The 72,089-nt window shown below is 37.1% G+C and overlaps 4 protein-coding genes and 1 pseudogene across 4 annotated transcripts; 2 read left to right on the forward strand and 3 right to left on the reverse strand.

The window, feature by feature from the left end:
- Nucleotides 1–15,309: 15,309 nt before the first annotated feature.
- Nucleotides 15,310–15,828, reverse strand: LOC127103298 (uncharacterized). Its single transcript, XM_051040567.1, has one exon. The coding sequence runs from the start codon at nucleotides 15,826–15,828 to the stop codon at nucleotides 15,310–15,312; it is 519 nt and encodes a 172-aa protein (XP_050896524.1).
- Nucleotides 15,829–21,218: 5,390 nt separating this feature from the next.
- Nucleotides 21,219–22,034, reverse strand: LOC127103299 (uncharacterized). The gene has a single exon (XM_051040568.1). It carries the CDS (start codon nucleotides 22,032–22,034, stop codon nucleotides 21,219–21,221), a length of 816 nt encoding a protein of 271 aa, XP_050896525.1.
- A 2,796-nt stretch (nucleotides 22,035–24,830) lies between these two features.
- Nucleotides 24,831–25,307, forward strand: LOC127107307 (protein argonaute 5-like; the record flags this gene model as incomplete). The annotated part of the gene is made up of 3 exons (XM_051044604.1): nucleotides 24,831–24,919; nucleotides 25,023–25,054; nucleotides 25,138–25,307. Coding segments are annotated over 3 exons (291 nt in total), but the record flags the coding sequence as incomplete, so codon positions are not given.
- Nucleotides 25,308–28,292: 2,985 nt separating this feature from the next.
- LOC127107305 (transcription factor MYB53) lies at nucleotides 28,293–29,794 on the reverse strand. Its single transcript, XM_051044603.1, has 4 exons — nucleotides 29,747–29,794; nucleotides 29,371–29,650; nucleotides 28,469–29,233; nucleotides 28,293–28,353 (listed from the first exon to the last, which is right to left on the reverse strand). Exons 2-4 carry the CDS (start codon nucleotides 29,634–29,636, stop codon nucleotides 28,335–28,337), a joined length of 1,050 nt encoding a protein of 349 aa, XP_050900560.1. The 5' UTR covers nucleotides 29,637–29,650; nucleotides 29,747–29,794; the 3' UTR covers nucleotides 28,293–28,334.
- A 17,506-nt stretch (nucleotides 29,795–47,300) lies between these two features.
- LOC127109129 (uncharacterized) lies at nucleotides 47,301–47,400 on the forward strand (annotated as a pseudogene).
- Nucleotides 47,401–72,089: the final 24,689 nt, after the last annotated feature.

Raw genomic sequence — 72,089 nt, forward strand, 5'->3', positions numbered from 1 at the left:
CTTTGCCTTCGTCTTCAGTGTGAAGGGAGTTATAAAAGATGATGGACCCCTTTTTGGGGAATATAGGTTGAGGTTTGATTTGGATTAGACCAAACTGTCTAGAAACAAGGTTGGGTTGATAAACTATCAAAGCAATTTGGTTTTTAGTGGTGTTACGATAGGAAAAAAGGAGCCTAGGGGTCAAGAACGATTCCCAAACATTCAGAAATGTGTTTTCGTCCTTTTGCATCTCCAAGGGCAGTTGTTGGGTAAACCACTTAGGTCCGATTTTTCTATCAGCAAAAGGTGCCATGGTCGAAGTAAATTGATGACTTTTAGCAAACATCATAACATAGCTTTTAAAAGCTTGTCGAAGGCTGATTCCTTCATCAGTTGGCGTTAGTAGCACTAATCTTGGCCATTCGACAGTCCTATTGTTTACTTCTTCTTCATCTATTTCTGGTGCTACAGGAAGATTAGCTTCAAAGGTGGCATTGAGCCATAATTGCAAGAGCCAGAAAGGTCCTGATAAGTTGATTTTCCCTTGGGTTTTGGTGTTTTTCAGAAAATGTACGCTCTCACTCAGAGATTCATAAAGGTTCGCCAGAATCATTTCGCTCAAGCATAGTTTCGTGCCTGCATGAAGCTGATTGGCTATGGTGATAAATCTCTTGGCAACTTGAAGAGAGCGAGAACATAACACATATTTGGACAGCCATAGTGTTAAAAAAGCTATATGTTCGACATCTAAAACTTCAGTGGTACTCTTATCGTGGTAATAGGACATGAATAAGGAGTAGGGTGCAAGGCTAGTCTCGAAAGCAATGGTATCTTCGTTTAAAATAGTAGGGTCGAAATCTATACCATTGGGGTGAAGACCAACAATGGCTGCTGCGTCGAAAAGGGTAGGCGTAACCATACCACAAGGAAGGTGAAAGGTGTTGTAAGTACTATCCCAAAAGTAGAGAGAAGCCAAAAGCATATTTGGGCAGATATTGGGTCCTACTCTCGACAACTGGATAAGGTCGAAAATGCCTACCTCTTTCCAAAAAGGCCCTTTAACTTTTTCGATTTTATCTAACCAAGATACGTAGTCAGAGGGATCTTTCGACCATGGGCAAGTTCTAAAAATCCTGGGATAGTTCAAATAGGTTAAGTCCAACTCTCCAATATCCGTCGAACTCGACGAATCTTTTTGTTCTACAACTTTCTCTTTAGGCTCAGGTTTTCTTCCAGCGCCTATGGGTTTTGTGTGAAAGTAAGATGGAAAAAATTCTTTTAAACGCTCTGGTTTAATCTCTGGATTTGGAAGGGGACCTAACATAGCGTGATAATTGCCAGAGATAAGAACAGGGATTAGTACCTGAGATTTATAGATGCAGTCTTTTTCTTTCTCATTTGGAGGTTCCGGAACATATTGTTGATTTCCAATGGTCATTGGCCCTTTTAAATCATGCACAGGAGGAAAAGTTGAGTCTTGTTTCTTCTTGGAATGTTTACTGCTGGAGGGTTTTTGAGGCGCCATTGCTAAAAAAAAAAAACTTGAGAAGATTTCTCAGAAAATGTGAAAAGCTTGAGAAATGGGTATGAGGAAAGGAAATCTGAAACGTAAAAAGGTTTAAAGAAAAGGTTTATGGGTATTTATAGGAAGAAGATGTTGAAACGTTTTAGATGGTAATGGTGTTAGTGGGACACGTGGCCATTTCTGATGGGAATGATAAAGAGGTGGAAGTTGAAAAGAGACCATGATGTGAGGAAATGATGAAGGTGAACTCTGAACGTGGGCTAGACGTGACATTGTGGAGAAAGTGTAATGATGAACCTGCATTGGGAATTGAGATTATCAGACTTGCATTTAATGAAGATTGAATGACATGGCATCAAAGCACTGATTGACAACAAATGACTGTTTCTCCAGAACAACAGTCGAAACGTCTTTGCTGGGGGGCAATTTGTATACGTGCGTTTTCGACGCCATGAGATTTGGTGTACAAAATGACTGTTTCGACAAAATGATGGTTCGACACTTCGACAAAAAATGGAAGCTTTGATATTTCGACATGATATGTGCGGCTAGAAAAGTACTTTGACAAGACATGGAAGACATTGCAGTATCTTGATAATTCGACAAAAAATCCTAAAGGAAGACGTCGTTTCGACTTAAAGTTTAAATTTGAATTTAAAAAGTTGTAACGTTTGACAGAAGACGCGTGGAAGCATCTGGCGAAAAGATGAAAGCCGTTCGTCACAGTTTTAGGATTTAACCGTTAGTGACAGTTATGTTATTTGTATATAAATAGGGTAGTTGTTATCAGAAAAAAGGGTGTGAAGAATTACTTGTACAAAATTCCTGAAAACGCTCAAAGTACCCGTGTGAGAGAAAAGAGTCATATTTGGAAAATGTATGTGTAAACAAACACCAATTTCTTCAAAGTTTATTTTATAAAGTTTAAAGTTCTTTACAAATCTCTTTTATGTTTTCCAGTCATTTATCTTTCAGCACTTTATCCTTTTCGACACTTTACATTTCATCAGTTATTTTCCGCCATTTACTTTATCTTGTTAAGTTTACATCAACTTGACGTTTTAGTCAACATATTTCGACATAAAACACTTAGAGAACAGAAATGAAATACATGAAAGTGATTCTAGACATCTTCAAGACCATCTAGATCTGCACATGTCCTAGGATTTGTGTGGTTGATCCTGCAAGTAACCCAATTCTACAAGTTTTGGTAAACCAGAGGTTGTTCGCCAAAATTCACAGCGAACAGGACCTTTCCAGATTTTGAAAATATTTTCAAATGGCGCGTATGAGATTGAAGAAATAGGGAAGGATGAGAGAATCCTAAAGATAAATGGTAAATATTTGAAAAAATATAAGCCAATATCGCAGGAAGTAAAAATAACAGTCGAATAATTGAAAACATAATTGTGATAGCTCTGCCAAGTGAAAATGGCACTAAAGTTATTACAAGAAAGCCTCAAAGGGCTGAGAATTGTTAAAATTAATTCGACTACAGATTGAGATTAGCAAAAGTTTCTTTCAACGTGACAAATTTCTTCCTCTGAAACTGGAGTCGATGGTCACAAAGACTTTTGTGAGTGGAGATAGTCTCAATCTCTTGACTAAGTTGCTGGCCCTTTTCTGCGTGTCGAATACCCGCTTTCAGTTCGTCGTCAATCTCAGTCTGCTTAGGTTGCTGTATAGATGCCTTGCGTTTTTTCTCTTGAGAGATCTTCTCTTGAAGTGCTGCTATTTGTTTCTCCCATTTCTGGATATTATCATCACAAACAACAACTTCTTTGATGTAAGTTTCAGAAAGCTGTTGTAGCTTTGAAACTTTGTCATTCGAAGCAGCAACAGCGTTCCATTCAGCAGTTTGAGCTTCAGATTTGGAGGAGATTTGCTGGGTAAGATCTCTTTGACGATGGAGGTCTGCAGTTGCCAAGTCAATAAGGGTCATCAGCTCCATCACAAAACTGCCAACCTCAGCAGAGGTTTCCAAGACATTGACTTGCTTCAGAATTTTCTTGAGGTCGATATGGGCAAGGGTGTTTTCTTCCAAGACTTTGAACAAATCGACATCAAGGATTTTCGTCTTAATCTTGGTCAACATGTTGCCAAGAGATGGTGCTTCAGAAGTGGCCCCAGAAGTAGTCGAACTGCTCTGTGAAGAATCTTGAAAATTAAAACGAGTACTAAGCATAGCCTTCAGATACTCTAAGGGTCTCTGCACTTTGAGATTTTCAAGCTCCTCGCGAGAGAAACTAGTCGAACCTGTTGATTTGCCACTTCCTGGGGTCTGGTCAAGAGCAGATGGAGTGTTTCGCTCTAAAGTTTGCTCAGCCTCCATTTGTTTCGACTGGTCTCCCCCATCTTGGGCAATTTCGTCTTCATGATCATCTTAGACCCTAGCTTCCAGGTCAGTATCATCACCCTGATTTGCAGCATCTAATCCTGGATGAGGAGGAGATTCATCTTCAGAAGCTTCATCCCTTATAGCGTCGAAATCGGCTACAGTTTGCCTGACAGGATCACTTGTGGGGATATCTTCTTCTTGGACTGTTTCCCCCAGAATTTTTTCAGGTGTTCTTTCGACAGCCACTTGTTTCTGCAAAATAACTCTAAGCTTAGAAGAAAGAGAGGCAAAAAAGATGAATAACGCAGTCGAAATAAAGATTTACCTCAGGAATCTCAGTGTTAAAGCTAGATTTCACACTCCCCGTATCCTTCGACTGAGGGTTAGCAGGGGGAGTACTTGCAAAATCCTTCTTAGTTGATTTAACAATGGATATTTGGGAAGAGACTTTTGTGAGTTTCTTCTTCTTCTGAGGAGGGGGGATTAGCTCTGGAGATTCGTCACCAGATTCTTCATTAGGAACATTATCCTCTTCTTTCTCCTTTCCACTCTTTCTCTTTTGGACTGTTGGAGGTTTTCGACTTGCCTAGTCATGCAGACCAAAGCCATTAGTTTCTTAAAAAGGAAACAAATAAATGAGAAGAAGTGAGGTGTTATACCTTTGTCGAATGCTTCTTAGCAGCACTGGGCGACGCTTCGACAAAAGATTTCTTGGCAGGAATCCTCACGGCTAAGGAAAGAAAGGAGATTCAGAAACGAATATAAGAAATACATGATAATACAGTTAGAATAACAAAAGAAAAAATCATGTTTTCTGTGAACACCTTCAAGAGTGGGATCTTCCACGCGAACATGTTCTATTCCAATATGAAGGTGTCCTTGGTATTCGTCCAGATGATACTTAGTCGGAACCACACGCTCAGCAGGTTTTTGGTACTGTTGACGAAGAATTTTCATAAAATCCCCACAAACGAACCAATCTGGAAATGGAGGGCTAAATGCCACGCCAAATTCAGCAGTTGGCAAAGGAGGAAATTTTGGTGGATGACAACTGAAAGCCAGGTCATAGGGCGCCTCTGGTCGAAGATTTGAAGGCAATGACAATTTTTCAAACTTCTCCGTCAACTTACGTTTTAATTCTGCTGCTGCTTCGTGTATGGTTCGACTAAGATCATCAGGTCTATACACAGTTTCGAAATATTTTTGAAATTTCTGTATTTCTCTAATGTGTCTTTGAATACCTTTTTTCGTCCGATCCTGCACAAAAGCGAAGGCATTTGTTAAATGTGTTGGAATAATAATCTTTCCACCATTCATCGAACTCAGGAGTACAAAGGAATGATGGTCGAACGACCACTGGTTAGATGTCGAGAGAGTCATCAGTCAGTTTCTTCGACAGTTCTTTGCCCTCACCTTCAGTATGAAAGGAGTTTTAAAAGATGATGGATCCTTTCTTGGGGAATATAGGTCGAGGGTTTATCTGAATTAGGCCAAACTGTCTAGAAACAAAGTTGGGTTGATAAACTATCAAAGCAATTTGGGTTTTAGTGGCGTTATGGTAAGAAAAAAGGAGCCTAGGGGTTAAGAATGATTCCCAAACATTCAGAAATATATTTTCATCCTTCTGCATTTCCAAAGGCAGTTGTTGGGTAAACCATTTAGGTCCAATTTTTCTATCAGCAAAAGGTGCCATGGTCGAAGTAAACTGATACCTCTTGGCAAACATCATAACATAGATTTTGAAAGCTTGTAGAAGGCTAATCCCTTCATCAGTGGGCGTTATTTTCACCAACCTTGGCCATTCGACAATCCTATTTTTCACTTCCTCTTCATCTACCTCTGGCTCTACAGGGAGAAAAGCTTCAAATGTGGCATTGAGCCATAATTGCAAGAGCCAGAAAGGTCCTGATAAGTTGATTTTACCTTGGGTTTTGGCCTTTTTCAAAAGATGTACGCTCTCACTCAGAGATTCATAAAGGTTCTCCAGAATCATTTCGCTCAAGCATAGTTTTGTGCCTGCATGAAGCTGATTGGCTATGGTGATGAATCTCTTAGCAACCTGGAGGGAACGAGAGCAAAACACATATTTGGATAGCCACAGAGTTAGAAAAGCTATATGTTCGACATCTGAAACTTCAGTGGTGCTCTTGTCATGATAATAGGACATGAATAAGGAGTATGGGGCGAGGCTAGTTTCCAAAGCAATGGTATCTTCGTTCAGGATAGTGGGGTTGAAATCTATACCGTTGGGGTGAAGGCCAACGATGGCTGCTGTGTCGAAGAGAGTAGGCGTAACCATCCCACAGGGAAGGTGAAAGGTATTATAAGTACTGTCCCAGAAGTAGAGAGAAGCCAAAAGCATATTAGGACAGATATTGGGTCCTACTTTCGACAACTGAATAAGGTCGAAAATGCCTACTTATTTCCAAAAATCCCCTTTAACCTTTTCAATTTTATCTAGCCAAGATAAGTAGTCTGAAGGGTCTTTCGACCAGGGGCAAGTTCTAAATATCTTGGGGAAATTCAAATAGGCTAAGTCCAACTCTCCAGTATCCGTCGAACTTGATGGGTCATTTTGTTCTACAATTTTCTCCTTAGGCTGAGGTTTCACTCCAGCGCCTATGGGTTTTGTATGGAAATAAGTTGGAAAAAATTCTCTTAAACGTTCTGGTTTAATTTCTGGATTTGGAAGAGGACCTAACATAGCATGACAGTTTCCAAAAATAAGAACAGGAATTAATACCTGGGATTTATAGATGCTTTCTTTCTCTTTCTCATTTGGAGGTTCAGGAACATACTGTTGATTTCCAATAGTCATTGGTCCTTTCAAATCGTGCACAGGAGAGAAAGTTGGATCCTGTTTCTTCTTGGAATGTTTGCTGCTTGAAGGTTTTTGAGGAGCCATTGTTAGAAAAAACAAAGGATTTTTCTCAGGAAATATGAAGGTTTAAGAAATGGGTATGAAGAAAGGAGATTCTGAAGCGTAAAAAGAGTTCAGAGGAAAAAGGTTTATGGGTATTTATAGGAGGAAGATGATGAAAAATGTTTTAAAATGTTAATGATGATAGTGGGACACGTGGCCAATTTTCATGGTGATGTTGAAGAGGTGGAAGTTGAAAAGAAATCATGATTTTAGGAAATGATGGAGGTAGACTCTGAACGTGGGCTAGACGTGACATTTTGGAGAAAGTGTAATGATGAAATCTGTATTGGAAATTGAGATTACAAAAACTTGGGAATAATGAAATTAAATGACATGGCATCAAAACACGGGTTGACAACAAATGACTGTTTCTCCAAAAGAAAAACGGTCGAAACATCTTTGTTGGGGGGCTATTTGTATACATGCGTTTTTGACGCCATAAGATTAGTATGCAAAATGGTTCTTTCGACGAAGGACGCCATAAAAGTTGTTCGACATTTCGACAAAATGATGGTTCGACATTTCGACAAGATAGTTGCAGATGGAAAAACGTCTTTGACAAACACGAATGATGCTATAATATTTCAACAATTCGACAGAGTCTGGAGAAAGACGTCATTTCGACGTGAAGTGTAAATTCGAATTCAAAAGAGTTATGACGTTTGGCAGAAGACGCGTGGAAGCATCTGGCGAAAGGGAGATAGCCAAGTGTCACAGTTTTAGGATTTGTTCGTTAGTAACAGTTGTTTTATTTGTATATAAATAGGATAGTTGTTATCAGAAAAAGTGTGTGAAAATTTACTTGTACAAAATTCCTGCCAATACTCAAAGTACCCGTGTGAGAGAAAAGAGTCATATTTGGAACATGTATGTGTAAACAAACACCAATTCTTTTGAAGTTTTATTTTATAAAGTTTAAAGTTCTTTACCAATTTCTCTTTACATCTACTAGTCAATTATCTTTCTGCATTTCTTCTTTCGACACTTTATGTTCTGTCAGTTATTTTCTGCCATTTATCTTATCTTGTCAAAGTTACATCTATTTAAACGTTTCTAATCAACACTTTTTTCGACAATAACAACTTTATAAACCAAATGAAAAGTACAAAAGCCGTTCTAGAGATTTACGAAGTTATTTAGATTTGCACATGTCCTAGGATTTGTGTGGTTGATCCTGCAAGTAACCCAATTCTACAAGTTTTGGTAAACCAGAGGTTGTTCGCCAAAATTCACAACGAACAGTGTGTCATTGTTATGATAACATCTCTGCTTTTTGGTTTGATTGGTGGTAAATCTATATATCGCCTTGTTAGAGCACATGTGTTGCAGCATTTCGAGAGCACCAAAGGCATATGTTACGTAATCGTGTCACTTTTATAGCAACTTAAGAGTTTTTGATTATATTGTATCCTTCATCTTTCATGTTTGTGTTATGTTATTTGGCATAAGTTGTGGCAATCATATTCTATTATTGATTTATATGCTTGTATTTATGTTTAGGCATTCTTTTTCAATATAAAAATCATTCTATGTGAGTGCTACCGTATTGATGTTCTTATCTTTACAAAACGCATCTGTATGTTATATTGGTTTATGCGTGATTTAAGATACTTCTCATGGATTGCTTCGTTTCTTTTTGATGTTGTCAAAGGGGGAGAAGCAAGATGAAGTTGGGATGCATATATTTAGGGGGAGCCTTTCATTGAAACTTGAAACACATCGTCTCAAGTTTTGCCATCATAAAAAAGGTGGAGTATGTGAATGCAACTCCTGTTAGATGTATTTTTCATGATGTCAAAACTATGATACTTTAGTGTTAATGTATATTAGACGATATCCTCTGATTCTCTATGTACATCTTAGAATTAGGAAGCATAAAAACATTTGGAAACAACTTGGAAAAAGTCTCAAGCATAAAAAATGCATGAGAAATATTTTTTGTGAAAAAATTGCATCATAGGTCGGCACATACGTCTATAGGTCGACCTATAGAATTTTTTTCTGCTATAGGTTGACCCATCCATTCCATAGGTCGACACCCATGCTGCATTATTAAAGCATGTAGGTTTTGTTTCATGTGCTGCCTCTTCAAGTCGACACATAGGCAGCGTATGACATTCACAGGTCGACGCATGACCTTATACATGTCGGCCTATGTGTTGAACAAGTTGACACATGACTTTCATAGTTTGACCTATGCAACAAATGTTTTAAAAAATCATAATTTTTTCAAGTCTTTTGCATTCCTTTTGCCTCCAAACATGCATGCATATTAATACTTCATACATGCATCATTTACTAGTAAGGTTTCTAGTGAGTAAAACCTATACAAAATCGGGATTTCAAAGCATTCTCATCATCTTCAACCTCTCTTATATGCATACACACAATCAAACTACACATAATCATTTTTTGATTGGGTGCCATCTATATTAGGATTGATAACATCCAATTAGGTTGATTGTACCGTAATATTGGGTTAAGAACGTTGGGGATTTCAATTTAGAAAACCAAGGTGTGATTTTCCTTCAAGATCTTTAGGGTTTGAAGGTTTTGGACAAGATTACGCAATCCGGATCCGACCGAGTGAAGTCTTTGAAGAACGAGAGGTTCTTGGCAGATGAGTAGCATGGGACGGTGGATCGCATTGGTGTATCTTGGGTTTCAACAAGTGTGCGCTTGGAATTAATTCGACTGAGTGAAAGCTTTATAGAACATGGATTTCGTTCAAAGAAGTAGCGTGAGACAGTGAATTGAAACAACAATGTTGGTTACCTGATCAATCTTTGATCAAAGGAAGAGAAGGTGGTAGAATCAACATCAAACTTGTGATTTGTAGGGTTAGATTGCTACATCTCTCTTGTACACATACATTTTACAAAGTAAGATATAATATACTATCTCAATTCACATTCGAGTTAAGAATAGACGTACCCCTAGAGAGTTCGATTGAGGATCTTCCTAAACAAATCATTGTGTACTATCTTTCTTTCTCTCTCTCTCTCTCTCTCTCTATCTATCTCTCTCCCTCTCTTTTACTTTCAATTTGCAAATTATCGATTGCATTGATCATTTGATCAATTTTGGTTGGATCATAATTTTGAACACATTTTGAAATTGGGATTATTGTGTAGATCACAAACCATTTGGTTGTGATTGGATTCTTAGAACAACAATACCACATAGAATTCGAAACATTATTGATAGCACATTAAGTGTTCGACAAATTACCTCACTGTTTACTGTGGAAATTGGTAAACAACCGTTGGTCCTCCCTAGGCTTAAAATGAAGGGTTACTTGCAGGATCGACCAGTTGATCCTAGGACATGTGCTAGTGCAAGTAAAGCTTGTCCAAACTTTGATGAAATGACTTTGTGAGGAACAGCTCCCAACAAAGGATCGAACAAGCGTAGGGTTTTCCACACGAACGGTTTTAGCCAATGTTATCGCCTATAGGTGACTCGTGACCGACAGCGCTATAACATTCAAAAGATGTATATTACAAACACGCTTTTGGTGAACTCTATGATCGCGATAGAGTCAGTGTCGACAGCGTAAACGACAACGTAAAATGATAACTCAAAAGCAAAATAAATTAAGATAAAATGTTCAACGGGAACAATTGAAAAGTAGGGAAGTTGCATTGAAATAAATGTGGTGATTCACGTACATAGCACTCTCAGAAAAACTCTTGCTTCCTCGCGCTGGGAATGGGAAGTTTTCTTACAAGTGATTTCGTGGTACAAAGTGAACACCACGAGCCCCTTGTGGGATACTCCTATTTATACTAAACTAGAGGAAACTACTCATAAGCTAAACTCCTAGAAACTAGCAGATGTTATGTCACACGATCTGCACAACCGCCGCACCCATGTCTTGCTAACTGCTCCACATTATGGCGCTTTTATTCCTTTTGAAACCGCTGTTTATTTAAATTTCAAATTTGTCCCGCCCAGGCGTTAGGGCGATGCTGTCTTCTACATATTGACGCCAATTCTCTAAGTCCCAAACCTTACGTTGGTCGACAGAAGGGTCTGTCGACGAGGCCAACTTTCCCCGTCGGCTTCGTCCTTTGATTTGATTTTTTCCCTATGTCTTTTGGTAAGGTATGACCCCCACATTCACAGGACTCTTTCATTAACTGTGCCTTCAACATGTCTTAGAAATATTTTGTGGTAACAAAATTCCCCCCAGAGATGCCATTTTCGACTGTCGATGTTGATGAGATGATGGCATCTCTGAAACTGTCGATTTACCCCTCAATGTTTCTGCTTCTACTTAGTGGGACCTCTGTTTACCCCACGTGGGTGACGCCATACAATCATGACGAACGATTCTGTTTCTCCTCGAGCCACACAAAATCAAGTCTGCGTCATTTCACATCTTCACGATTTAACGTGTTTGCCTTTTCGCGTACCTTCTCCCTTCCACGTGTCCGTAGGCGTGGGAACATGGGTATACGTGTCGGCCATGGAAGTTTAACCGCTCCCTCTTCCTTGCTCAGGGTTTAAGGGCTATAAAAACCCCGTTCTTTCTTCTTCTCTTTTTTGCTCTTCTTGCTCCAGTATTCACTCGTGTTTTCTGCTTTTTGTGAAATCTTTTCTACTCCCAAACACGAAAATCCTCTGTTCTCTCCATGACAAGCTCTAACAAACCTTCAGCTGCTACCCTCACACGTCCCATCAACATAGATGGTAGGGAGTATGTCCATGAGCCTCCATTGGCAGAAGAAAAGGAGAAGATATGGCGTTCTCAGGTATTAATTCCTCTCTCTCTGGCTAATGAACCCTTAGCGTTCCTAGGTCCTCTCCCAGAAAACCGACACCCAGAGGTTACCAAAAACGACTCTTCCCTTTTTCCCGCCAGTCACATTTCTGAACCTGTGATTTCTGCTCAACAACCTTTCTCCCTTCGACACGTCGATAGGAACTTCAGGACCGTTCGTCCCAGGAATTGTCCTAAGTTTTGTGCTTGGATGGACCGGTTGGAAACAGAGAAAATCAACCACTAGAAACGGACAGGTATTTATACCCTCTTACAGATTGCCCGCTGTGGCCCTCCCCAGTCTTATGGCATGTTATTAGCCGCCCTTCAATTCTGGGAGAGTTAGACCAACTCCTTTCATACTAAGTGCGGCATGATCACGCCGACACTTCTAGACATTGCTGCCATCACTGGCTTGAGACCGACTGGCGAAGTCGTCGACTACGAAGCTGTAGCGCCAGTTTCCCTGAGATTCGACGTTGGTGACTCTCGTAAACCAACATATAACAACTTCATTGATCATCACGCCACTTCTGCAGGCTCTGTGACCGACGAGGAACACGTGGCTTTCTTGACCCTTTGGCTGTCCCGCTTTGTCTTCTGCTCAAGGTCTATGCAGGTAGCCAAGCATTTTGCTCTTCTGGCAACTCAATTGCACCAAGAAGGTGACGTTGCTTTGAGCCAGCTGATATTAGCCTCTCTCTACGAGTCTCTATATGAGGTTGTCTTCCAGATTAGACTCTTCGACCCTGAGAACTCCAGAAAGAAGAACGTATTGGTCCATGGCCCTTTCTGGTTTCTGCAATTATGGCTCAATGCCATTTTCTCCAAAGATGTAGCCCCTTATGGGATGAGGAGGGTTGCGTGTCCCCTAGAGGTACGACACATTATCTGGAAACGGTTAATCCCCTTGACGCCCATCGACAAGAACTTTCCAGACCTTCGAGTGTTTCGCCTCATCTTCGATATCATGTTGACTCGTGTCGATTTCCTACCCTCCATGGCTCCTTTTAGCCGTCAAACTGAGGGTCCTGAGTGGCTCACTAGACCTTTCCCTCCGGTTGACGGGGAACATAGGACTGCATCCTTCCTCATTTGGAGGCGTTTTTTAGTCCCTCGTTTCTTGTCGGCGGAGACAGCCAGCAGCAATCCTGGCTTAGTGGCTTACCAGCCTAACCTTGTGGCCAGGAAATTTGGCCTTTGCCAATTCATCCCCAAATCCCTGTTTTCCTCTCAAGAGTTGCTTGCCAATATCCTATGCGGCCAACCTTGGAGTGAGGTCGAAGAAGAACTTGAAAATATTTGGAAAAATCGACCACGTCTTCCTTCCCTTTCGTTTCGACCAGCCTACTACTGTACCAAAGAATTCCATGATTGGTGACAGTCCTATTTTACCCTTTATGTTGGCGATCCTGATGCCAAACTTTCTGAATTAACTAAGGCTTTTTTTGTTTGCAGGGGAAGTCGACCAAATGTAAGGCTCTCCATGTCAAACAGATTCGTGCTTTCCAGAATTACTTCCAAGTTATGTATCGACCAGATAATCTTCGTGGGACCATCTGGGAGGCTGCGGTCGAACTAAAAGCGAAAATAACTGACCAAATTCCAAAACTCAAAATCCCTGATCACGTGAAAGATAGATATTTTTACGCCCTTCACTTTGGAAAGCTCAAGTTTCCTCCTCTGCCATCCAGTCCACTGGCTTTGGCCTTTAGTCATTTGGTTCCAGTGTCGTTTTATTGTCCCATTTATCACATACAGAACGCCTCTAAAAAGAGAAAAACCGACAGAGTGGTCCCAACGAAGTATTATCTTCCTGAGTACTCAAGACTGCTTCATATTGATCCTCAATATGTTAGCATGTTTGAAACCACTCAACTTGGTAACATTTCTCTGGAAATTTTAGCACTCCCGTTTAGCCGAATCTTGTCACTTACTTGCGTTTCCTTTATTCATTTGCAGCACTCCCGCTAAATCCTGCAGGTTCTGTATCTGCTGACCAACCTGCTCCCTCGACACAAAAGGCTCAGGTTCGACTCTGGCTGCCTCACTATTTCTTTTGACTTTTACTTCTATTCTTAGCCATCCTTTCCTTTCTTGCAGGCTGCTCCTGAGCAATCTTCTGACGATGATAAGCGCCCCATATCTCAAGTCTTAAAGAAACCCAGCTCTTCTGTATGCTCATCTCTGAAACATCTTCATTCGCTTTTGGTTTTCTAAAGGGGAACATTATGTGGTTGCTAATGTTTCACTTATGTGCAGGGTCAACCACGTTCGACAGAACCTACTGTCTCTCCCGCCTCCAAAAAATCCAAAAAACACAAACGCTCTGCTCCCGCGGGCACTGAGGTATTTCATGTCGGCTTGTCTGCTCTTTTGGCTAACCTATTTGCTTATAACCTCTCTTCGTGTCTCCAGCACACCTCCCAACATAAATCCAAAAGCCATCATGGCCACAAAAGGAAGAAACATGACTCTCCTTCCAAGAGTGGCGACAATAAAAAGAAGAGGCATCATACAATGCCTCCTTCAGAGGTTTATGTCGAAGATGCCGACACTCCTGCAGTCGACGCTTCCATCCCTGGTACGGTCCCTGCTCCAGACGTGGGGGCTTCACCGGCGACTGGTCTCTCCCCCGCTAATGCCTTGGGGAACACAAATCAGGAGGCAATCTCTCCTGCATCGACACGGGTATCTACCCATTTTTCTATTTATTTCTTTGGGGGGTTTTTGTTGTGCTTCTCTTACACATTTTTTTTCTGCAGGATGATGCTTCTACCGAGCCGACTCAACCTGTCGTTGACTATACTCCCGCGTCACCGGTTTCTTCTTCCGCTCGCCCCTTTCGATCTGTCGACACCGCTGGTGAGCCCATTGAATTTCCTCTCCAGATTAGTGACAATGACTCTGACTCAGTCACTAGTCCTGCGACGCATTTGGACTCCAGTTCGACTAGTTCTGACTCGATTCTCTCTTCAGCTTCCTTGCAGGATCCACGGGAGCCAGTCGGTGTCGACACCAACAAACAACAATCCTTCCAGGCTACTCCTTTGTCGACTGCTTCTCCCCCTCCTCAAACTACTCCGTCAGCAGTTTCTCCTCCGACCTTCCAGGGGCTGGCGATCAAACCTTCTACTTTGGAAGCAATTGCCAGGCTACGCAATCTGGTGAAATCGCGTGATGTTTCTTCGGACTCTGAGCAACTCCATTATGGCAAAATGGGCCCCGAGGCGACGAAAACTAAGGCTCTTATGGACAAAATCCGCGTGCACGCTTTGAACTCTGACCTTCCCTTCGTGCTTATGCATGAACCTGCTGTCGGTCCAGAGATCTTGAGCGCACTTGCCCAGCTAAAGGATCTCCAACTCTCTGATTATGCCAGACGTGCAATGGACTCAATTGTTAAGGAGGAGTCCCGTTTTGTCGACGAAGTGCTACAACCTGCTCAGGCCACTGTGGAACAGACTACCCGTGATGCCTTAGTGGTCGGTGAAGAACTTATGGCCGTCGAAGGGAAACTTGAGAAGCTTAAAGCCTATGCCGACACCCTGGAGCCTGCGTCTATGCACTACAATTTCGAACTCAAATCCTTCCAATCCAAGTTCGGCCAGATTTGACCGATTTTATTGATTGTACCAAATTTTTTGTAATGTTTAAACAATGGCTTCTTGCCACCTTAATGTTATCTCTCTTGCCTTTAGCACTGTCTACTTATTTTCCGTGCCTTTGCAGCTGGTATCTAACATAATTATCTCCAACTTTATTTTTCGACATTTATTTTAGTCTGCCAAAATTTTGACCTCTTGAAGGAGAGACCTATATTTTTTCAAGTACTTTCCATTTACTCTTAAAATCCGCCTGTCTGGTGCCAAATCTTCGACCTCATAGGCGTTATTAGAAAAGGTATGCAAAACCTTAAACAGTCCCTCCCAATTTGGGGACCACTTACCCAAAACTCTATCATTTCTGTCCATAGGCAGGATTACCCTCCAAACCAGATCGCCGACAGCAAATACTTTCCCTTTTACCTTTTTATTGTAGGCTCGAGCGACTTTCTCTTTCTGTCTTTGTAGAGAGTCTAATGCTAGCATTCTTTCTTCATCCACGTCGACTAATTCGTTTGTCATCATACTCCAGTAATCTTCAAAAGGTATTTCATACTGCCTTTGGATTCTAACTGCCTGGACCTGAATTTCTACTGGCAGTACTGCGTCATGCCCATACACCAGTCGAAATGGGGTTGTTCCAGTTGCTTCTTTTGGTGACGTTCGACACGCCCACAAAGCTTGGTCTAACATCTTATGCCAATTCCTTGGCTTCTTCCCTATGTGTTTCTTTATTAGGCTGATGATCACCTTATTAGCCGCTTCGACTTGGCCATTCGCCTGTGCGTAATAAGGGGTAGATGTCAGTAACTTGATTCACATTTCTTTTGCAAATTCTTGCACTTTTCGACCAGTGAAAACTGACCCCTGGTCGGTTGTGATAGTTTCTGGGATGCCGAATCTGCAAATGATGTAACTCTGGACAAAGTCTATCACAGCTTCTTGGTCCACATTCGTTATACTACGGCTTCGACCCATTTTATGAAATAGTCGATACCGACTAACACATACCTTTGTTGTTTCGACGAGGCTGGCTTTATTTCTCCTATAACGTCCAAAGCCCATCCTCGAAATGGCCAAGGTTTCATAATTGTGTGTAGCTCACTTGCAGGCACGTGCTGTATGCCCCCATGCAATTGGCATTCTTGACAACCTTTGGCAAATTCAATGCAATCTTTCAACATTGAAGGCCAATAAACTCCTGAACGTATCAAGAGCCACTTCATCTTCAAACCTGCTTGATGTGCCCCACACGCCCCGCTGTGTGTGCTCGACACAACCACGTACGCCTCACTTTCTCCCAGGCATTTTAATAACACTCCTTCGATTATCTTTTTGAATAATTCATCATTTACCAGGACATAGCTAAGGGCCCTATATTTTATCTTTCGGTCTGTCGACCCCACGGGATTACATAAGTAATCGACTAGCGGTCTACGCCAATCACTCCTTCCCTCGTCGTCGACAGTCAAAATTTCAAAATGATTTTTATCTACTGCCCCCAGCTTCATGATCGCTAGATCTGACGGTGACAATATTGTCGCCCTCATTTTCTCTCTTACTTGGATCTCTTCGTCCTGGTCTTTCGACGTTTTATACCCTAAAGCCTCCTGTGCCAAATCATTTGCTCATTGGTTTTCTTGTCGTGGTATGTGTTGGAGATTGACTTGCTCAAACCTCTTGAGCAGTCTGATGGTAACCACGAAGTACATGATCAGATTTTCTTTAACACACCTATACTCTTTTGATACTTGTTTAATCACTAACTCCGAATCTCCCATAATTTCGACATTCCTTGCCCCCAATTCCAGCAGTAGTTCAAGTCTGGTGATCAATGACTCGTATTCTGCTTCATTAATGGTGCATATCCCTTCGATTTTGTATTTGAACTCTGCTGGAATTCCATCTGGAGAAATTATGATTCCTCTTATCCCAACTCCATGCTTATGTCTTGATCCATCGAAGTATAGCCTCCATGGTACTAAATCTACGTAATTCTGCGCCATTTCGACCATTGAATGGTCGACCAGAAAGTCTGTTACTACCTGCCCTTTCATCGCTTTCAAGGGTACGTATGTCAGGGAGTATTCCGTTAACGCTAAAGCCCATTTCCCAATTCGACTATGCAAAATTGGTTTAGATAGCATATGTTTAATAATATCAAAATGAGAAGATACGTAAACATCAACGGGCTTGATATATTGCTTTAATTTCGTACAAGAGAAATACAGGCATAGCCATAGTTTTTCTATATCACTATACCTAGTTTCAGGATCATTAAGCATTCGACTAAGGTAATACACCAGTCTTTCGACACAATTTTCATCCTCTTGGACTAACATACTTCCTATAGTCGTTTCTGAGGCTGCAATATACAATCTCATTAGCCTATGCCTAACATGAGGGGCCAATACTGGAGGCTTAGTCAAATACTCTTTGGTTTTGTCAAAAGCCTCTTGGTGCGCATCCTGCCATTTGAACTCTTTGTTCTTCAGTCGAAGTAGTGGGGAAAATGCTTTTGTTTTGCCACTTAAATTTGATATGAATCTTCTAAGAAAATTTATTTTTCTCAAAAAGGATTGCAACTCCTTTTTGGTCGACGGAGGCTTGATGTCCATAATGGCTTTGTTTTGCTTTGGTTTACTTCAATGCCCTTTTTGTGAACCACAAAACCAAGGAAGTCGCCTGCCTGCACACAAAAAGCGCATTTTAATGGATTCATTTTTAATCCACATTTCCTCATTCTCAGAAAGGATTTTCGAAGATGGTCAACGTGAGTATGTTGTCCATTTGATTTTATCACGATGTCATCAATATAGACTTGCATGAAATCTTCAATGAAGTCATGGAACATTGAGTTCATTACCCTCTGGTATGTTGCTCCGGCATTTTTTAGGCTGAATGGCATGACAACCCATTCATATGTCCCTAAGGCTCCTGGACATCGAAACGCCGTCTTCGGCACATCTTCTTCTGCAATAAAAATTTGGTTATATCCAGCATAATCATCTAACATGCTTAAATATTCAAAACCAGCGGCCGAGTCGACCAGCATCTCAGCCACAAGCATGGCATATTCATCTTTTGGGGTGGCAGTATTTAGATCTTAATGCATACTCTTAAAGACCCATTTTTCTTTATGACTGGAACAATGTTGGCCAACCATTCGACATACCTTGCAGTTTGAATAAACTTGCTTTTCAGGAGTCTTTCTACTTCTGTTTTTATCTTCGCCATGATCTCTGGGGCGAAACGCCTGGGCGTCTGCTTCACTGGCTTTCTTCCAGCTTTTATGGGCAACTTTAACTCGACCAAATCTCTACTTAAACCAGGCATTTCATTATAATCCCAAGAAAAACAATATTTAAATTCTTTAAGTATGGATATTACCTCAGACTTTAGTTCGTTGTCGATGTTGGCGCTTATATATGTTGGCCTTTTCTCGCCATTTTCGCCAAGGTCGACTTCTTCCAAAGGGTCTTTTGGTCGAATCTTCTCAGGTGCCTTTGGGTCTTTTTCGAACCCTAAAGGTTCACTGTCGTAAATGCAGTCCAGACGCTGCATGTCGGCGTTCCTTTTGGCCAAAATTGGTTTGTCTGGGGGTTTTGACTCAATAGCCATCTGCCCCTCTTTATTCAACATACAAGCTTCAGCAGCCATGTTTTCTTCAGCCTCTAAAGCCGACTTTATTTTGTTCTCGGCAACGTACGCCGAAATCTTTCTTAGAGCTTCTAACTCAGACATCATCACTAACGTCCCTCCAGCGTGTCGGCCGGATACCTGTGTATGGTGGATCATCTAGGCGTTCCACGTCCCAAATGAAGCCGTGAGTCTCATGTAGAGTTAGAGAGACGAAAGCTTCACTTAGATTCGCATATACATCCTCAGCTGAGAAGCAAGGAGAGATGTTGGCCAGCTTTCTTTCAAACTCCTTCTTGCCGACATTTTTCACATCGACCATAAAATATCCTTGGTCGGCCTCGATATTTTCGGCCACCCCATCCTCTCTCCAAATCACCAGCCTTTGGTGGGCTAAAGATGGTACAACTCCGACGCCGTGTAGCCATTCTCTGCCAAGTAGCAAGTTGTAACTTGGCCTTGCGTCTATCACCATGAATAGCATCGGTCTGGTCACTGAACCTACTATGACATTCACCATAATGACTCCCATGGTGCTTTTCGTCTTTCCTCCATAGTCCGACAAGACCACGTTATTAGACCTAATGTCGGTACCATACTTGCCAATCTTCCTCAGAATATGGTGTGGCATAATGTTGACCGTGGCACCACAGTCGACCAAACTTTTGTTGACGGTTACGCCTTCCACTTTTGCCCTAATCAACAATGGTTTCAAATGGTTTTTCATGTTCATCGTTGGTCTTTCGAACACTGCCTCTTGGCTTTCAGCAACACCATCGTTCAGCACAAAATAGCATCTTCGTTGGTGCAAAGCCATTTCTTCAGCATCAGCATTGTCCACCGACCCTTCAAATTCAGTCACACACTTGTACTATTGTGGTAGGATTGATACCACGTTGACCAGGATGTCGAGGCTTGCTTCAGACTCTGAATTGAAGTCATCAGTCACTTCATCAGAACATTTTTTAGTTGGTCGACGAACGTACCTTTTTTATCCGTTATTTCGCTGCTGTGTCGACCTTCACAATAATTTTCTTCCCAGTATTCGCCTCGCTGGTCATGCCTCTTGCAGCTTCTCTTTCCGCTTGTTTTCGTCTCTGAAAACGCCTCCATTGAGTCCTCGTCATGGGATTCTTTCCCAAATAGTTTTCAGAGATATGAGTCCTCTTTTCGGACTTAAATTCACGTCTGTAGTTAACTGCTAGACCTCCTCTAGCATCAGCAACAACCCCTTGTGGGGTGTCTTGTCTTCCCTGAGGTTTGATCCAAGTACCTCTAGGAGTACTAGCCGACGACACGTAGCTTTTAGGCCTCGTTGGGTTATTTCCCACAACCCTTTTTGAGCCTCTTTCATTCTGGTAACCCCTGGTTGGCACGTTCCTTTTGCTCTTACCTAGATGCAGCTTCTGGAAGTTCTCTACTACTATTTTGTCGGTGACAACACCACACCTTGGGCACAGGCACACCTGTGAACCCTTGTTTTTGCAGCGATATAGAAAATCCACCAAGTCTTCATCAGCCTTTGGGTAAACTTCAGCTATATCGACATCTGGGCTTTCCCCGGTTTGCTCCAGCATGTTGGCCTCATCATATTCGCGGATCTCGACCATGTTGATCTCGACTGGCTCTACGAACAGGGTTTCCTCCTGGTGAAAAGGATCAACGTCGATCTTCATCCTGCGGCCAACAAATTTCAGTCTGCCTTCTTGAATCGCTTTCTGAACCAAATCCCTGAAAAGGTAACAATTAGAGGTGTTATGACCAACATAGTTATGATATTTACAAAACCCTCTTTTCTGTCTTTGTTCCAATGGTGGTATTTTAGTACCAAGTGGTACCACCATCTGCCCATCTTTAACCAATAAGTCAAAAATTTCCTCACACTTCGACACGTCGAAAGTATAAGTTTTCGAAGGGAATTTTGGGTTATTTTCGACAGGATTCTTTCCTTGCGCAGGTAGCAACGAGCGACACTCATAGGCGGACCATGGCTTTAGTTCAGCCATGTCGATTTCTACTTCGGTCGATGAAGCATAATCGGCCTCACGTATTGGGTCCGTCGCGTCGTATTCGACAAACGCTACCTTTTCTTTCTTAGACTTATTGTGCCTAACTTTTTCTAGCCTCAATCGTTCTAGATGTCGGACTCTGTCAGCCAGTTGTGACATACTTTTCACAAAAGTTAGATCTATCTTCTTCCTAATGGAATAATCCAAACCTCCTGCAGCCATTTGAACTAGTTCATGCTCTGGCACTTGTGTGAAGCTCCTAGCTTTTAAAGACCTAAAACGATTCAGATAATCATCTATACTTTCAGCGAACCTTCTCTTAATACTATACAATTCTGCCAAACTAATTTTGGAGTGTCCTTTGTAAAACTGTTCATGGAACTTCTTTTCTAATTTGGCCCATGAGTCGATGGAACTTGAGGCCAACGAAGTAAACTATGTAAAGGCAGCCTTGGTCAGAGAGGAAGGGAAGTTTTTTACTCTTAAACATTCATTATGAGCTAGATCCCCTGACTCTGTTAAGTATTTGACGACGTGCTCTATTGTCGATTCACCAGACTCTCCCCCAAATTTAGTGTACTTAGGCACTTTCATCCCCCTGGGCGCCTCAGCTTGGAGAATAAATTCAGCTAACGGGGAAATGTATAATGGCCTTTGTAATGTAGCACCCATGCTATTTCTAGCCATAACCCTTTCGACAATAGTTGTCAAATTGTTTTCCACCGCCAAGTCTTCTTGTCGGTGTTGGTCGACGATTTGATCAGCATCCTGCTGTCGGTTGACCATTACCATCTGGTTACGTCTCGCAACTCCTGATTCAACGCCTTGATGTTGCAGGGGTCTAATGATTTGTCCTTTGTGGACTGTCTCCTCCTCTGCTGCCCCTATCTCTATCTGCACAGGAACAGTCGGTCTAATCGTTGGCGTTATCTGTCGGGCCGGTGCCCCTTGAAAATTGCATAAACGCGTCAATTGGTTCGCCATCTGTCTGTTCGTTTCAGCAGATTCTTGTATTAGTGGATTGAAGACTCTGCCCATCTGGTTGGTCAACATGTTAACCAATTCATGGTTACTATCGTCCATTTGCTGTCTCAACACCGCTACTGAGGTGTTCGACAACGACATGGTTCTGTTCTGAGTAGTGTTCCTTATGTTGCCCCCTTGTGCTGATCCTTGCAAGGGAGGATTTATATTTGAAAACAGTGCTGCACTGGATGTCGACTGATATCCGGGCATTAAGGAATACGGCATTCCATAAAGTGGATCTGTGGTACCAAAGCGAGGCACATAAGGTCTGAACGTCGTTATCGTTGATCCTGAACCCCCCGGTGGAGGCTGAGGAATTGATGTTCCAACCGCACCCGTAGTCGACGTGGTTAGGGTTGCACCTGTCATCGGCGGCAAAGTGACAACCTGTGAAACTACTGTTTCCGTATTGGATAAAGTCCCTCGTGGAACTTCATCAGTGTTAGTTTCTGACATCTTCACACTACTTCGTGGCTTATTATATAACTTGTCACTTCTAAGTTTCATGCAATTTCGTAACTGCTCTAGCACCACCCCACTGGGCGTGCCATTTTGTTTACTGTGGAAATTGGTAAACAACCGCTGGTCCTCCCTAGGCTTAAAACGAAGGGTTACTTGCAGGATTGACCAGTTGATCCTAGGACATGTGCTAGTGCAAGTGAAGCTTGTCCAAACTTCGACGAAATGACTTTGTGAGGAACGGCTCCCAAGAAAGTGTCGAACAAGCGTAGGGTTTTCCACACTAACGGTTTTAGCCAATGTTATCGCCTATAGGTGACTCGTGACCGACAATGCTATAACATTCAAAAGATGTATACTACAAACACGCTTTTGGTGAACTCTATGATCGTGATAGAGTCAGTGTCGACAGCGTAAACGACAACGTAAAATGATAACTCAAAAGCAAAAGAAATTAAGATAAAATGTTCAACGGGAACAATTGAAAAATAGGGAAGTTGCATTGAAATAAATGTGGTGATTCACGTACATAGCACTCTCAGAAAAACTCTTGCTTCCTCGCGCTGGGAATGAGAAGTTTTCTTACAAGTGATTTCGTAGTACAAAGTGAACACCACGAGCCCCTTGTGGGATACTCCTATTTATACTAAACTAGAGGAAACTACTCATAAGCTAAACTCCTAGAAACTAGCAGATGTTATGTCACACAATCTGCACAACCGCCGCACCCATGTCTTGCTAACTGCTCCACATTATGGCATTTTTATTCCTTTTGAAACCGCTGTTTATTTAAATTCACTACGCCAAAAACTGGAATAGACAGCGCCCCTTAGAGGGCGCTTTATTACAAAAGCGCACTCTAAAGTGAAGAGAAAAAATAAGGAGCATACTATTGGAATAGACAGCGCACTTTAGAGGGCGCTTTTGTAACAAAGCGCACTCTAAAGTGAAGCGAAAAAATAATGAGGAAATGGAGGGACACCAATAGAGGACGCTTTATTGAAAGCGCCCTCTAAGGGTAACCTTAGAGGGCGCTTTTTAAAAAGCGCTCTCTATGTCCATGTACATTTCCAGTTTATAAGGCGCTTTTGGAAAGCCTTAGAGAGCGCTTTTAGAAGCGTTCTCTTAGGCCCCCTTTAGAGGGCGCTTTTGTATCAAAGCGCCCTCTAAAGTGAAGCCAAAAAAAAAATAATGAGGAAATGGAGGGACAACAATAGAGGGCGCTTTAGTGAAAGCGCCCTCTAAGGTTACCCTTAGAGGGCGCTTTTAAAAAAGCGCTCTCTAAGTCCATGTACATTTCCAGTTTAGAAGGCGCTTTTGGAAAGCCTTAGAGAGCGCTTTCAGAAGCGCCCTCTAAGGTCCCCTTTAGTAAACATTAAAATTATAACATATACTGCATGTCTCTTTATTTTCCCTCTTTATCTGTAACTGGGTTTTCTCTCTACTGCGATTACTCTCTACTGCGATTACTTTCGTCCTCCGTTCGTTCTCCCTCCCTCACCGTCATCGTCGTCGTCGCCTTTTTCTGCTGCTGCGTTCACGTTCACTGAGTTATCTGCGTCCACCGTCACTGTTCACTTTCTTCTCCATCGTTACCGTCACCTTGAAGGTATTTCTCTTCTCCATCGTTACCGTTCACTTTCTTCATGTGTTTGATTAGGGCATTTTCTAAACTTAGTTTTACATTTTGTGCATTATGTTGATTAATGTTGTTTAGGGCAAACTGAGTTTTTTATTTCTGATTGAAAACTGATATCATTTGAAGTGTGTTTGAGCTTGTGCTTGGAAGTTTGATGATTATGGATGCAAGTTTGTTCATGTTCCAAACACCATAAGTTTGCATTGGAGTGCTGAAGACCAACTAATTGAGCCTAACGGTTCAATGTTGGCAAGTTACATTGGTTTCCTTGTTCGACAACATATTCCGATTACATGTGATAATTGGAGAAGTCCGGACTTGAAGGTTGGCAAAGAAAAAATATGGTCGGAGATACAGGTACTTACCATATATTGTTATATGTTTTTTTTGCATCAACTTTGCAGCCCTGTATTGTAGGCAGAATTTAGGACTTCTCAAAGTTGATTTCTTGTTGCTTTGTCGTTCATAAAATACACCACTAAATTCTCTGCGTTTAATTTTTAATTTTTTTTCATCAGGCTTGTGTCTCAATAGAGGATGGGTATCTACCTAAAGTTACTTTTGTAGTGGTCCAAAAGAGACATCACACCCGTCTCTTTCCTGTCAACCCCAAAGAGACCGATAGAAGTGGAAATATTATGCCAGATTTTTTCAATATATTTCTCAACACAGCTGGTATATATTATCATTTGAATTTATCACTTTTTGCTGATTTTGTTGTTCTAAATTGTCAAAGGAACCGTGGTAGACACCAGCATTTGTCACCCTAGGGAATTTGATTTTTACCTTAACAGCCATGCAGGAATTCAGGTAATATTAGCTATGTCATTTAACTTTATGCCATTGTTTACTATTTGTTGCTCAATCGCCTTTTGACAGTTCTGTGTTATTTGCATTTGGACGTGTTCTTTTTGCAGGGGACTAGTCGACCAACGCATTATCATGTGCTGTATGATGAAAATAAATTCACTGCAGACCAGCTACAGACTTTGACCAATAACTTGTGCTACACGTAATGATATGATTTGCTTTTTTAATCTTAATTAATGTTTTCTAAACTTGTACTGTTTTCATTTAATTTTAGAAGCCTTCTGATGCTATTTTTTTCCATTCAGTTATGCGAGGTGTACTCGATCTGTCTCAATAGGTTTGTTACTCGATTCCCTTTGCTTGTTTTTGTTTTAGGCTATACAAAACTTTAGTTTAACAAAAATGTTATCTTGTATGCAGTTCCTCCTGCCTATTATGCACACTTGCTAGCTTTCCGCGCTAGATACTACATAAGTGAAGTTGAAAATTCTGATTCTGGTTCTGCAAGTGGAAATAGGAGTGCCACCAACTTTGTGTCGACGCTGCCATCTATCTTGGAAAACGTAAAAGAAGTAATGTTTTACTGTTGATCTTGATTTGTCGTACAAGTTTCGAGGATAGATTTGGGAGTTAGGATATTCACCATGCCTTTTTTGGATATACTACTTATGCTGCCATCTGTTTTTTTGGTTGAGCCTTATTTTGTATGGATGTGCGATAGAACTACTAGACAACTTTTGGATATACAGAACATGTTTGCCACCATGGGTGGATGGGCGTTATTTTGTTTAGTATTGGTTAGAACTACTAGACAGCTTTTGGATACAGTGGTCACTGGGTGTTGGTTGCTATGGATCTTTCGAGACTAATAGTGTATTATCTCGATTCGTTATCTCGATTCGTCACTGGGTGTTGTTGTATATTGTTGATCAAAGAATCATATATTAATGTTGTATATATGGAGGATTAATGTTGTATATAAATGGATTCATGTTGTATATATCAATGGATTAATGGTGTATAACATTGGATTAAAGGATGAAATCAATATGAATTTTACACTTTTGTAGCATGCGAACAGGTTACCAATTAAATATCCACTGTTTTTCAAACAAATTTTTTTAAAATAACTAACACTTTAGAGGGCGCTTTGTCCAGAAAGCGCCCTCTAAACACTTTACATTGACAACTTTAGAGGGCGCTTTTTCCTGAAAGCGCCCTCTAAACACTTTACATTGACAACTTTAGAGGGCGCTTTTTCCTGAAAGCGCCCTCTAAGGTGTCACTTTATGGACCACTCCAGAGGGCGCTTTCTTCTGAAAGCGCACTATAATGTGGCCACTTTAGACAGCGCTTTCTCCAGGAAAATAAAGCGCTGTCTTTACCTATGCCAGCGCCACTTTAGAGGGCGCTTAAAAGCGCTGTTATAGGCCAAAATAAGCGCCCTCTTTTCCCTTATTTGGCGTAGTGATTTCAAATTTCTCCCGCCCAGGTGTTAGGGCGTTGGTCGACAGAAGGGTCTGTCGACGAGGCCAACTTTCCCCGTCGACTTCGTCCTTTGATTTGATTTTTTCCCTATGTCTTTTGGTAAGGTATGACCCCCACATTCACAGGACTCTTTCATTAACTGTGCCTTCAACATGTCTTAGAAATATTTCGTGGTAACACTCACTTGTATTTTTATGTGTATTTTTCATTGGAGATAGACTTGTACTATAATTTGCATTCAACTAGTTTTGATTACTTATTGTTGATCGATTTGTGAATCATTATCACACTGTTGTCGTTAATACGCATATCTGAGATTTTTGATAACGAGTTCGATTAGACTATTTTTAACCTGAGATATTTGTAACTTGCTTCCGCGTCATAAATTTTTAAAACTATTTTTTTTTCAAGTTTTTAACTTGGAATCTATCACCCCTTCTAGATCTAGGTCTATCGTCTAACATTCCCTTGGTTTCAGGTCCTCATTGAGGGGGGGGGGGGGGGGTAGGGAGGGTTATATCAGGAGGGTGTCTTAGTGGTGGATATGGATTTTGCTTCTTAGGCTGTCTACGGGCCCAGATGTTAAGAGGACTGGGGATGGTCAAAAGACTAGGTTTTGGCACGATGTATTGGTAGGTTCTGCTCCGTTGAATGTCCCTTTTGAGCGGTTGTCTGGCTTTAAGAAAAAAGTCTCAAGTGGTAGGCTCAATGGATAATTGAGAAGGGGAGGTATGGGAGTAAGTTTTAGATAGAGGCGACCTCTCTTGGTATAAGAGGAGGAGCTTATAGAGTCCATTCGAGGTCTTAGCTGGGGGGTTATGAGGTCTGGTTGGGAAGATATTTGGACTTGGAGACCAGACACGATAGGTGGATTTTTGGTGCGACCCGCCTATGATACTCTTGTATCTCGGGTCGGGTGGCCGGAGGATATGCCAAATTTTGTGCTTAGAGGGATTCCAGGGTTTGGAAGAGTTGGGATCCCTATAAATTTATTTTCTTCTCATGACATTTGCTTCAGAATACCGACTAGGAAGAAATCTTTAAAGGCGTCAAATTGTGATTAGTATTAGGGGTGTGCCATGTGTGTTGGGCAAGTGGAGTCGACTGACCACTTCTTTGTGACATGTGAGATAACTTCGACTGTTTGGTATAAGATGTTTAGATGCTTAGGGAGGATGGGGCATGTGCCACAATCAATTTTAGGGGTATTTGATATGTTGTGGGGTTTAAGGGAGGGGAAGGAAGTGTCTTTGGGTCTGGTTATGATTTGACATTTTGTGGTCTGATCTATTTGAAATTTGCGATCCAAAATTACATTTAGACGGGATTGCTTGACAATTAATCACTGGATGTATTCAATTATTAGCCTAGCTTAGAAGTTGGTCCATACCCATGCTTTGAATTTTGATATTTTTTTGTTAGATTGGAAGCGAGACATACTTATTTGGTTTGGTATTTATAGGTGTGTTGGATGGTCACTTGACCTCTCTTTGTTTTCGATAAGTGTTCAAGGTTTTCATTCCTTCAGCTTCCTCTCTTTAGAGGTATGTTGTGTCGTGACTTTAGTCTGGATCAGATCAGGAGACGGTGTTCGAGTTGCCATTCCTTCCGCTTGCTCTCCCTAGAGAATGGTGTATATTGTGGTAGATGTTTAGATCAGGTTGGAGGGTGGTTGGTTGGTTTGTGGGATATTTTGCTCTCGTTTAGGCCTATTTTTGTTTTTTGGCCGGAGTTACATGTGATTTTGTCTATTTTCCTCCTACCTTTGTTTTTAGCCGATTTTATTTATTTCATGAGCACACAAATTTTCTCTTTTTAATTAATATATTGATCTATTTTTCTATTAAAAAAATCTCAATAAACTGAAATTTGTTAACTAGTAGTTCGCATGAAGATGAGTATATGAAAGATGTGGATTCTATAAAATAAATGAAAATCTTCACGTTGTATTATAAATCCTCTATACAAACGGAAGCTTTTTATAATGTGAATTAAAAAAGAAATCCATTTTTAAATACATATGAACCAACACCTAAATGAACTAAGATCAACGATAATTCCAATTATCGCTCTGATAAATCTTCACTGCAGTTTTCTTCACATGGAACTCTAGGAATATGGCTGCAGGTTTACTCGTTGGACTCTTGGCTGCAAACAAAAGAAGAGAAAAATTATATATATCATGATAAATTTTATAAAGATAGTAAATGAAAATTAAACTTTAATTAATATAATAATAATAATAATGATAGACTTTACTTACTCTAAGAGATCTTTCCAATAAACATCGCTTACGTCTTCATACATGAAATCTTCTAACATTTCAAAGGTTGTTGAAGTTGAAGAAGGATTAGTAGAACACTCATTCTGGTTAACCTTATTATTTTCTATCATCTCTTTCACACTAGAACATACCGGTGAAACCGAAACCAAATTCGGAAGCGAATTCATCGGTACCATCGAAGAAGAATTCGTTGCACCATCAAATAGTTCATCAACCTTTTGATCAGTTTTCAAACAACTACTACTATTGCTGTCATAATTCATATAATCAAATCCATTGGTTACACCATTCACCATCTGAGGCACTTCAAAGCCTTGAAAATTGGAATGATTATTCAATCCAAAAAGTTCATTCTGAAACAAACTTTCTTGCTGCGACGAAGATGAATACTGTCCAAATGGATTGATATTGAGTAAATCCAAGTTTGATGTAGAAGGAGTATTGTTCGCACCGAAGGCTTGAATTTGAAGCATGTTTTGAAGCAGTTGAAGTTTGGCTGCATCTGATTGAAGCCTTAGAGCATTATTAGGAGAAGCAATGTTGAAAGTGTTTGATAAATTGTTGATGACGTTTGCAGCAAGAAATGTTTGAAGATTGGCGATAAGATTGAGGTGATCGATTCTGGGACGATGAGTGACCGGATCTAATCCCATTTGAAGAAGCTTTTTCTTTAAATGAGTGTTCCAAAAATTCTTTATTTCATTGTCAGTCCTCCCTGGTAGATTACCTGCTATAGCTGACCACCTAATAATAATAATACAAATCATGTTCACATTATTTATTCATTTATCAGTATTTTTTCCGTTCTAAATTGTGGTCCGCAACAATAATTATTACCGTATTTTAAGTAAAAGTATGTTCGATTCAAGAATAGGACTTACTTGTTCCCAAGAACAGCATGTAAATTGATGATGGTTTTCTCTTCTTCTTCTGTGAATTTTCCTCTTTTGATATCAGGTCTTAAATAGTTAGTCCACCTTAATCTGCAACTCTTTCCACACCTATTCAATCTTGCTAGCTTTGGAAGTGCTCTCCAACTTCCATGGCCATGTTTCTGAATGTGATCCACCAATATTCTATCCTCTTCTGGTGTCCAAGGTCCTTTCTTCAAACCACTTTCATCACAGCATGGTGCTCTACCCATCATCACCAGCAGTAGCACTGCACAAGCATATGTGATATATTAGTTATTAAAATAAATTATTTAAGTGATAATTTTTTCATTGATTACAAAAGAGAGTAAAAGATGATCCAAACCTTGAGGTGTTGTCTAATGGAGAATGAATTAAGATATAGAGTTATAGTACTACTATGGGAACTTTGATGTATAGAATAGGTGCTTTGTTATATATAGCAATATGGGGATGTTTGGAATGTCAATATGCTTCCTAAGACTTTTCCATGTTATTATCATAATGTCATAATTAATATCGTATTTCTAATATATATCATTTCACATGAAATAGTATGTACGTACTATGAGAAATGATATATTTTTGAAATACTTGTAAAATAATAAAATATAAAAAAAATATAAAAAAATATACATGATGTCCCATAAATACTCCTTCCAATTATATATATATATATATATATATATATATATATATATATATATATATATATATATATATATATATATATATATATATATATATATATATATATATATATTATATATATATATAATATATATATATATATAATATATATATATATATATATATATATATATATAATTTTAAATATATTTAATGCAAATAGTTGATCTATTTATCAACAAAACTATTTAATAAACTTAATATATATTTTCTATAAATTTTAAAAAAATAACTGCACTTAATTATTTTTCTATATCATTATTAAATTAGTTTTTGTGTATCATTATTATTGGAAAAAATTGTTACGTGTAAAAGCTAATTCATGTACATGTAATCAATTGTAATTTTATGTGAACCGGTTATGCCCCTTTAATATTAGCTAACAAAATCTATAGCAGTAAAGTGCAATCGATTGACATAATATGTCAACCAATTACACTTTGAAAGTTTTCAGTTTTATTTGTTAGTTAATTGTACCTCATCTTGTGTTGTGTATAAATACTTGTGGGCTATCTTCTGAATGAATTAATTCATATTTTCACCTTTAAATCTACTCTCTCTAATTCTCTCTCACTCTCTCCCTCTGCATACTCAATTACTCAATTATTCACCAACCCTATGGTTCCAAGTTCCAACATTTGGCATCAAGAGTCTGATTCGATCCATCAAACATATAGTGTGCAAATATGACTTCTATCTCCAACGAAAGAATCTCGTCAAATCTCCCAATCCTTGATGCAAAGAATTACGAGAAATGTGCAAGCAAATGAAGGTGTTGTTTGGCTACCAAGATGTTCTTGAAGTGATCAAGAACTGTGTGAGTCCTCTTGTCGAAAGTGAAACGTATGCACACGGAGAATCACATATGGAAGAAAAGAAGAAAGATTTCAAGGCGTTGTTTTTAATCCATCAATAAGTTGATACGAATAATTTTGAGAAAGTTGGTGATTGTGAATCATCGAAGCAAGCGTGGGAAATCTTGGAGAAGGCGAACGCAAGGGCTAACAAGGTGAAGGTTATGAGGTTACAAACTTACAAGAGAAAATTTGAGTTGATTCAAATGGAGGAGAAGGAGACCATTGATGATTTTACGACGAGAATTACTTAGATTATGAACCAAGTAAAGGCGTGTGGAGAAACTATCACAGAGCAGTATGTTGTCGCGGAAACCTTGCGTTCTTTGACGTCAAGATTTGGAAATATGGTGGTTGCGATTGAGGAATCAAAGGATCACGCGACAATAAGAAAATAGGAGCTAAAATCTCTCTTGAGGCACATGATCAGAGAATGGAGGAAAAAATGTTGATAAGGCAAAGGCGAAGATCACTTTGCAAGCCCATTTCAATGTGAAAGACAAGAAGGCGATGAGAAAGTGGCCCATGAACAAACGTAGAGGGAACTTTCAGATTTTTGGTGGAAGAGAGTTCCAAAATTCCAAGAATTCAACATTCTAAAAGGGTGAAAACAGTGTAAATAAGGTTGTTGGATCAAACAACTCTAGATGAGGCAATCTAAGAGGTAGATGAGGAAGAATGATGGTTGATAGGAGCAGTGTGCAATGCTTTAATTCTTAAAATCTTGGTCATTTTGCAATATAGTGCAATGATAACAAGAAAGAACCCCAAGAAGATAAAGCTAGGGATACAAGATAAGAGTTTGATGATGAGAACACACTCTTAGTCATGATCATAGAATGAGAATGCATCAACAAAAGATTGCAAGACAACAATAGCAACAATTTGAAAAATACTGCAGAACTGAAGTGTAACCGATTACATATTGAAGAAAATGGCATGGTGACTTTGAAGGAAACAATGCAATGCAGTGAACATCAGTATTTGGACTCCGGGTGTTCAACACATATGTCAAGAAGGAAAGATTGGTTTGTTACAATCAATTGTGCTATGAAGAACAAAGTGAACTTCGCGGATGATATCACTATAGTAGTGGGAGGGATTAATGATGTATCGGCCGAGAAAAGGGATGGTCGACTTTCTTTAATAAAGGATGTGTTGTATATTCCCAGTGTCAAGTGTAATTTTCTTAGTATTGTCCAATTATTTGAAAAGGATTATAAGATTCATATGGAGAAAAAGAAGTCACATGTTATTGATGCAAATGATATTTTGATCCTAAAAGCTCCAATGGATTCCAATAGAACTTTCAAAATTGAGTCGAAGGTTATAGAGCATAGGTGTCTTGCTACTGCATCTAGTTGAGAAGAGTGGTTATGGCATTATAGGGTTAGGTATCTCAACTTTAGAGATCTCAGTGCCTTGTAAAATAAAGAATGGTAACGGGGATGCCATTATCAACATATTGGCTGAAATTTGTGAAGAATGTGTGAAAGCAAAGCAACATAAAGAAAAATTCAGCAAGGACGCATGTTTTAGAACCAAGTGTCATCTAGAGGTAGTGTACTCGGATATGTGTGGACGGATGAAAGTTGATTCCATTGGGGGAAATAGATAGTTTGTTACATTCATTGATTATCATAGTAGAAAAATATGGACATACCTAATCAAGAGAAAGGATGAGATGCTTAACGTGTTCAAGAATTTCATGATTGAGAGGAAAAGCAGTTACAAACTCAAAGTTCTCAAAATAGATGGTGGATGCGAATATGTCTCAAATGACATTGGGAAGTTTCATAGCTAAGAGGTCATAGTACATGATTTAGCACCAACTTATACACCGCATCAAAATGGTGTTTTCGAAAGGAAGAATCGATCGATCATGAACATGGTGTGAATCATGTTAAAGGGGAAAAACTTGCCGAAAGAATAAAGGGGATAAGCGATGTCCATAACTGCATATTTGTTAAATATGTATCCAGCAAATAAGCTTGAGAAGATAACATAGAAGGAAGCATCGTCTGGATTTAAACTGAATATGATTCATTTGAGTGTTTTCGGATCGGTAACATATTGACATATACTGAGACAACTTAAAAATAAGTTGGATGGTAAGGGAGAATTAATTATTCTTTAGGGTATCATCCCACCGGTGGTTACAAGTTGTATGATGTGGCGAATAGAAGGATTATGATCAACCAAGACGTCTTTTTTGGCAAAATTAAAGAAGTGCAACATAGTGAAATCGGTTGGCATAAAAGTGCAACCAGTTACAATACTGAAAAGTCAGTTCCTGCAGTACTCGAAAGTGCAGAACCAGCCCCTGTTGAAGCCCAAATGGAAGATAATGTGAGAAGTTAAAAAATGCAAAGATGTTTTCCTGCTATACTTGAGGAATGTGAGCAGTTGCAAGATAACAAAATCAATGATGATGGTGATTTCATCCATTTCACACTTATGGCCAAATCTGAATCGGTTAAAACGGAGGAGGCCTTGAGTATTTCAAAATGGATTTACGCTATGAAGGAGGAGCTGGAATCGATTGATAAGAACAAAACTTGGGAGTTATATGGTCTACTAGAAGAAAAAAAGCCAGTTGGGGGTAAGATGGGTGTACAGAGCGAAGGAAAATCCCAGGGGTAAAATAATCAAGCATAAGGTTCGATTAGTTGCAAAGGGATTTTTGCAAAGAGAAGGCATAAATTTTGAAGAGGTATTTTCACCAGTGGCTAGAATTGATATAATTAGGCTAGTTGTTGGTATTACGGATAATAACGATTGGTTTATCTACCAAATGGATGTCAAATATGCATTTTTGAACAAATTGCTTGAAGAAAAGGTTTATGTAGAACAACCCCTGGTTTTGTTGTGATAAACCAAAAGTCAAATTTCTACAAATTGAAGAAAGAAATATACGGTTTAAAACAAGCTTCAAAAGCTTGGAACAATAGGATAAATCTTTTCTTAAAGGAGATTCGCTTCAACAAGTGTGTATCTGAACATGGTGTGTATGTGAAGAAAGATACAAATGAATGGGTGATAATACTTTGTCTCTACGTAGACGATTTATTGATTATAGGAAGCGATGAAAGTTTCATTTCTAAGTTCAAGAGTGAGCTTATGGCGGAGTTTGAGATGACTAACCTAGGTCTTATGACATACTTCCTTGGTGTTGAGTTTTACAAGTCCAAGAAGGGACTTCTCATGCACTAAAGAAGATATGCGCTTGATATTTTGAAGAAGTTTGAAATGGAGCATTGTAATGTTGTCATTACTCCAGCTGAACCGAGGTTGCAGTTGTTGAATAATGAGGATGAGCAAGATGTCAATCCAACTCAGTATAGGAGGCTGATTGGATCCTTACGTTACTTGTGCAATACGCGACCAAATTTGGCATTTAGTGTCGGTATTGTGAGTAGATTCATGGAGAGATCAATAGTGTCTCACTTGGCAGTAGTCAAGAGGATTCTAAGATACATCAAAGGGTATATTGGCTACATAATTCTCTTTCCTGTAAAGGATGATAAAAAGTTTACAACTAGATACATCTTTATGTTCAATGAAACACTAATCTCATGATGTCCAAAGAAGTAATCGATTCCAATTGGTGCGGAGATAAGGATGATAGAAAGTGTACAACTAGATACATTTTTATGTTTAGTGAAACACCAATCTCATGGTGTTCGAAGAAGGAACCAATAGTTGTGCTCTCTTCTTGTGAGGCAGAGTACATTGCAGCTTTGTTGTGTGCGTGCCAGGTTGTATGGTTAATGAATTTGTTGAAGGAGTTAGGCAACAAAGGTAATGTAGCTGTCACTTATAATTAAGTCAAAAACCATATTTTGAAAGCAATAAAGTTGCAGAAACTCTTCTTAAGAAAACACTGACCGTTTTAAACACCCTTATCTCAAACTCTCGCTCTGTTGACTTAGGTTATATAATTAAATCCAAATGCTTAACTCTCGTCCTCACATTCAATCTTTAAAAATACTTTTTGGAAAAGGTCAGAATTTAATTAACTCTAAAACTTGCTCTCGCCCTGATCTAGAATTAATGCCTAACTTACACTGTCCAGTTAAAACCTCAAACTCTCGCTCTATTGATTTTAACTTCTTTATGTCCTTTACTTTTGTAAAAAATCTTGTTATTAAACCTGTAAGTTGAGACCGTAAAAAGATTGATTTTAATTTTAAGTTTAAATAGACCGACTCAGTCTTGATCCCTTATTCTGCTTACTTTACATACCGATATCTAGGCGAATTAGCCAGACATGCTAAATAAACAAGAATACATATCATGCATAAACAGACTCATTCCAGGCAGACAATATAAATAAATAATAAAACAAAACATTAAATAATGATTAAAGAACCTGAATGCGTAATACAATAGTCTTGAACACTCCACCACAAGCCGGTAGGATTTGTTCTTGGAATCTTCAATTAAACAATAAATTAAACCAAGGAAATAAAACTAGAATCTAACGTAAGGTTAGATCCGATAAAAAGTTGCACAATAGTTTCCGGTGTAGAAACTATTATGCGAAAAATATCTAAATGCTAAAAAGAGAAAGGTAAATTGCAAGGGAAAAAGAATGTAGAACTTGCAAAAGAAATAAATAAATAAACAATGTTAAGTTGCTGGAAAAGAAAAATAAGCAAAAGCGCAAAAAGAAAATTGGAAAAGCTTCGGCAATGTGAGCGTGGAAAAACCGAGGAACCCTTTTAGGTTTTAGAGATAGCTATTTATATTGGTGCTGGTAACTGCTTTTCGTTTCCCAAGGTCTTCAACGTGGCTAAATGCACGGCGTGGATATAGGACACAAACTCCTCAACGTCTCTTCAAGTCTTCTGAGGGCGTTACTTGCGCCAAAAAGGTAGTGGAATGGTGTGACGCTCGTCACACCATGTGTGACGTCCGTCACAAGGCTGTTTTGCGTGACGCTCGTCACGCACCCTGTGACGTCCGTCACAGGCACAACATTGGTGACTTGTGCGCTTTGGGCTGGGCTTTGGCATTTGGTTCCTTTTCTCTCCTTTTTCACCTCCTTTTCTTCCATTTTCACTTGTTCTTCAAAATAGACTACCTGCGACAAATAGGAAGAAAATACCACGTAATATCTCATAAAATGCAGTAAACCGAAATAAATAGTCATAGAATTTAATGGAATTAAGTCCTAAAATATGATATAATTTCGTGTTATCAAAAGGGGGTGACGTTGTAACGATCAAAGTTGATAACATTTCCGATATAAACCTTGCTAAGAAACCAATTGCACATGGGATGAGCAAGCATATTGAGATGAAGTTTCACTAATTGAGAGAACTTGTTGGTGAAGGAAGATTGAGATTAGGGTATTATAGAAATGAAGACCAAATGGCCAATTTACTGACCAAGGGAGTCACAATTGAAATGTGCAAGAGATTGAAGAAGAACATGAGCATTGGAGACTTGGTTGACATGAATTAAGGTGGTGCGTTAAGTGTAAAAATTAATTCATTTTGTCACAACAATACAATGGGACTTTCCACCATGGGATGCACCATGCCAACCTTGAGCCACATCACCGTGTCCATACCTAGCATCACCAAATTCAAAACTTTAGTCTTCTTCTCATCGGCAACCGAGAATTCTTAAGCTTAAGCAAAAACAGACTGATATGACAATCATAGAAACAAATTATGCCCAACCATCATATGCATCAACCGACATTTAGTTTTCGTTTCATACTCTATCTATGGCTCCTCCTGATAATTCACAGTACATGGACACCAAAGCCACTTACCACATGACTGCAAATTAAGGTAATCCAACATATTATTCCAATATGAGAAATATTATTACAATTGGTAGTAGTCATAATATTCCAGTTATTGATTTGGGAAATGCATTAATACCTAATCCTCTTCCTTACCTAACCCGACACATTGTCTTACATGCACCAAAGTAAATTAAAAATCTTGTTTATGCAAGTACATTTACCATTGATAATGATATTTATGTTGAATTCGATCCCTTTGATTTTCTGTGAAGGATTTTCATATTGAGATTCTTTTAATGAGATGTGATAGCTTGAGTGACCTCTATCCAATTACCACAAGACCAAACACTACCAACTCCTCACAATCCACCTTTGTCAGTTTACCCAAAGAATTATGACCTAACCTCTTAGGACACCCAAACACTATGATTTTATGTTTTCTTCACTAAAACAATTTCATTGTCTGTAATAAGTTTGAAAAGACTTTTTTTAATCCGTTCCTCTTGAAAAATAAATAAAATTATCTTTTTATGAATATTTTTCCTATACTCTATTGTCTTTTGATATTTTCCATAGTGATATTTGGACGTCGCCTATTCTAAGTTCAGGAGACATCATTATTATGCTTTATTCCTTGATGATTTCAAGAATTTTTATGTACATTTCCATTTACAAAAAAGACTCAAGTGCATTCTATTTTTCTTCAGCTTCGTGCTCATATTAAAACATAATTTGAAAGAGAAATCAAATGTATTCAATGTCATAATGGAAAAGAGTATGACAATGCTCATTTTCATAAATTTTGTGAACTAAATGGATTGACATATTGTTTTTTTCCACACCTCCCCTTAAAATGAAAAAATCATAAAGAAAAATTCACATCATCAATAATATCATTCACACCCTTCTAGATCATGTCTCCCCCCTATTTTTGCAATCATACACTACAAATTATCACTTACCGCCTCCTCATCCTCACCAAAATGACCTATCATACTATCACCTTAAAGTATTTGGTTTTCTTTATTATCATCTTATTCCATTTATCTCTAGAAATTTACTAATATCTTGCTCAACACCATATGTTTTTTTGGGATATTCTTTAGTAAGTTGTTAAATCATAAAATAATTATTATTGGGAATGTCACCTTTGATGAAAATGTGTTTCTATTTTTTACCTTAAATGCTCCTCCAACCTCTAATTATGAATTTTTGGATACGACACTTGGTTTTTTAACATCCAACCTATTCTCATCAAAACATTACTACAACAAGCCAACCCCCTACTGAAAATTCTACTTTATCGACCACAACTATCTCATCCCCAAATCCTACTATTATGGCCAATACCTCCCAACAAATGCCATCACATACATAAAACCTCATATCCTCCTCACAGTTGGACTCACCATAAACTTCTGACTCAATCATTTCATCGTATCACCTACCTAATTCACCTCAAGTGACCACCCGAGCACATCATGAAAATTTTAAGCCTTATAACATTTTAATATTTATACCTCATCTCCAAACTGTATTTCTCTATTGTCTATCAATCTCATTCATGTATTACATGTTCATAATTAGAAAATGGCCATGAAATATAAATATGATACTCTTATTGTAAATAAGACGTGGGACTTAATCCCTCGTCCACCTAGTGATAATATTATTTGAAGTTTGTGGATTTTTAGACATAAAAATAAATGTGATGGATCATTTGAGAGGTACAAATATTAACTTGTATGTGACGATTCAGTCAACAAAATGGTATCAATTGTGAGGATACTTTCACAACACACATCAATTCGTAATAGGTTGCAAGTGGATTTTGTTTAGAAGCAACTTGAGTTTAACCTTGACATCAACAACTACCGTTACAACCTCAGATAACCCGACCTTTTGCAAACCAGTTCGAGCAATGCCATTATAGCTGTCCTAGTTCCTTTACTCTTATTTCACCCGTTTTCATTCTAGCGAAATCACATTAAGCCCTTTATCTTTTCGCGCACATAGTGGAGTAACCGGTTAGTGATTATGATCCGCTTTTAGCTAGAAGTTCTGGTACATAAGTCGGATAACTTCGTTATTCAGTCCATTGCAAATTGTGGGGGATCGAACCGTAGTCCGCCCTACCGAGTTCAGTACCAGATACCTACTGAACCAACTCATAATGGATCTTTCATATTGTGTTTTTGCATGATCTGCAACCTTTAGATTAAATGATCTGGTAAGGATCACCTAATTTAATCAGTGCATTTCCTGATATATTCATATATTTTATGTTACTTTGGGGGATCATTCACTTATATTCATCGGCTCTCCACGTAGTTTGCTATTAAGATGGTGCTGACTTCTCGTATAAACTACTCGGGGTTACTATAAAACTAAAAGTTTGAGGAATCGGTATAATAGGTACTTATCCTGATCTAACATGTTGAGGTTCTCATAGCGTTGTTATGGTAATGATTTTTGTCTTGATTTCACTCAAGTTGTATAAAATAAGCGACCTTTATACTTATTGGGTGTGTTAAATTTTTGTTATGGCTCATGAAATTTTTTGAGGGAATAGATAATAGAAATTTTCACACTCGGAACTTAACTTAAATTTTTTTATTTTTTTATTTTTTTTTTTTATTTTTTTTTTTAGGAAATAACATTAAAAGGAAAAGTACATACTTGAACAATGGAAATAGGAAGAACAAGTTTTCCCCCCCATACTTAAATTAAACATTGTCCCCAATGTTTTAAGGAAATGAAATACAATATGGAAAGGAAAAAGAAACTACAACTAAGGTTGTCTTCCGCCTCTGGTTCTTGGACCTGGTGATCTCTGACGTAAGTCTAAGTTGTCGAACCTGCTGAACAACTCAGTAAACCGCTGGTCGGTTATGGCATTCCTAGCATCCTGTTGCTGTTGCATTTGACGCATCATCTGCAGCATTTCGACATTCTGTGCCTGCATACCGTCGATAGCATCCATAATGTCGTCGTTGGTTGCAGGCCTTCTTCGTCGACGACGTTGGGAGGATGGGCCAGTTGCATTACTGGAAGGGTTGAGCGGGACTGACTGTTGTGTAGGCGGATGATCACCTTATTCCATTTCTTCAAACTCATCTGTTTGCGGGTTTGTTTGTGAAGGCTCGGTGGTTTCGGGAGCGTTTAGATCGTAGAGGTGGCAGTCGGGGTTTGTGACATCAGTGCGGGCAGTATTTGGTAGAACAACGCTTGGGACTGCCTGGTTGTTCACCATAAGATAATATCCTCCGCCTACTCTATTCTTAATCAAGCGGCTGGATCGACAGTAGCTGATATCCATAGATAGGGGAGGTAGGGATTCTAAAGTTTGAAGTTTATCCCCTAGGTGTAGGCCAAGTGCTATGGTGGTGATTAATCCACCGATTATAAAAGGTTGCCTGTCTCTAGCACATAAGGTGCGGATATGATGAAAGAGAAAGGAGGCGGCGTTTACCTGAGTATCTGGTTCGAAGACGCACTGGAGGAAAAATAGTTCCTTTGAGTTGACCTTGCTGTTGTTTGGCCTTCCAAAAACTGTGTTTTGCAAGATGCGGATAAAGTACCGGATAGTGGGGTTATGTATATGGGAGAGAAGGAGCTCTTCCCAGTTGTAGGTATCTATACCGGAAATTTTCTTAAAAAGGCCGAAAACACCAACTGCGTTCCAGTTTGAGGTTGGAGGGATTCTGGCGTGCAGCAGACCTTCTGTGGGAAATTGTAGCATGGTACTCAATTGGTTTTGGGTTAGGGAGTACTCGGTGTTAAACATACGGAAGGTTGCGGTACCGGTTAAAAATTCGTCTTCACCGGCGGGAGTGGTGTAGTCGTATGAACTTAAGAATTCTAAGGTTAGGGATGGGTAGGTGGGTTGATTATGAGTGCAAAGGAAGGTTAAGTTGGCTTGACGGAGCATCCATTCGATACCTTGGAGTAGGCCTAATTGTTGTAAACAAGGTAAATCGGGGTACCTAGTGGAAGCGACGCCTCGCTGTTGGAAACGCTCGAATTGCTCCCTCTGATAATTGTCATCTATGGATCGGAAGATGATATTTCCGAAATTCTGATTTCCCGCCATTGTGATGAATTTTGAAGGGGTGATTTGGAAAGAAAAAGAAATGTATTTGATAGGAGAGAATTGTTTTGTGGTGAATGAAGGAAGGTTTGGTGGGTATTTATAGGAGAGGAATTTGGAAGGTGGAAAGAAAAAGTGGTTGAAAAGTAATTAAGTGTGGTTAAATGAAAAATGAATGGGGAAGGTAAAAAGTTAAAGGTGTAACGTTCGTCTCCAACGGCTCCTTAACGTTCACTAGTCTGAGGAGTGTTACGCTCGTCACAGGGGTGTGACGCTCGTAACAGGCAATAGGCGTGCCGTCCGTTATGGATAGTGTGACGCTCGTCACACATTCCTTTTTGGAAAGGCTTCAGTGGCGGTGTTATAATCAGTTCCGGGCATATGATGTCGGAGGTCAGGTATGGCTGATTCTTCGGTCTGAACAGGCTGAGGAGGAGGGTCAATATCATGATAGCCGGATGGTGTCTGAGGGTCAGATTCAGCATGAGGGATCTGGTCAACATAATTCTCATAGTCATTACAAATCTCATAATCCTGGATGGATTCAGTGGATCTAGCAGGAGTTGGGGTTTCATTCAGGTTATAGAGCCAGTTCCTTTGGTTATGAACACTAGTCCTAGGATCGGGCATGGTGAATAGGCAGAGAACCTGGTTATCAATAATAAGCTCAAACTCATCAGTCCCTAGGTTTGCTATAAACATAGTGTTGAAGAGGAAGGGTATACTCATAGTAGTAATGCCACAAAAAGGGTTTAGGTCAAGCATAGGCTGACGTAATCCAATAGCATTACCTATCATAGTTATCAAACCGCCTATTCTAATGGGTGCTCGCTCATCCTGGATAAGGTGGTCCAAATTAGCTAACATAAAAGTGGCACCGTTCACTGGACGGTTCTGGGAAGCACAAAATATGATGAAGAGTTCATCACGTTAAACTGAAGTACTATTTGGCTTCTTCCCAAATAAAGTGTGGGTCAGGATCTTATGGAAATAGCGAAAGGCCGGGTTGTGTATGTTTCCAGAGAGAAACTCATGTTCTTCGGGCTCATCATTTCCAGTCAGCCTACCCCAAAAGTGTTCAAGCTCTCTATATTCAAAAAGTTCTTCCTGGCTTACAGTGAATGTATCAAAGGAGGTAGGGAAACCCAAAAGGTTGGTGAAGTCTCTAATATTAAATTGGTACTCCATATTGAACATTCTGAACTGGATAAAACCTCTGCTAATTCCTTTTCCATGGCTGGGTAGATAGATTAATGAGCTAAGGAATTCTAGTGTGAGTCTCCGGTAGGTGGTGAAATGTCTCAGGATAGGGGATGTCTCCCATCCAATCTGATTCAGCAAATACAGGACACTCTGTCTCAGTCCAAGGGCAGTCATAGCCCAATCATCAGCATATAAACTAGGTAGCATCTCTCTAGCGGCTAGTTCTTCAAACTTTTGTTTCTGAGCCATTCCTCTGAACTTGATACCCATACGATCAATATGTCCCATCTGGTTAGTGTTAGCTAGAGAAAAGAAAACATGAGTTTAAGTCAGGATTTGGCCAAATGCCGAAAGAAGAAAAAATTATTATTATTATATTTTTTTCTTTTTGAATAAATCAAGAATGAATGCTAAACAGAAATTAAAAGAATAATTAAGAAAGAAATAGGGAAATGATAATAATAGAATAATAAAATAACAAACTAATTTGTGGGTTGTCTCCCACTAAGCGCTTTGTTTAAATGTCGCAAGCTCGACAAAGAAACTGTTAAATATAATCTATAGGTCCTGGGGGCGTTTCGTCTAAGTGTAGGATTTGCGAATCCTCGTTGGTTTCCGCATAGTGATAGTGTTTCAGACGTTGCCCGTTTACGGTGAACGGTTCTGTAGATTTTCCTTTTATTTCTACCGCTCCACTGGGAAAGATTTTAGTGATATGAAAAGGCCCTGACCATCTGGATCGTAGTTTTCCCGGGAATAACTTTAGTCTAGAGTTAAATAAAAGTACTGCGTCGCCTTGCTTGAAGATTTTCCTTGATATACGCTTGTCATGCCATTGTTTTGTTCTTTCTTTATAGATTCTGGCATTTTCATAGGCGTCTCTTCTGAGTTCCTCTAATTCGTTTATGTCAAGGATTCTCTTTTCACCGGCGGCTTTATAATTCAAATTTAGATTTCTAATAGCCCAATAGGCTTTATGTTCTAATTCTACCGGGAGGTGACAGGATTTTCCATAAATGAGCTTAAATGGGGTCGTCCCTATGGGGGTTTTATAAGCAGTTCGGTATGCCCACAAAGCTTCTGGTAATTTCAATGACCAATCTTTCCTTGAAGTGGCGACCGTTTTTTCTAGTATTTGCTTGATTTCTCTGTTAGATACTTCCACTTGTCCACTGGTTTGAGGGTGGTAAGGTGTTGCTATCCTATGTCTTACTCCATATTTAAATAATAATTTTTCGAGTACCTTGGATATAAAGTGCGATCCACCATCACTGACTACTATTCTTGGGATGCCAAATCTCGGAAATATTATATTCTTAAAGAGTCTAGTTACTACTCGGGTGTCATTTGTTGGGGATGCTACAGCTTCGATCCATTTTGATACGTAGTCAACTGCCACGAGTATGTATTTGTTACCGAAAGAGGATGGAAAGGGTCCCATGAAGTCTATCCCCCACACGTCGAAAATCTCTACTTCCAAAATACCTTTTTGTGGCATCTCGTCACGTCTAGATATGTTTCCCGTGCGTTGACATCTGTCACACTCCTTAATAGCCGCATGTACGTCCTTCCATATAGTTGGCCAATAAAAGCGGCTTGTAGGATTTTAGAGCAGGTCTTGGATGTACTTGTGTGTCCACCATAAGGAGCGGAGTGACAGTGTTGGATTATATTTTCTACTTCTTCTTCGGGTATGCATCGACGGAAAATACCATCGGGGCCTCTTTTGAAAAGTAAGGGATCATCCCAGTAATAGTGTTTTATGTCGTAGAAGAATCGTTTCTTCTGCTGGTAAGATAAAGTAGGTGGAACTATTCCGGCAGCTAAATAATTGACTAGATCAGCGTACCATGGTGTGACGGATATAGCTAAGGTGGTTTCTACTTGCATGTCGGAGTTTTTCTCTTCCAAAGTAGCTATAAGTTTGTCATACGAGAAATCATCATTAATTGATGTTCTTTCCGGTTCAAGGTTCTCAAGTCTAGAGAGATGGTCTGCTACTACGTTTTCAGTTCCTTTCTTGTCCTTGATTTCTAAGTCGAATTCTTGTAGCAACAAGATCCATCTTAGGAGTCTAGGTTTAGCGTCTTTTTTTGTTAAAAGGTACCTGATAGCAGCGTGATCAGTGTAGACTATTATTTTAGCTCCGACCAAGTAAGAACGAAATTTATCTAGCGCAAATACCACTGCTAGGAGTTCTTTCTCGGTAGTGGCGTAATTCATTTGCGCTTCATCCAGGGTTCTGCTTGCGTAATATATTACGTGAAGCTTTTTATCCTTTTGTTGTCCTAAAACAGCACCTACAGCATAATCACTGGCATCGCACATTATTTCGAATGGTTCATTCCAGTCTGGTGTCTACATTATGGGTGCGGAGATCAATGCTTGTTTAAGTGTTTGAAATGCTTTTAAACAGTTATCGTCGAATATGAATTCGGCATCTTTCATCAATAGTCCGGTTAAAGGTTTAGTTATCTTAGAGAAGTCTTTGATGAATCGTCGGTAAAAACCGGCGTGTCCTAAAAAGCTTCGTACTTCTCTCACGGTTCTTGGGGGTTGAAGATTTTCGATTACCTCTATTTTGGCTTTGTCTACTTCAATTCCTCTGTTCGAGATGATGTGTCCTAAAACGATTCCTTCTTGTACCATAAAGTGGCACTTCTCCCAGTTAAGTACTAAGTTTACTTTTACACATCGCTCAAGGACTCTTTCTAGGTTTTCAAGGCATTCCTCGAAACTTTGTCCGTATACAGAAAAGTCATCCATAAATACTTCCATGATGTTTTCGAGAAAATCGGCGAATATTGCCATCATGCATCTTTGAAAGGTTGCAGGGGCATTACACAGACCAAACGGCATTCGTCTATAAGCGAAGGTACCAAAAGGGCACGTGAACGTTGTCTTTTCTTGGTCATCAGGGTGAATTGGTATTTGAAAGAAGCCTGAATAACCGTCTAGATAACAGAAATGTGAATGTTTTGCTAATCGTTCTAACATTTGGTCAATGAATGGTAAAGGGAAATGATCTTTTCGGGTTGCTTTGTTTAGTTTCCTATAATCAATGCACATTCTCCACCCCGATTCGATTCGTTTAGTTATAGTTTCTCCTTTTTCGTTTTCAATAACGGTTATGCCTCCTTTCTTTGGTACAACGTGTACAGGGCTAACCCATTTGCTATCAGATATAGGATATATAATACCTGCTTCCAATAACTTGGTTATTTCTTTCTTTACTACCTCACTCAGGATCGGATTTAGTCTTCTCTGGTGTTCCCTAGAGGTTTTACAGTCTTCTTCTAACATGATGCGGTGCATACAAATAGAAGGGCTTATTCCTTTAAGATCGGTGATGTGGTATCCTAGTGCGGTGGGGTACTTCCTTAAGATATGTAGGAGTTTTTCTGTTTCGAGTCTTCCTAGATCTGCATTAACTATCACAGGTCGTTCAAGTTCTAAGTCTAGGAATTCATATCTCAGATTTTTGGGAAGTGTTTTCAGGTCAGGGGTTGGTTTGTTAAGACATTGCGTAGGGTCCGGTGTTATTGCTAAACATTGGTTAGGTTTGTCTTCTAAAAGATAGTCTGATGATTTGTCTTCTCCTAACTCTGCTTCTTTTATGCATTCATCGATGATATCCATGAAGTAACATGTATCTTCTATTGCAGGTGCTTTCAAGAATTGGGAAAGAATGAATTCAATTTTCTCTTCACCTACTTCGAAGGTGAGTCGTCCTCATTTTACGTCTATGATTGCACCGGCAGTTGCTAAGAATGGTCTTCCCAGTATAATGGGTGTAATATCATCTTCTCTAATGTCCATAATTGTAAAATCAGTGGGAATGTAAAACTGACCTATGCGTACGGGAACGTTTTCAAGGATTCCTACAGGATATTTGATGGAACGATCTGCTAGTTGCACAGACATTTTGGTCGGTCTTAATTCTCCCATTTCCAGTTTCTTACATATGGATAAAGGCATAACGCTAATTCCGGCTCCTAAATCGCATAAAGCTTTGTCGATGACAAATTTTCCTATGTGACAGGGTATAGAGAAACTACCCGGATCCTTGAGTTTAGGAGGCATGTTTTGGATTATTGCGCTACATTCGGCAGGGAGTGTAACGGTTTCGCTATCCTCAAGTTTCCTCTTATTAGAAAGGATTTCTTTTAAGAATTTAGCATATGAGGGCATCTGCGTAATAGCTTCGGTGAACGGAATTGTAACGTTTAATTGTTTAAGGAGATCAACAAATTTTCTAAATTGGCCCGCATCTTTGGTTTTAACAAGCCTTTGAGGGTAAGGTATAGGTGGTTTGTAAGGTGGTGGAGGTACATAAGGTTTGTTCTTTTCTAGGGTTTCCTTATTACTCTCTTCCTTTTCCTTAGGTTCACTTTCCTCAGTTGATTTCTTAGGGTTTTGGTTTTCTATCCTTGGATCAGACGGTCCTTCCACTTCCGTTCCACTTCTTAATATAATTGCATGAGCTTGGCTTCTCGGATTAGGTTGGGGCTGTCCAGGGAATGTACCAGTTGGGGCAGCAGTAGGTGCTTGTTGTTGAGCTACTTGTGATATTTGTGTTTCCAGCATTTTGTTATGGGTAGCCAAGGCATCTACTTTGCTTGCTAGTTGTTTAAGTTGTTCGCCAGTGTGTACATTCTGGTTTAAGAAATCTTTATTGGTTTGTTGTTGGGAAGCTATAAAGTTTTCCATCATGATTTCCAAGTTGGATTTTCTAGGGGTATTATTGTTAGGCATGGATGGGTTCGGTTTCTGATATCCCGGAGGTATAGATGGGGCTTGATTTGGAGACTGTCCAGGTGCGTACAAAGCATTATTACTCTTATATGAAAAGTTTGGATGGTTCTTCCAATTTGAGTTATAGGTGTTCGAATAGGGGCTTCCTTGAGCATAGTTCACTTGCTCTGCTTGGATTCCAGTCAAGAGTTGACATTCCGCAGGAGTGTGACCTTGGATTCCACAGACCTCGCAATTCTGAGTTATAGCAACCACGGCGGCTGGGGGTGATACGTTTAAACTTTCAATTTTCTGGACCAAAGCATCCACTTTTACGTTAACGTGATCAAGGTTACTTATCTCGTACATGCCAGTTTTCGTTTGAGGTTTTTCCACCGTTGTTCGTTCGGTTCCCCACTGATAGTGGTTTTGGGCCATGCTCTCGATAAGCTGGTAAGCATCAGCATAAGGTTTGTTCATTAATGCACCACCTGCAGCGGCGTCTATTGTTAACCTTGTGTTGTATAAGAGACCATTATAAAATGTGTGAATTACTAACCAGTCTTCCAAACCATGGTGTGGGCAAAGTCTCATCATGTCTTTGTATCTTTCCCATGCTTCGAAAAGAGACTCGTTGTCTTTCTGTTTAAATCCGTTTATCTGGGCTCTTAACATAGCTGTTTTGCTTGGCGGAAAGTATCGGGCAAGAAAAACTTTCTTCAACTCGTTCCATGTGGTGACTGAGTTGGAAGGGAGAGATTGAAGCCATCTTCTAGCGCTATCTCTTAATGAGAAAGGAAAAAGACGAAGTCGAATTGCCTCTGAAGTGACACCATTAGCTTTAACAGTATCGGCGTATTGGACAAATACGGATAAATGAAGGTTTGGATCCTCGGTAGGATTTCCAGAGAATTGGTTCTGTTGCACAGCCTGCAACAGCGAAGGTTTAAGTTCGAAGTTGTTTGCTTCGATTGCGGGCGGAGCAATACTTGAATGCGGCTCATCTTGCGATGGAGCGGCGTAATCTCTAAGAGCACGAGCTGGTTCTGCCATCTCGGGTGAAAGAAGAAGATCTTTGAGATCAGGAAATTCGATAGGAGGGAGATTGTTTTCAGCACGATATTCCCGAATTCGTCGTAAGACTCGGAGATATAGCTCGATATCGTTGATTCGTAAATAGAGCGGTTCGCCTTGTGAGCGAGTGCGTGGCATACAAATCAACGAAAGAAAGAATAGAAGAAAGAGAAACCTTAGTCTCTACAGCGTAACGGAAGAGTTACGATATCGATTAAATAAAAGTCCCCGGCAACGGCGCCAAAAACTTGATCGCTCGACTGTGTGAGTCGAGAATGGGATACAAACTGCAAGTGCACAGTTCTATCGCGTAGTTTTAAAAGATATCGATCCCACAGGGACTTATGAATCGATATACCGTTATCTAAGGTTACTACGTAAAGCTAAGGTGAAAAATGTTTGATTGTTTGGGGAAAAACTAAAGGCTAAACTAAGATCTAGATTAAATATTAATAAAACGGATATCGGTATGTAGTTCGTCAAAACTAGGGAATCAAGTCTTTGTCGGTTTCTTGGTTTTAAAATAAATCGTTTCGGTTAACTTTATTGGTTAAAGGTTTTATCTCAAACTCTCGCTCTGTTGAATAAACCATGATTTTATATTAATGTAGCTGTCACTTATAATTAAGTCAAAAACCATATTTTGAAAGCAATAAAGTTGCAGAAACTCTTCTTAAGAAAACACTGACCGTTTTAAACACCCTTATCTCAAACTCTCGCTCTGTTGACTTAGGTTATATAATTAAATCCAAATGCTTAACTCTCGTCCTCACATTCAATCTTTAAAAATACTTTTTGGAAAAGGTCAGAATTTAATTAACTCTAAAACTTGCTCTCGCTCTGATCTAGAATTAATGCCTAACTTACACTGTCCAGTTAAAACCTCAAACTCTCGCTCTATTGATTTTAACTTCTTTATGTCCTTTACTTTTGTAAAAAATCTTGTTATTAAACCTGTAAGTTGAGACCGTAAAAAGATTGATTTTAATTTTAAGTTTAAATAGACCGACTCAGTCTTGATCCCTTATTCTGCTTACTTTACATACCGATATCTAGGCGAATTAGCCAGACATGCTAAATAAACAAGAATACATATCATGCATAAACAGACTCATTCCAGGCAGACAATATAAATAAATAATAAAACAAAACATTAAATAATGATTAAAGAACCTGAATGCGTAATACAATAGTCTTGAACACTCCACCACAAGCCGGTAGGATTTGTTCTTGGAATCTTCAATTAAACAATAAATTAAACCAAGGAAATAAAACTAGAATCTAACGTAAGGTTAGATCCGATAAAAAGTTGCACAATAGTTTCCGGTGTAGAAACTATTATGCGAAAAATATCTAAATGCTAAAAAGAGAAAGGTAAATTGCAAGGGAAAAAGAATGTAGAACTTGCAAAAGAAATAAATAAATAAACAATGTTAAGTTGCTGGAAAAGAAAAATAAGCAAAAGCGCAAAAAGAAAATTGGAAAAGCTTCGGCAATGTGAGCGTGGAAAAACCGAGGAACCCTTTTAGGTTTTAGAGATAGCTATTTATATTGGTGCTGGTAACTGCTTTTCGTTTCCCAAGGTCTTCAACGTGGCTAAATGCACGGCGTGGATATAGGACACAAACTCCTCAACGTCTCTTCAAGTCTTCTGAGGGCGTTACTTGCGCCAAAAAGGTAGTGGAATGGTGTGACGCTCGTCACACCATGTGTGACGTCCGTCACAAGGCTGTTTTGCGTGACGCTCGTCACGCACCCTGTGACGTCCGTCACAGGCACAACATTGGTGACTTGTGCGCTTTGGGTTGGGCTTTGGCATTTGGTTCCTTTTCTCTCCTTTTTCACCTCCTTTTCTTTCATTTTCACTTGTTCTTCAAAATAGACTACCTGCGACAAATAGGAAGAAAATACCACGTAATATCTCATAAAATGCAGTAAACCGAAATAAATAGTCATAGAATTTAATGGAATTAAGTCCTAAAATATGATATAATTTCGTGTTATCAAAAGGGGGTGACCTTGTAACGATCAAAGTTGATAACATTTCCGATATAAACCTTGCTAAGAAACCAATTGCACATGGGATGAGCAAGCATATTGAGATGAAGTTTCACTAATTGAGAGAACTTGTTGGTGAAGGAAGATTGAGATTAGGGTATTATAGAAATGAAGACCAAATGGCCAATTTACTGACCAAGGGAGTCACAATTGAAATGTGCAAGAGATTGAAGAAGAACATGAGCATTGGAGACTTGGTTGACATGAATTAAGGTGGTGCGTTAAGTGTAAAAATTAATTCATTTTGTCACAACAATACAATGGGACTTTCCACCATGGGATGCACCATGCCAACCTTGAGCCACATCACCGTGTCCATACCTAGCATCACCAAATTCAAAACTTTAGTCTTCTTCTCATCGGCAACCGAGAATTCTTAAGCTTAAGCAAAAACAGACTGATATGACAATCATAGAAACAATTATGCCCAACCATCATATGCATCAACCGACATTTAGTTTTCGTTTCATACTCTATCTATGGCTCCTCCTGATAATTCACAGTACATGGACACCAAAGCCACTTACCACATGACTGCAAATTAAGGTAATCCAACATATTATTCCAATATGAGAAATATTATTACAATTGGTAGTAGTCATAATATTCCAGTTATTGATTTGGGAAATGCATTAATACCTAATCCTCTTCCTTACCTAACCCGACACATTGTCTTACATGCACCAAAGTAAATTAAAAATCTTGTTTATGCAAGTACATTTACCATTGATAATGATATTTATGTTGAATTCGATCCCTTTGATTTTCTGTGAAGGATTTTCATATTGAGATTCTTTTAATGAGATGTGATAGCTTGAGTGACCTCTATCCAATTACCACAAGACCAAACACTACCAACTCCTCACAATCCACCTTTGTCAGTTTACCCAAAGAATTATGACCTAACCTCTTAGGACACCCAAACACTATGATTTTATGTTTTTTCACTAAAACAATTTCATTGTCTGTAATAAGTTTGAAAAGACTTTTTTTAATCCGTTCCTCTTGAAAAATAAATAAAATTATCTTTTTATGAATATTTTTCCTATACTCTATTGTCTTTTGATATTTTCCATAGTGATATTTGGACGTCGCCTATTCTAAGTTCAGGAGACATCATTATTATGCTTTATTCCTTGATGATTTCAAGAATTTTATGTACATTTCCATTTACAAAAAAGACTCAAGTGCATTCTATTTTTCTTCAGCTTCGTGCTCATATTAAAACATAATTTGAAAGAGAAATCAAATGTATTCAATGTCATAATGGAAAAGAGTATGACAATGCTCATTTTCATAAATTTTGTGAACTAAATGGATTGACATATTGTTTTTTTCCACACCTCCCCTTAAAATGAAAAAATCATAAAGAAAAATTCACATCATCAATAATATCATTCACACCCTTCTAGATCATGTCTCCCCCCTATTTTTGCAATCATACACTACAAATTATCACTTACCGCCTCCTCATCCTCACCAAAATGACCTATCATACTATCACCTTAAAGTATTTGGTTTTCTTTATTATCATCTTATTCCATTTATCTCTAGAAATTTACTAATATCTTGCTCAACACCATATGTTTTTTTGGGATATTCTTTAGTAAGTTGTTAAATCATAAAATAATTATTATTGGGAATGTCACCTTTGATGAAAATGTGTTCTATTTTTACCTTAAATGCTCCTCCAACCTCTAATTATGAATTTTTGGATACGACACTTGGTTTTTTAACATCCAACCTATTCTCATCAAAACATTACTACAACAAGCCAACCCCCTACTGAAAATTCTACTTTATCGACCACAACTATCTCATCCCCAAATCCTACTATTATGGCCAATACCTCCCAACAAATGCCATCACATACATAAAACCTCATATCCTCCTCACAGTTGGACTCACCATAAACTTCTGACTCAATCATTTCATCGTATCACCTACCTAATTCACCTCAAGTGACCACCCGAGCACATCATGAAAATTTTAAGCCTTATAACATTTTAATATTTATACCTCATCTCCAAACTGTATTTCTCTATTGTCTATCAATCTCATTCATGTATTACATGTTCATAATTAGAAAATGGCCATGAAATATAAATATGATACTCTTATTGTAAATAAGACGTGGGACTTAATCCCTCGTCCACCTAGTGCTAATATTATTTGAAGTTTGTGGATTTTTAGACATAAAAATAAATGTGATGGATCATTTGAGAGGTATAAATATTAACTTGTATGTGACGATTCAGTCAACAAAATGGTATCAATTGTGAGGATACTTTCACTCTAGTAGTCAAACCGACCATTATTCGAACGATACTCATTGTTGTTTTATCAAAATTATGGTGTCTTCATCAGTTAGATATCAAGAATGAAATTTTCATGGTAATCTTGATGAAATTGTCTACATGCATATGCATTAGCCACCAGGTTTCTACAATCCATATCATTTTGAATATGTATGCTTTCTTAGAAAGTCACTCTATCAACTTAAATAAGCACCATGTGCTTTGTATCACCAGTTTACTGACTATGGTGCTACCTTTGGTTTCTATCACACCATCTCTCATCATTCCTTACTCATATTTCATGAAGGTAATGATATAACTTATATATTTCTACATATGGATGACATTATTTTGGATGTTTCCTCGGATTCCCTTTGTAATCCATCATGATTAAACTCGGCTCGAAATTTTCTATGAAGGATTTAGGTCCTCTTAGTTACTTTCTCGGTATTTCTATTACTAGACACACATGAGGTCTTTTTTCTATCACAAAAGAAATATGCCAAGTAAATTAGTAAGCGCATGTGTAAGCCTTCTTGTAAATCACATTACTACAAAAAACACATATCATAACAGTTGGAAAAATGATACAATCACGTCTGATCAACCGTTGTTAGGTATGGCGTGATTGTATATATGATGCTTTCCACCAAGGGCGTAGGACCGTTGAGATAAACTAGGTAGCATGCTATATGTCACAACGGTTAAAGTATACAACCGTTGTGATATAAAGCGGATGGTCATGGATTCGAAACCTAGTGAATGTATGGTTAATAATATTTTGCGCTCTATATATAATAATGGTTGATATAAATAACCGTGATTAAATACTTTGTTTTTTAAATAAAATTTTCCATATATTACAGACATGTATTTGTTTTACCTATATATATATATATATATATATATATATATATACACATATACATATATTATCAAATTAACAAAAATATATATATTTACACCATCAAAGACGAATTCATCCAATAATATCACATCCGTCCTTTTCAACTAACACATTAAAAATAAACGTCTGACGTCTACGGACGTCGTCTAAGTCTTCGGAAGAGAAAAGTGTCATGTATTTTAACGTTTACATAAACAAGTGAAGAAAATTGAATATCACGTGATTCGAATTATAATAAGCAAATTAATATGCTATTGAAAATATTTCATGACATTATATACCTGATCCCACAAATCAACAATACCGATAGAGACAATGTTAAACATGTATTTTATTACATAGTACCAACACTCGTATCCCTCAGCTTGCCTCCTCGTCTATAAATTTACACATTTCATATATATATATATATATATATATATATATATATATATATATATATATATATATATATATATATATATATATATATATATATATATATATATATATATATATATATATATATATATATATATATATATATATATATATATATATATATCCACTTACCTTGGGCTCACAAAATGCGAGTTTTTTTCTAGAGTTGTTCAACCTATACTGCCTCTTGACAATCTTGTATATTGAAAATGATTTTAAAATATTATACAATAAGAAATTACAAAGTAAAAGATAAAATTTCACAAAATGTCTCGTAAACATAAAGTTACATATTAATAATTTGTTTCATCGTAGGATCAAGTTCTCTGTGTAACAAACACAGTGTAATTATCATATTCATTCGAAGAGATATGATGATCAATTGATAATATTCTCTAAATAAAAAATACAAGCATATATTATTATTATTTGGTAAAAACATGAAAACTAACTATAATAAAGAAATCATAATTTTAAAATTTCTCACTTATAGAGGAATTGTGCTAAGTAACATTATTTTCATTCGTCTATCTGTGATGCTAAGTATGCTTCAAGGTTTTTTGGAAAATTATTTGTAAATCATACTCTAATTGGATCCAACAATCCCTAAGTATTATATTTATTTAATTCTATACATACACGGTGAAAGTGCCTAAAAGGTTAAACATAATACAAATAAGACGTGAGAAATTAGTTCTATACAAAACAATTAATGTACCATAATGAGATATACTTATGTGCACCAAACTTGTAGTAACCCTATGTCCAACCACCTTTGTCTAACAATCATATCCTTTATATCTTTAAGAACCATAAGGAATTCCTTTAACCCCTCAATCCCTGAATCATGTTCTAGCAGAAGAGAAAATACCGCTTCTTCGTTGCGCATAACATAATCCATCATTTTGGAATATGATTCTTTAGAGGGAGCCAATATCCCATAATGGATCTCTCTATCGGTGAGGACTAATGACCAACTAACTTTTGTGTTTACACCACGCACAACATTTCTACCAGACAATTGATCATCATCATCATCATCTTCATTTGTACATTGTGGGACGGTTCCACTAATTCTCTACATCATAAAATACATACAACAACATAAAATAGAATTAATAAAATATATATCATACATCTCAGATAACACAATTCTCACTCTCACACACCGCATATAACTCTTTTAATTCTTCCAATTCTTTTCTTCAAGTTTCCCACCCCGCTTCTAACTTCTCGTCGAATTCTTGCTTTTGAGTATCTATCTTCCTCTGAAGCTCTTCCAATGTGTCATTTTGCACCAGTATGGTGATTTTTTTAGACGAACTAAAAAAACACTCTCAGGCTGATGCTATCTCCAATCCCACAGACACTCCACCATGCTCCTTGTTCCGGTTGCTTCTGCTAAAATATCATGTTGTGGTTCTGCAACAAAGGTATCTTCATTAGCTGAGTTAACCAACAGATCCTATACAACATGATAAGACATACATTGTTAATTACCAAAGCAATTTAAATAACTCTAAACATATGCATAACAAGTCCTACTTACAATTCTCTCATCTACTAATCTGGAGGCATCTGAAGTGTAGTCTCCATTTGGTCTCAGTCAAGCCATCTTCCACTTCTCATGTCGTGATGATGGAGATGGTTCCCGACCACGACTCATGGAGTCCCCGTCTCCTACTTGTTATCTTTTTTTTTTCTTTCAGGAATCATGGTTTTCTCAAGTTTCCTATATCCCCCATGAGAAAATCTATAGGGGTATTTTTTTTACTTGTTCAGCTTTCTCGTTTCACTTTTAACCTGTTATAAACATAGGAAAAATATTAACATCCATGGTTTATCCATAAAATTATCAGAAAATACAACTGGTACTAACCATGAACTCTTCATTACTACGAGACTTCATAAACCTTTTCCAAACCTTCTTGTCAAGATACAAAGATTTCACCCACGAGCGCTCAATATTAGGCTTTGGCTTCATAATGTATCATTCGTGAGTCGTGACTTAAAACTCCTCCAAGTTGTTCCAACATAAGTTATCCACTTTTTTTCAACTTCGAATCATCACAAAATTCAAACTTCAAGTACACATTTAAAACAATAAGTATGTATTAGTGTTTATATAACGTAATATCGAATCGATAAAAATTAAAATTAATACTTGAACATATGTCCATATGCTTTTTCCCCTCATATGGTACATTCTTCCAATCATTTAACAATATGTTGACTTTTCTACGTTCAAGGAATGCAACATAACTCTTAAATAACAAAGAATGAGGACCATCAAGAATAGTATGAACGACACAAAACTCGACCAAAGTCTAACACCCGAAGTGAAGACTTTTGTTAATGTAGCCATCATTGTGGTTCCTTTTGCTATTTTTTATGTCCTCCTACTACAGATTGCGAATCATTTTTCATGGTTTCATTTGTATACGTAGCTTTATCGCTACTAGATGAAGAAGATGCCATCTATCAAGACATAAGCATCAACAACAATAACAAGCATCATATTCACAATAAGAATCAACAATAACAAGCATCAACAACAATCAACAACAATAAATACATAAGCATCAATAACAATAACAAGCATCATCTTCAATAATAAGCATCATCAACAACAACAACAACAACAATAACAAGCATCAACAACAACAATAAGCATCAACAACAACAAATACATAACCATCAACAACAATAATAAGCATCATCTTCAACAATAAGAAATAACAACAACAACAAGCATCAACAACAATAACAACAATAAGCATTAACAATAACAAATAGTGATACTTTAAAACCTTTGATTCTCTTATCTCTCTTGGTTACACTCATGCAAATACTAATTATTCTCTATTTACCGATTGTTATATTTTTTCTAGCAATTGAGATTGCTTTTGTTGTGCAGTAATTGAGTCAACATGTTTCTTAGTCTAGAAAATTAGTAACATAGGAAAACTCTTTAATCTCAACAACAATAAGAATCAATAATAACAAATAGATAATAATCAACAACAACAAGCATCAACAAATAGATAAGAAGCAACAAAAACAAGCATCAACAACAAATAGATAAGAAGCAACAAAAACAAGCATCAACAACAAATAGATAAGGAATAACAACAATAACGACAATAAGAATCATCAACAATAACATCAAGCATCAACAACAAAAACAACAACAATAAGAATCATCAACAAGAAATAGATAAGCATCAACAAAGTATCAACAACAACAATAAAAATGATCAACAACAAATAGATAAGCATCAACAAAGCATCAACAACAACAATAAGAATCATGAACAATAAATAGATAAGCATCATCAGCAACAAATACATAAGCATCAACAATAATAAATACATAAATAACAATGAAAAATGTAGGTACTGTAGATGCATGAGACGAAAAGTTTACGTATCAAAAACGTGATGAAGATGGTGTTGAACGTTTCGTTAGGGTTGAAATTGGTTTTGTATCGTTGGGGTTGAAATGATTATGTACATTCGTTAGAGTTGAAAATTGCGTTGTCTCGTCAGGGGTTGTTTCTTGATAGAAATGAAAATATGCAACTGAAGAGACAAGTTAACTAGCTCTCGGTAAAGTGATTAAATGATATCACCATAGTTGTTTTTCAAAACTGTTTTGATATATGATGAAATTTATAAAGTAACGCCACGTCTTAAGCAAATAATTTTTTAAAAAAATAATAAAAATATATCACAACGGTATTTTTAGTCAACCGTGGTGATATCATATTTACATTTTATAAAAAAAGCGCCAAATTTTTAGTAATTAATTTAAAAAAAAGAAAAGAAAGGATATCACAATGGTTTGTTAAATAACCCTAGTGATATATCTTTCTTTGTTTAAATAAAATTGAAAGGCAATGCTAAATTCTGATGAAATCATAAATTAGTAGGCGTTGAGAGTCGAACTCATGAAACGTCAATTGATATCACCACAGTTATTTTAGAAAACCGTAGTAATAAATTATCAATATTTAATTAAAAAATAAAAAATTATATAGGAGTTTGAATTTAGAGATATCACCACGGTCCTTCGAAGGACCGTGGTAATAGTGGTGTCGTTGTATCTACTTTTTATAGTAGTGCCATTTGCTATATCGGCACACAAACAAGGTAATTCAAGTGGGTCTTCAAGAAATACATATCATGATCTAAATGAGTATTATAGTCTTGTTGGAGCATTTCAATACTCGACTTCTACAAGGCTCAATATCACTTATGTCGTGCATCAGGTGTGTTTGTTTATTCATGTTCTGAAAACATAACATATGCATATCTTGAAGTGCGTCATTGATATATTATGAGCAATCTTGATTTTTGTCTTCATCTATATTGTTCCTCCATTGATAAGCTCATCACATATACTGATGCAAAATAGGATGGATGTCCAAACACCAGAAGGTCCACATCTTGGGGACAACTTCGTCTATTGGTCTTCCAAACGACAACCTACTTTGTCTCGTTGTAATGCTAAAGTCGAATATCATGGAATCAATAATGTAGTATTTGAGTCATGTTTACGTAAGAATCTTCTTTTGGTACTACGTTGTCTTGTCTCAAAGGCCACATGAGTCTATTGTGATAACATAAACGTCCTGTATCTCTCTGGTAATCTCATTCAACATTAACATACTAAGCATATTGAGATGTATATTCACTTTGTGCATGAGAAAGTTAATCATGGCTAACTTCATGTGTTACACGTCCCTCCACAATACCAAATAGACATCATCTTCACCATGGACCTTCCACGACAACTCTTTGATGATTTTCGACTTAGTCTCAACATCTGACAACCTCCAGTTTCGACTGTAGAGATGTATTAAAATATGTAAATATTTTTTATATTTAGCAAATAACTTTCATGTTTAGTATATATTTATTTGTATTTATTTAATAATCAATTGAGAGATTACCATTACGATTTAGTAACGTCTTGATAACTAAGATACTCTTATATATATATATATATATATATATATATATATATATATATATATATATATATATATATATATATATATATATATATATATATATATATATATATATATATATATATATATATATATATATATATATATATATATATATATATATATATATATATATATATATATATATATATATATATATATATATATAATATATATATATATATATATATATATATATATATATATATATATATATATATATATATATATATATATATATATATATATATATATATATATATATATATATATATATATAATAATAATAATAATAATAATAATAATTATTATTATTATTATTATAAATATGCAAGATTAATATTTTCTTACAATAAAATTAATCTTAAATATTTAAAATAAAATTTAATTATTTATTATAGTCTTTTTTTTAATTTGAAGAATGAGTCTTTGTAATTCCATTTAGATGATATTTGATTTATATAAAAAATAAAAAGTAAAAAAATTCTAAAGTAACATGATGTTGAATTACAAAGGAATAAGGATAGATTTAGAAATTAGTGACACTTATTTTCCAATGAAGAGTTTAAACATGAAAGTATGAATTTCCAAGAAGGACATGCAAAATTTCAACTGAGCTTCACTTGTACAAGAAGAACAAGGCACATACTGCCACATTTTCCATACTTTAGACTGATGAGATGGCAACGGCTAAGAGCTAACACATCAGCAACAAACTTCAACTACCAACTAGGGTAGGTTTCCAACGTGGAAACTATTTACAAGTGTGTACCTCACTTTCCACAATTGCCTGTGATGAGGTGAAACCTTTCTATGAAAACATCTACTATATATAACATACCTAATTAACACTGTTTGATCTTCATTGCAACACAAATCCTCTTATATATATATATATATATATATATATATATATATATATATATATATATATATATATATATATATATATCGACGAAACCACCGATTTTAAGAAGTGGGGATAATATATTTTTTATAACAATATCATATATTTTTTTAAAGAATTTAATTGAAATACACTGACTGTGTATAGTAATTAATCTCTTTTTTAAAGTATAAATATATATTTTATTTAATTTTTATGAGATTTATTTTTAAAAAGTATTAGTAATTTTTTTAAAGTTTTTGTATTTGTAATTTTTCAATTTTATACAATAATATATATCTATATATCTCTCTTTATGCAAGTAATTAAATATGATATGAGTAGTTGTCCAAAAATTTTAGTCCTAACGTCTTAGTCTTCAAAATAAAAATATATAAAATTAAAATTATTATTGACGTTTTAGTAAAAAATTATTTTAAAATTAAACACAATAAAATTGACTCTATTTTAAACAAATTTTAAAATTGATTTTTAAAATAATAAAAAAAACTTATAATCACCTAGAATAAAACCCTAAACAATTATTCATATTATATACCATATTATATACCATGTGAATTTACATCTTACTTCTAATAATATATCTCTTTCAATTAATTACTTCTAATAATATATCTCTTTCAATTAATTAATGGGTCATTATTATTTTAATTAATTTCCTTCAAATAATTAATGAGTCATTACTATTTTAATTGAACATTTTTGTATTAAATTTATAAATGTGAAGTATCATTATTTTTCTTTAAGAAACATAGTGGGGGCATCCGCCCCCATACATGTGAACATGACTCCGTCCTTATATTTATATATATATATATATATATATATATATATATATATATATATATATATATATATATATATATATATATATATATATATAGATAGATAGATAGAGATAGGTGGTGAATCCGTCCTGTTTATATCTGTTCCATAAAAATTTGAAAAAAAAATGAGATGAGGCGGATATATTTGAGATGTAGATCTAATATTTTTATCATTTCCGCATTAAAAATGAAACGGATGGGTCCTCGTGCACCACATATTTTAAGAGTAGAAGTAAAAAATTTATATGAATATGTTTATGGGACAAAATGGGAAAGACACATTTAAAGGTGCGAGTAAATGTTTGATCATCCTGCACTAACGTGTGAATAAAACAAGCATGTCCAATCAAACATGTCAGTTTTGCCATCACAATAGATGCTATTGGTTATCGGATTCTCTATAATAAAGGGTTGTTTGGGTAAACAAATTATTTGAATCTTATAGTTCAAGGTCTTATCAAAATAAATATTTATAAATAAATTTACGTAAGCTATTTTTATGACAAAGGATAAGATAAATATATATAGTTTTTATATAAATTTTAAGTTGTTTTCCTATGATATTTTGGAGAATTTATAAAAATAAATTTAAAAAGTTTAAGAAAAATGCCATAAACTATTTTGATAAGGATTATGTGATACAAAATTTATGCTACTAGATAAGTTTCAATAAACTAATTCAAATTGACCTTTAACTTTATCTTACTTTTTCCCTCTACAATTTTCATCTATTTAAAATATATTTTTTTAATTAAAAACTATTTCATTATAAGATAGTGGCTGAACAAAAACTGGAGTGAAAATAAATAAATAAACATAGGATTAAGTAAATTAATGGTGGAAACAAAAAATTTAGAAGTTCAAAGTACAATTTTTATAGACACGATCCTATATTTCAGGTGCAAAAGTAAATAAATACAAGATCAAGTGAACAAATGGTGCAAATATATTTTTCTAGGAAGTCCAAAGTGCAATTTATATGGATTATTTAGGTACACTATTTAAAATTGAGAGAGTTCAATTGAACCTCTTCAAAGAAATGTTTTAAAAATCGGATCGAATCGATCGATTTAATCGGTTGGATTGGGAACCGAAGATGAATATAGTTGGGTCAACCTTTCAAAACTGTTAGTGAGTCAAAATCGGAGTAAAACCTAAGAAATCGTATTGAACCGTCCATAATCATTCGAACCAAAGAACCAAAGCTGATTTTGTAAAACTGTCTGATTCAAAAAAATTCATCAACTTGACTGTTTTTTAATTTTTTTATAAATTTTAATATGTCAATATCAAAACTTAACATACATTCTTAATCACAAAAATAAATCCGTATTTTTTTTTACAACCATACAAGCTTCTAAATTTTGTCACTCCATTATAGTTTTTCTTTCAACCACACTCCTCATCATCACATCGTCTCTTTCAAACATAGTCACGATATCCAACTCAATATTGATTATCGTTCAAATCAATATTGTTTGTTGTTGTCAATTAAAATTTATTTATCGTAGTTCAATTCAAATTCGTTTTTTTTGTTATTTAATGAAGTATATTATATTATTTATTTTTGATATTTTATCTTATTTAACTTAGATATTCTTAATTATTTAAACTTTATTTTAGTTATTATATTCTATTGTTTTAATTTTGGTTTAAATTAGTTTAACTTAGTTTATTGTAATTCTTTAATTTGTTTAAATTATTCTTAAATGAATATTGAAATCAAGTGTAGAACTATGTAATGTTATTATATGTATTATCGATATTGTTGTATTAAATTTGTAATGAATTTTTGAAATATTTATTTTATTTAGTTGTGAGCATATGCTTATATCTGACATATTTATGAAATTTATTTTTATATTATTAATTTATTTAAGAAAAGGTTCGATCGTAAGTTTAATCCATTGAATCAATTGAACTTTAAACCGTAAGTTTCATCGGTTCGATCTCCGATCCAATTTTTAAAACATTGCTTCAAAATCACTCATTATAATTACAAGAATGTAAAGTGATCATTTTAAACAAAATTAATTAATACCGACGAATCTAAAAAAAACAAAATTAGAATAGAAAATAAGACAAATTCATCAATAAACAACATCGTGCCTAAGGCAACATAACATATTTATTCACCATGATTTTAATCATACTAAAAAATATTTTTCTGATTTGAGCCACAACCAAATCAGCTTTTTATGTTTGATTTATAGAGCTTTTTTTTACTTTTAAAAAAATAGTTATTGATTTCATTTTTAATATATATATATATATATATATATATATATATATATATATATATATATATATATATATATATATATATATATATATATATATATATATATAAAATTTGTTTTTTATAAATTAAAATACTAATTTTGATATTCTATAATATAAATATATTATTGAAAATTAAAACATAGTCGAAATCACAATTTAAAAAAAAATTTAATCTCAAAAATGATATTTTTTTATGAAAATATATTTGAAGTAGGTTCAAATTTAAATATTTTTTAAAAATTTTGGTAACCAAAAAAAGTAATAGTAAAATGAAGAAATATTTAATATAGTATTTTAAGAATAACTATTTAAACAAAATTTCATTTAAAATTATTTGTTTTAAAAAAATTCTTTATAAATTTATTTTAAACAAAATTATGTAATACTATAAAAATTATTTAAAAAAAAACTTAAACAAGCGAGGTTATAATCTGCAAATCCAATAATATAATATGATCTAAACGTAGGTTATCATGTTATTCCATATAAACCATACATCCATCAACCAAATAATTTGAAGACAAATACATGTCTCATTTTGATCAGAAATTAGACCATATACTATTACGGAAATCAACTTTTATCTCGGTTGAAATAAGACGTTTACCTTGTTATGAGGGCGATGTAACCTAGGGTGTTATGGAAAATGCCTTACTTATTTCTTCAGATCACTGCCAACCAAAGTGAAAAGTGGCTTTGGTCATTGATTCGATTCCTAACAACAACATTTTTAAAATGGCGCGTTGACTTTTCCCCTCGATTGAGAGTTTCAATTAAGGTGAAATGTAGTGCCTTTTGCTCTCGACTGAAATTTTTAACTGAGGGAGTAGGTGTTAGAAAATCATTTTATCTCTCGGTTGAGAATTTTAATCGAGCAAAAATTTAATGTATCTTTTATCACTACTGTATTCTATCGATTTTGGGTTGAACAAATTTTATTTTTATTAATATAAGTATTTCATAAAAAGAAAACATAATCATTTGTTCAACAAAGAATAAATTGTATCATCTAGAGAATAATTGTAACCCCAAAAATGGTGAATGATAAAAAAAAAAATTTAAAAGAAAATAATACACTATGTTGTTTTCTTTTCAATTTCTTATCATTCACCATTTTCTTTGTGTTGTTTCAATTTTAATTTCTTATCATTCACTGTTTTCTATTTGGGTTGCAATTGTTTCACTAAATCATGCAATTTCATCCTTACAAACAAATGATTATGCCTTTTATGAAATAGATAAATTAATTATATAAAAAAATTTAAATGCACTTTTAGTCCATCTATTTTATTTATTTTAAACTTTTAGTTCCCCTTTAAAAAAATTCAGCCTTTTGGTCCATCTATTAAACTTTTATGAGTTTTTCCGCTCCACTTTTGTGTACGCGACTCCTCAATAGGGGTGGCAAAACGGGCTCGGCCCGCGGGGAATGCCCGTTTTGCCCTCACTTTTGTGCGGGGCGGGCCAAGGATTTAGGCCCTCACCCTCAAATGTGTCCGCCCCACCCCGCCCCGTTTTTTTCGCGGGCTTTTGCAGACACGTGTATTTACATATATTTTTGCATTTTTAGGCTTAAAGAGTGCAGTGCCCGCGGGCTTTCCCCGTCCCGCCCTCACTTTTTTGCGGGGTGGGTCTAAGTTTTAGGCCCGCATCCTCAACTATGACCGCCCCGCCCCGTATTTTTGTGGGCTTTTGTGGGACGGGCCTAAACGGGGTGGGCATGCCCGTTTGCCACCCCTACTCCTCAAAATACTGACGTGGCCCTGAGTATGTAGTACCACTTCATTAAATCTGCTTACCTGGAAAAATAAAAAGTGAAAAAAAATACATATTTCATTTTTAATTATACTTTTAATCATTTAGTAAATAAATAGTTATTATTATTAAATATAAAAAAACTATTTTTTCCTATTAATCTGAATCATGAGAAACCCTAAAGCATCATCTCCTTCGTTGAGGTCGTATCATTACATTATCTAGAAGTCCTGGGAAACCCCAAATCATCTCTCCTAAATCATCCTCATCACAAACCATCATGTCCCAATTTTCGCAAGCAAGTAATCGCCCCAAATCTCCTTGTATATGAGATGAACGTAGATGTGGTCTTGACGCGCCATTAATGATATCATGGACTAATACTAACCTAGGATGTGTTTTTTATTAGTGTGGGATGTATAAGATATTAATGTTTTGTATCTTTTCCATTCAAAGCATTATGTGTGATTCTAAAATTATTGAACCTGTTGTTCTTCTTATGTATTATTTCTAGCATGGGGACACAAAGGGTGCAATCATTTTGTTTGGTATAACGAAGAGATGAACTCAAGAGAAAAAGAATTGATTTTTTTATTGTATCAAAGATTAAGTATAAAGAAGATTAAGGTAAATGAAGGCAAGCTAAAAGAGGATGGATTGAAGATGAAGATAATTTTTTTGAATATGCAGTTGAAGTTTACATTTGCCATGACCTTTGTTGTTAATATGACCAGTTTTAACAAGTGTAATGAAGTAAAATTTGTCTGTGCTTTATATTTTGAAACAAACATGTTATGGTGTTTTTGTTTAGTAGTTAAGGTTGATGTAAACTGTTGTAACCTAATTATGAATGAAAAGTATTTTTTTTATTTTTGTTCCAAAACTATGTCAAGTGATTATGAAACAAAATTTATGGTTGATTATGAACTGGTATAACTCTGTGTGTGAACTGATATAAGTGTGTTTTGAGCTAGTATATGAATGTTTTTATGGGATATTGTAGTGTTATATTTGCAAATAACCTTTCATAGGGAGACAACTTGGGACCGCCCTAGAAAGAGACGATGATGTGTGGTCGCCTGAATGTAGGTATGGTCTCACCCTTAAGTTTTCCCCGCCCCTTGAGAGAAAACTTGGGATAAGATGTGTCTTGGATAAAGAGAAAGTCATAGTTGTTACTGACTAACGTCTTCCTTGTGAACAATGATTCAACTATCCTGCTTTTGACTATGGAGGCGATGACCTTTCCCAAGAAAACCCTAGGTATTGGGAACTCCTATAAATACATTACCTCTCAAGGTTATAAGGGGGTCCACAAGTCATACACATCTATTACTACTCAAAAGCACTACACTCATAGTAGCCCTAACTACGTCAATCTCACTGCCCGCCTGCAACCCAGCAGCGTCGACCACCAACAGGGCCACTCACCTCACGTGAGCTAACCCGTCACATAACCTCAAAAACCACCATACATGGCTACTCTCCACCTTGGGATATCCCTCACCCTCAAAACTATAATATACCTATTAGGACCTCTGAGTCTCCCCGCCCTTGTAGGGGGAACATGCACACCCTGTACTTTTTGGTCAGTACAATGACGCCCACTATGGACCCCTAAGTAAAACTAACATGGGCCATACCCTTTTCCACAACCATCACTTTCCTTGTCGTACCCTTAACTCCAAAGCCTAACTATTATCGGTCATGGTGAACAGAAGAGCTTCCTCACCTACTTCTAAGGGTACCAGCGGTACAGGCGATGCCGAGTCCATGTCATAGATGCGAGCCACCATGGACGAGCCATGATGCCACAATCGAATATTGGAAGACGGCGTCTAGAACATCAGACAGCGCCAATGAGAGGTCAACCCTTTAAAAGAGGTGGAATTGCTGGATCCCCAACCACTCTCAGACAAAATATGGGGGGCCTATATTCCCAAAGGTTTCGAACCTTAGTCCTTGGCTAAGTTCGACGGGCGCAATTATCCCTACAAACATGTCATCTCCATCGACACATAGATGTCCATCATAAGAGCATTAGACTCCCTAAAATGTAAGTTATTGTTAGGCACCTTCCGGGAGGCCGCCCTCAGATGGTACATCGGCCTTCCTCGTTCCTCTACTAACATCTATCGTGAATTTATAAGAAAGTTAGTACACCAATTCTCCGCATGTTGGCATCGGAAAATGTCCACCACGGGCCTGTTCAACATCCGTCAGGGTCCGCCAGAATCATTGACGGACTATCTTGCTCGTTTCAATGAGGCCACAATCAAGGTTGTCCCTTCTAACTAATAAATGTTTGTGGGGGAATTCCAAAATGGACTCAAGGGGAGACACTTTAATTAATTTCTTTCCAAAACACCAAAGCTCACGCAAGCCGAGGTATTCGCTAGGGAGGAGTTATATATCAAATGCAAAGACAGTAATACTGATAAGAAGGCCCGCCACGTGAAAGAGCATGTTACCGGTACCGAGAGCTCTCATCCCTCAAGGAAAAACAGTTATACCTTGCCTATAAAAGATAAATCCACATTCAAAAGGGTGGGGAATGCGGAATAGAGTTTCACACATTTGAACACCCTTCGAGAACATACCTGGAGCGAGGTACTCCACATGCACAACATCCTGACACCAATTTCCCCCAGGTCTGAGGTGATGGGGCCTGAGCCTGAAAGGTGGTGTAAGTTCCAGATGGTAAAAGGACATCACACGGACGACTTCTATCGATTAAAGAAGGAAAAACAAAAGTTGATACAGGAGGGACACCTTAAAAAGTATATGAAGGGTGACTCCTCTAATTAGAAGGAATGACGTAACTCGCACGGCGAGAAGATGCCAGAAGTACGAGGATAAGCAAAGCCAAAGAAACATCCCACGACAATTTCAGTACAACATCACGCCACACACTTAATACCATAGCAGGAAGATTCATTGGGTGAGGTGAGACTAACTCCGTTCGTAGAAGATACGTTTTTCAAGTCCTGAGCATGGAAGTCGTGATTGTCTTCTCAAAGGAAGATGTGTTTAGCGTACATCCTCATAATGATGACCATATGTTCATTGCCGTCAAATGTGAAGATTGGGAGATCAAAAGGGTTTAAGTGTACCAGGGAAGATCTGCTGATATATTGTATTGGAACGCCTTCGAGATATTGTGTCTCGACCCTAAATACCTAAAGCTTTTCAAGGGTTCGTTGGGTGGATTATGATGAGAAAAATTGCAAGTGAAGGGCTATCTCCCCCTAAAGATTACGCTCGGAGAGAAAGACAATACCAAGGAAATAAAGATTAAGTATTTAGTCATAGAGGCCTATTCCTCGTATAATATGATTATCAGGCGACCAACCTTTAACCGAATGGGAGTCATTTTATCTACCTTGTATTTGTGCATGAAATACCCGCTCTCCAATGGTCGAGTAGGAGTTGTCCGAGGAGATCAGAAAATCGCCAGGAAATTCTACACAGAGAGCCTCATGTTAAAGAGGGTGCATTTTTAGGGCATAAACGTAAAAAAGGCCAGTTATGGAATCATACCGCCCGAAGAGGTGGGTGGGAGCAAGGAGCATTCACATATGACTGCATGGGACAATGGGGCATGGAAGCAAGGGGAAACACCAGTTACTCATCTGGAGCCATCTATTCCATTTTTGTTAGTTAGAACTTTGCCGGTTGTAAGGATAATCTATTAGTTGGGAGGCACTTTTTTCCCTCAGTGCTTTCAAGGGAGTGATAACTCACTATATGTGAGATATTTAATTGTTTTATACTTGAGTTTTAGGGTAATTCATATTTTCATTAATGACATTTATTTATGTTTTATCTTACTTTAGTTAATTTAGGATAGAACACACTAGGTGCTCTCTTTTGTCAATTTTCGTGTTTTATGTTTGTGCATAATTGACTTTTGTGACGAGTTTTGTCACGCTAGGAATCTTTGAACACCATCCTGCATGCTTTGAGGCAGAAGATGCTGGTATGAACTCTAAAATTTAGTGCTAATGCTGATGTGGCAGAGATTTAAGAAGAAAAAAGGGCTGAGTTGGAGACAATTAATGGATAAGGATGAAAATCCTACAAGACAAAATAGTAAAAAGCTTTCAAAGTTTCTTGTTGTTTCTGTATCGCCACTGCTCCTGCATTGTTGTTGCTGCTGCAATGTTTCCATAGTGTCATGTTGTCTCCCATGTGCAATGTACTATCATAATACAACACAAAGGAATATGCTTTATTCTTTGGCCTTAAGTTAATGGGTAACTGTAAGGGCCTAAGACAATATGCAGTTCAGAAATCTCTATAAATAGAGCTGCAGTGCAATGAATAAAAATGTTCTAAAACATGGAAATTGTTTGCATAAGTGAAATAAAGGAAGACGAGGAGTCATTGCGAGGCGTGACAGAAGACGTCACTTGTTTATTAACAAATTGCAAGTGATTGAATTGTCATCCTTAGATTTATCATTTATATCTTCGTGTTTAGGAATGTGTAGCTTAAGATCTTTATGTATTGTGCTTATTTTACTCATTATGAGCTCAATTTTCTTTGTTGGATAATGTCAAGTCTAATGAATTGATAATCTTTTGAATTTTATGAATGAGTTGTCTTGATATATTTTGCTCATGTGAATTTATGCCATATATTTATTCCTTTGTCTGGACACCTTGAGAGTAGATAACAACTTGTTAATATTGATAGATCCTTTGACAAATGGAAATCATAAGTAAATATGATTGGAAATAGTAGGATAAATATATTCACAAGATTAGATACTTTAGATATAAAAGTCTACAATAATAGAGGACATTCAGAATGAAACCAGACATGCATCAAAGTTACAAGTGAGGCTTAAATATTTGTCCCCTTACTTTACTGTATATGTTATTGATGTTGTAGAGATACACCATAAGATCATACTCTGACCTCATATACCGTGACACATCTTATCATACATGTACATTAGATGAATTCATTGAATGGAACATTGTCCAACATATTCTTTTTCTCCGTGTTATCCCTTAATTATCTTCTCTATTCTTACACTTTCTTAACCATGTGACACACACCATTATTTTATTACCTTTTCTCATGTTTACTTTACAACTTTTTGTATGAAAATCATTATGCTTAATACAATATTTATGAGATCGATAATTTTTATTATCAGTTACTACTAATTTGACCTTTTATACTTGCATGTATAACAATTAGCCCATCAAGTTCTTTGAGGGTTTTTAATGAGACATCTCATCCTTATTTATCCATGTTTATTCGTTATGTCATACCTATTGTTAGGGACCAATTAGTACTACTTTTTATATCATTTTATTGGTCCCTTTTACCAAACTTTGATGTAATTACACACTTTTGTTCTTATTAATTTGTATAAATGCAATTAGATTTAATTTATTCTGTTTTGAATAGTTATTTCACAGATTTTTTAGTTTTGTAGAACTTTTAGATGAAAGAGCTTTTGGAATGCAACACCACATCTTGGATGAAGCTTGCAAAACAAGGAAGCTGGATAAGCATCAGTTCGCGCCGCGAACTGCCTTCGCGCCGCGAAGGCTGCGAATCCAGCAAGCTGATTAAGGGCCAAAAGTGCTGTCTTTCAGGAAAAAGCTTTTTGCCATTTTGGTGTCTGCCTTGGAATAGCTTTTCTGCTTTTGATGAGAATGATCAATTAAGGAAATGTCAACCCTTTTTGTAAAGAAAAATACATTATTCTAGGGCATTCATTCCACCTTTTCTACACATTGGAGCTATTGAGATATTTTGTAAGAGAGAAAAACAGAGTTTTTATTCCATTATTATTCTGCTTGTAACAATGATGATGAGGAGCTAAACTCCATTTTGTCAAGATTGGAGGTAGTAGCTATTCTCATTTGTTTATGTATTCCATTTGATTTTTATATATGATAAAGATTGTTGATGTATTGAATACTGTTTTTGCCCTAAGTTGAAAACCAGATTTGAGTAGTTGTTGAAAGAGATTATTTGAGTCTTGACATAAAACAGATTTTCAAGTAGTGAATAAGTTGTAGAGATAGATTTATTCATTACTCTTCTTTGGTATCAAACATTAAAGATTGCTATATTGATAGTTAGGTGGAGAGATCGTCTAAGGATCAATATAGACATAAATGACTTTGAGAGGATACTTGAACATCATTAATAATCTTAAATCTATATAGTTATCATAAGGAATCATAAGCATTTAGAATAGTGAACTCCAATCTTGCCAAGCTTTTACATTTGATTAAAACCATTTTACTGTTTTTAGTGACACTTACTCACAAGATAAATTTCCAAAAAAAAAACAACTTTGTTACTTTCTAAACTTATAACAATTTGGATTATAGAACGGCGGTAATAACAACCAATCTCTGTGGATACGATATAAAAATATTTGCCGAAGATATACTTTTCAACAAATTGGCGCCGTTGCCGGGGATTGGTGTTCGATATTACAAGCATTGCAATAATTCATTGTTTTAAGTTTTGTTACTTTTACTACTATCCCTCTTTTGTTTCACTTGGTTTGTTAGTTTTGTAGATTCTAGTGCATGCGAGGAAAAGCTACCGAGGAGCAATTTCAATTCGATCCCGAAATCGAAAGAACACTTCGGAAGCTCAATAGCAAAACACGAAGAAGAAGGAAACTAGCCGAAGAGAGGAACCGGAGAGAAGAAGCATCTACTTCCGCCCTTGTTCAAATCGAAGAAGTGGTTGTAGAAGCTTGTGAAGGAAACATGGAGGATGACAATCGTACCGAAATGTCCGCTAATAGTCCAAGGAGAAATGCTCAGTTTGTTGTGGAGGAAGAAATACGGAGATGAAGACCGGAATCCTCCAACTTCTCTATGCAAATCCATTCACCGGAACGGATCATGAAGATCCGTATACCCATCTCATCAAATTCTATGAGATTGCGGGTTCTACGGGAATTGATGAAACGGGTGAAGAGGCATTATTCAAAAGGATGTTCCCACACTCCTTAGTGGGAAAGGCAAAGGAGTGGTACCTTGATCAAGCATCGAGAGTGATGACGGATTGGAATTTGTTAGAAGAAAAGTTCTTAGAAAGATATTTCCCTCAATCCCGATTCATGGAAGCCAAAACAGCTATTGCGGTATTCACTCAAGGAAGCAACGAGTCTCTAAATGAAGCTTGGGAAAGATTCAAGTCAATGTTGAGAAAATGCAAGGGTCATGGTTTTGATGAGCTCACTCAAATCCATATTTTTCTAAACGGGCTCCAATCAACTCACAAGATACTTCTGGATGCTACCGCGGGTGGCTCGCTTATGTCAAAGAATGCGGAAGAAGCTAAAGTCATTATTGAACGGATGGCACTCAATGATCACCAAAGTCAACATGATCGTAGCCCTTCACAACGTAAACCGGGAGTTCTTGAGTTAAATACCAATGATGCCATTCTTGCTCAAAACAAGCTACTCTCTCAACAAGTGGAGTTGCTTACTCAACAAATGGCCAAGCTTCCACAGCAAATGAAAGAAATTCAAGGGTCTCAAGTTAGGCAACAAGTAGCATGTTGCGAATTATGTCAAGGGGATCACCCTACTGGTTTTTGTCCTCCAATCCAAGAAGAAGTGAGTTATGTGAACAATCAAAATCAGGGGTATCAAAGACAACCGCCTAACAATCAAGGCTACCAACCAAGAAACAATCAAGGCTATCAACCATCTAGGTTCAACAATCAAAATTTTCAGCAGCAAAGTCCTTACCAACATCCAAATTCTCAAGGACAGCATTCGCAAGGAGGAAGTTCCAAGTTAGAGGATACTCTTCAAC

The sequence above is a fragment of the Lathyrus oleraceus genome, chromosome 7 (assembly GCF_024323335.1).
Source record: "Lathyrus oleraceus cultivar Zhongwan6 chromosome 7, CAAS_Psat_ZW6_1.0, whole genome shotgun sequence".
Taxonomy (NCBI): domain Eukaryota; kingdom Viridiplantae; phylum Streptophyta; class Magnoliopsida; order Fabales; family Fabaceae; genus Lathyrus; species Lathyrus oleraceus.

Bases quoted from the DNA above. Each gene is read 5' to 3' on its own strand.
- LOC127103298 (XM_051040567.1), bottom strand. From the start codon at position 15,828: ATGTTAGACCAAGCTTTGTGGGCGTGTCGAACGTCACCAAAAGAAGCA.
- LOC127107305 (XM_051044603.1), bottom strand. From the start codon at position 29,636: ATGATGGGTAGAGCACCATGCTGTGATGAAAGTGGTTTGAAGAAAGGA. The intron at 29,234-29,370 runs GTAAGTCCTATT...TATTATTATTAG, and splicing joins CATGCTGTTCTTGGGAACAA to GTGGTCAGCTATAGCAGGTA.
- LOC127103299 (XM_051040568.1), bottom strand. From the start codon at position 22,034: ATGCCGTATTCCTTAATGCCCGGATATCAGTCGACATCCAGTGCAGCA.